This window comes from Solanum verrucosum, unplaced genomic scaffold (genome assembly GCF_900185275.1).
Source record: "Solanum verrucosum unplaced genomic scaffold, falcon-dt-bn FXZP01000210.1, whole genome shotgun sequence".
NCBI lineage: Eukaryota > Viridiplantae > Streptophyta > Magnoliopsida > Solanales > Solanaceae > Solanum > Solanum verrucosum.
In genome coordinates this window covers 2,900,769-2,972,857 of record NW_026020045.1, presented here as the reverse complement: position 1 = coordinate 2,972,857, position 72,089 = coordinate 2,900,769, and the positions used below count along the sequence as shown (strand labels likewise).

Here is a 72,089-nt window from a genome sequence, read left to right as displayed (position 1 = left end):
GAAATTCTATGCATAAGGGTCAGTTTGTCTCATGTTTGAAGGCTAGAAAGATGATCTTGAAAGGTTGCTTTTACCATGTTGGTAGGGTGAGGGATGTAGATTCTGAAACCCATTCTCTTGAGTCGGTTCCCGTGGTTAATGAGATCCCAGAAGTTTTCCTTGATGACCTACTCGGTATTCCTCCCGAGTGGGACATAGACTTCGGTATTGAACTTCTCTCAGATACGCAACCTATCTCAATTCCTTGTTATAGAATGGCCCCGGTTGAGTTAAAGGAGTTGAAAGAACAGTTGAAGGATCTATTAGACAAGGGTTTTATTGATAGAGTATCTCTCTGTGGGGTGCTCCGGCGTTATTTGTTAGAAAGAAAGATGGGTCTCTTCGTATGTGTATCGATTATCGACAATTGAATAAGGTGACGATTAAGAACAAGTATCTTTTTCCAAGGATAGATGACTTGTTTGACCAACTTCATGGGGCTAGTTATTTCTCTAACATTGATCTTCGTTTGGGTTATCATCAATTGAGGGTGAGAGGGGTTAGCATTCCGAAGATGGCTTTCTGGACTCAGTATGGTCACTATGAATTAGTGATGTCATTTGGTTTAACTAATGCTCTGGTGGCATTTATGGACTTGATGAATAGAGTGTTTAGGCAATACCTAGATATGCTTGTGATTGTGTTTATCATGATATTTTTATCTATTCAAGGAGTGAGAATGAGCATGTGGACCATTTAAGAGTTGAATTGCAAGTTCGTAAGGACCATCAACTTTTTGCGAAGTTTAGTAAGTGTGAATTTTCGCTAAGGTATGTAGCATTCCTTGGGCATATTGTGTCAAGTAGGGCTATTGAGGTGGATCCTAAGAAGACGGATGCGGTCAAGAGTTGTCCAAGACCTCTAACTTCTTCGAACAATAAGAAGTTTTTGGGGTTTGGCCGGTTATTATAGAAGGTTTGTTGAACGATTTTCTTTCATTGCTTCTCCTTTGACAGCTTTGACTCAAAAGAAGGCTAATTTTTTGTGGTTGGAAGCTTGTGAGAAAAGTTTCCAAGAGTGGAAAGATAGACTTACTTCCACTCCGGTGTTGACATTACCGGAAGGTACAGATAGCTTTGTAGTGTATTGTGATGCCTCTAGAGTTGGATTGGGATGTGTGCTTATTCAAATGGTAAGGTTATTGCCTATGCTTCAAGGCAACTTAAGGTCCATGAGAAGAATTATCCTACCCATGACCTTAAGTTAGCGGTGGTTGTGTTTGCCTTAAAAATATGGAGGCATTATTTGTATGGGTTCCATGTGGATGTTTTCACCGATCACAAGAGTTTACAATATGTGTTTAGTCAAAAGGATTTAAATCTTCGTGAAAGTCGGTGGCTTGAATTATTGAAGGATTATGATATGAGTGTTCTTTATCACCGCGACAAAGAAAATATGGTAGCGGATGCTCTTAGTTGATTGTCTATGGGAAGTGTTGCTCATGTGGATGATGATAATAAAGATTTTGTTTGGGATGTTCATAGGTTGGCACGATTAGGTGTTCAATTAGTGGATTCCACCAAGTGTGGTGTCATGGTTCACAATGGGTCTGAATCGTATTTTGTGGCGGATGTGAAATCTAAGCAAGGCCTTGATCCTATTTTGGTTGAACTGAAAGAGGCTATACTCAAGAAATCCATTGAGGCTTTCTCCCAAGAGGGAGATGGTGTACTTAGATACCAAGGTTGTTTAATTGTGCCTAATGTTGATGACTTAAGAGAGCTAATCTTGTCGGAAGCTCATAGTTTTTGATATTCTATTCACCCGGGAGCCACCAAGATGTACCATGACTTGCGGGAGGTCTATTGGTGGAATGGAATGAACAAAGATATCACGGAGTTTGTGGCTAAGTGCCCTAATTGTCAACAAGTTAAGGTTGAGCATCAAAGACTGGGATGTTTATCCCAAGATATAGGTATCCCCACTTGGAAGTGGAAAGAGATAAATATGGATTTTATTGTGGGTTTGCCTCGCACCCGAAGACAACAAGATTCTATATGGGTTATTGTAGATCGGATGACCAAATCGGCTCACTTTATTCCCGTCAAGGATTCCTTTTCGGCGAAGGACTATGCTAGGTTGTATATAAAAGAAATGGTGAAGTTTCATGGAGTGCCTTTATCCATTATTTTCTATCGTGACCCTTAATTCACTTCTCACTTTTGGAGGTATTTTCAAAAAGGTTTAGGCACCAAGGTTAAGCTTAGCTCGGCCTTTCATCCCCAAACCGATGGGCAAGCAGAGTGTACCATCCAAACTTGGGAAGATATGTTAAGGGCTTGTGTGATTGAATTTAAGGGTAAATGGGATGACTATTTGCCATTAGTAGAGTTTGTCTACAATAATAGCTACCACTCAAGTATTGGTATGGATCCATTTGAGGCCTTGTATGGTAAGAGGTATAGATCTCCTATACGTTGGTTTGAGGTTGGGGAAATGGCTTTGATAGGTCCCGAATTAGTTCTAGAGGCCATTGAGAAAGTTTGACTCATTAGAGATAGTTTGAGAACGGCTCAAAGCCTGCAAAAGTATTATGCTGATGTGAGGAGGAGGGATCTAGAATTTGAGGTTAACGATTGGGTCTATTTGAAAATCTCACCCATGAAGGATGTGATGAGATTTGACAAGAAGGGGAAGCTTAGTCCCCATATGTAGGCCCATACCAAATTTTGAGGCGTATTGATAAAGTTGCCTATGAGTTAGATTTTCAAAGTGAGTTGGCTTTGACGTATCCGGTGTTTCATGTTTCTATGCTTAAGAAGTGTATTGGAGATCCGAAATCCATAATCCCCTTAGAAGGGTTGGGGGTTGATGAAAGTCTATCGTATGAGGAAGTTCCGGTAGAGATCCTAGACCTCAAGTTAAAAGGTTGAGAAACAAGGAAAGAGCTTCCGTGAAGGTTCTATGGAGGAATCAACTAGTTGAGGGTTCTACTTGGGAGGCCGAGGCCGATATGAAGTCCCGCTATCCTTATCTTTTTCCTTCTACTTCTACTCTAGCTTGAGGTAAGTAGTTCCTTTTGAGTTTTCCTTGTTTTGGGAGTCATGTGTGTTATTTGAGTTTATCCATGATTTCCCTATGTTATTCATGTTCTTGAGAAATTTATGTTTAGTAAGAAAATGAGATTTTATCATTGATTGTCCTTGTGTTGTTGTGCATTGAGTAAGAGTTGTCTATGTGCACCATGAGGTTGTGTTGAGCATGCTTTTAGTTTGGAGAAGGTAATTCCTCCTATGAACATGAGAAATGTTAAGATTTCATGCATAATGGGTTATTAGATGTAGTTTGTACTTCCTTCTGATGCATTGAATAAGTTTGAGTTGGAATTGAAGTTTCCTCCTTATAATTGTGCTTTATTTTGGTGTTGCATGCATGATGGGCTGCTAGTCTTGGTCTTTATTTCCATAAGGTGTCTAGATCATCCTTCAAGGATGAATGTTCCTAAGGGGGAGATATTGTAACAACCCAGAAATTAGTAGGCTAAACTAGAGCTAAACGTGAGGGTTAACGTCAAAGAAGAAGGGTAGGGGCTAAGGAGGGGGTAGGGCAGCCTACCTTGGAGTAGGCACTGCCCCACCTACCACACCCACCACCACAGCCCTTGGTGAGTCTCGTGGTGGTCTAGGCAGTAGCCTCCCCAAATCCGCCAAAAATAACCCCCTCTTCATGAGCCACTGCACTGATCGTGGTGAAGACCACAACTCATGGGAAGGATCATGGAGGGGAGTTGGTTGTGTGAGGGTGGAAAGGAAGTGGCAAGCGACTGCCTCAAGGCCCACGAGAGGGACCACGGCTCATGGAAAGCACCACAGCTCGTGGAGCCCCTCGTAAAGATGCATTGGGCTTAAGGGATAAAGGCACTTGTTGCCTAGCCACTGCCTCAAGTCCACGAAGGGGACCATGGCTCGTTGTCATGACCACTGTTTGTGGGGCCCCACGTGAGACCTGGCAACTCACTTAAAGTGAAGGGTGTTTTGGGTAATTTTGATTTTAATCCCACTTAAGTAAGGTCATTTTGCCTTAAATTAGTGTCACTATAAAAGTCATTTTAACCCAAAATTCCACCCATTCAACTCATTATTTCCAAAACCCAAATCAAATCCCCAAAGTTCATCCCCTCCAAATATTCTCTCTCTAGAACTTGTAGAAGAAGAAGAAGGAAATTGGAGCTAGGGTTCAAGAAGCAAGGGTCTTCACATCAAATTCATTGGATTTTGTTGTTAAGGTATGGTACCATTCATACATGGATATATTTCATCCATGGAGCCCCTTCAAAATCCCAATTTCAAAGATAGAAATCCCCAAATGTTAGGGTTTAATTCCAAAGTCATGGGTTCCTTTTGAAATCGCTTCTAATGATTGAATTATGTTATATTAAGCATGAATTGATTTTTTCCTATGGTTTTTATGATGAATCCCCAAGAACCCATGAAATCCCCATATTTCTCAATTGTGATCTTAAGATGTGGGTCTTTGTTGATGAAAGAAGAATGTTATGAAATTATACACGTAGTGATTGGGTTACTAGAATTATGATGATATCCATGTCTAATGTTAGAATTCTTGATGTGTTGATTGAAAGTGAGTTATGACTCTTGAAAGGGCAAAGCATGATATTATGCATGTTTTATGAAGTTTATATAAATGCTTTAAGAACACTTTGAGAGTGGAGTGTTTATGATTATGTTGTAATTGTTGTGTTATTAAAAGGATATTCACATATACACACCTATGTATGGATGTGATATGATTTGAAAGCTTTTCTCACATAATGAAGATTCTAAGGTTGAAAGGCTTTCTCACCTAATTGAATCTAACACGTGTATGTAGACATGGATAGTGAAAGGTTATTCTCACGCATGATCTAAGAGCTATCTTATGAATTGAACATGGATCGAGTGTTAAAACATTCTTTCATGGATATGAATTTATGTCAAGACTTATTAAGTACTCCGTGGGAATTAATGCTTAGCACCGAGTAGATATTGTATATGAGATAGAAGCTTTTACACTAGTTGAGTCCGGCTTTCCAAATGGGATCCTTTTACACTAGTTGAGTCTGGGTTCCCAAAGTATGTCTCATGAGATGGAGACCTTTTATGCTAGTTGAGTCCAGGTTTCTAGTAGCAATCTTCTTATCCCATAAACTATGTGCCCACATAGGATATTTAGCTAGTGGATCCACCTAAGCTAAAAGTATGGTTCTACCTTAGGAAAGTAGGACAACTCTTTTCAGTGTGGTATCACTGGATTCCATGTTAAGCTCACATGGTCTCATGTTGGTTTAGTCTTATTCCAATAATAAGAACAAGAATACGAAATATGAACTATGGTTACTCAATAAGCTTTTATATGAGTTCTCAAAGGTGTTAAAGGTGATGATGATTATGTTGGCTATGTTTATGACATTATGTTGTTCCACTATCTTTATGATGACGTTTAAACTTGATAAATTGCACACTCTCAAACGAAATGTCCCCTTTAGCATGTTTTCAATATTTTTATGCATGGCTATCATACTTAGTGCTCCTTTGTACTAACGCCTAGTTTTCCTACATTTCTACCAAGTGTAGGGTCCGGTTCTCGAGTTGATCATTGTATTGGCTAAAGCTTGGACTTGTGTATCCTCTGAGCTTGTTTATGAGTCCTCAAGGCTCGAGGACAGCTTTTTCTCATGTTGTAGTTTCGTTTCACGTATTTCCCTTTTTGGATATGTTGTATGGGCTATGCCATATTTCATTCAAACATTGTAAGAGATTGCTATGTTGAGACTTAGTGTCTAGACTTTTGCTTGTCATTATGAAATTTTGAGACATAAAAATGTATTTTTACTCTTATTGTTCTATTACTTATATTATGAAGACTAAGTGGCTTGTATGGAGTCCTTCGAGGTTCTATACGCCATGTTACATCTATGGGGTAGCCCTGGGTCGTCATAGCGACCCCTCTCAAGGAGAGGTCACAAATGTTGAGTTCCATGATGTTATCGAGATGTTGAGTCAAATTGTGGCCAATCAAGCTGGTCAACAAAGAGTGGTTCATCAAGATGTGGCTGATACATCCAGGATCCGTGAGTTCTTAAGAATGAATCCTCCAGAATTCTCATGGGCAAATATCACTGAGGATCCAGAGAATTTTGTGGAGGACCTACAAAAGGTGTTTGAGGTTATGCTTGTTGTTGATGCTGAGCGGGTGGAGTTAGCTGCATACCAGCTCAAGGGTGTTGCTAGGATTTGGAATGACCAATGGAAGAAGAGCAGGGTTGAAGGGGCACCAATTGTGAGTTGGATTGTGTTTGAAAGTGCCTTCATGGGGCGTTTCTTTCCCCGCGAGCTGAGAGAGGCAAAGGTAAGAGAATTTCTCACTCTTAAATAGCAATCCATGAGTGTGCATGAGTAAAACCTCAAGTTCACTTAATTGTCCCTTTATGCTCCAGAGGTGGTTGCTGATATGAGGAGCATGATGAGTCTATTTGTGTCTGGACTGTCCCACTTGTTAAGCAAGAAGGGTAAGGCTGCTATGTTGATAGGGGATATGGACATATAATGGCTTATGATCCATGTACAACAATTGAGGAAGACAAGTTGAAAGATAGGGAAGAGTTCCGCAGCAAGAGGGCTAAGACAACGGGTAATGATCCTAGACAGCAGAAGACCAGAAATGTGAACCTGACATCTTTTCAACAAAGGCCAACTTGGCCTGTACCATCATCATCTAGTGCACTTACACCAAAGAATAAAGGTGATTTCAGAAATCAGAATTCGGAGAACTTAAGAGCTCGACCTACTCAGTCTTATGGTAGTGTAGCTCAAGTGGCAAATTGGACTCCTACATGTGCTAAGTGTGACAGGAACCACCCAGGAGTGTGTCATGATTGCTCTAATGGTTGCTTCAAGTGTGGGCAGATAGGTCACTTCATGAGAGAGTGCCCTAAGAACAGGCAGGGTAATGGAAATGGGGGCAATAAAGCCCAATTTTCTTCAGTTGCTCCAGTAGATAGAGCTGCTCCAAGAGGAGCTACTTTAGGGACATGCGGATGAGCAAACTGTCTATATGCTATCACCAGTCGCCAAGAGAGGGAGAATTCGCTGGATGTTGTCATTGGTATAATCAATGTTTTACTTTTGATGTATATGCATTACTTGATCTAGGTGTGAGTCTATCTTTTGTGACTTCGTATATAGCTATGAGATTCAATATTTTTCCCGAATGACTTTTTGAGCCCTTCAGTGTTTCCATACCTGTTTGTGAGTCTATTCTAGCCGAGTGAGTTTATCGTGATTGTGTCATCTTTGTCAATCACAAGGACACCATGGTTGACTTAGTCGAGTTAGACATGGTGGACTTTGATGTTATTCTAGGTATGGATTGGCTTCATGTTTCTTATGCCTCAGTTGATTGTAGAACTCGAGTAGTCAAGTTCTAGTTTCCTAATGAGTTAGTTATAGAGTGGAGGAGTAGTTCAACAATGCCTAAGGGTCGTTTCATCTCATATCTTAAGGCCAGAAAGTTAGTCTCTAAAGGGTGCATATATCACTTAGTCCAAGTTAACAACTCTAGTGTTGAGACACCGCCTATTCAGCCAGTTCCAGTAGTAAGTGAGTTTCCAGAGGTATTTCTAGATGACCTTCCCGGAGTCCCTCCTGAGAGAGAAATCGACTTCGGCATAGATATTCTTCATGATACCCGACCTATCTCCATTCCGCCATATAGGATGGCTCCAGCTGAGTTAAAAGAGTAGTTGAAAGATCTTTTTGATAAGGGTTTTATTCGACCTAGTGTCTAACCTTGGGGCACTCCAGTCTTATATGAGAGGAAGAAAGATCGTTATCTTAGTATGTGTATTGATTACCGTCAGTTGAACAAGATTACTATAAAGAATAACTATCCCCTTCCGAGAATTAATGATCTATTTGATCAACTTTAGGTTGCCACCTTCTTTTCTAAGATATACCTCAGATCTGGCTATCACCAGTTGAGAGTAAGAGAAAGTGACATTCCAAAGAATATATTGAGGACCCTTTATGGTCACTATGAATTTCTTGTTATGTCTTTTGGCATGACTAATGCTCCTGCAGTGTTCATGAATCTTATGAACAAAGTATTTAAGCCATATCTTGACATGTTTGTTATCGTCTTCATTGATGACATACTAATTTATTCGAGGAATGAGGAGGATCATGCTAGTCATCACATAGTAGTTCTCCAAACTCTCATAGATAGAGAGTTGTATGCTAAATTTTCTAAGTGTGAGTTTTGGTTTGAGCCTGTGGCGTTCTTAGGCCACATTGTATCCGGAGAAGGGATCCGAGTTGACACTCAGAAGATTGAAGCAGTGCAGAACTGGCCCAGACCCGCATCTCTAACTGATATAAGGAGTTTCTTGGGATTGGCCGGTTATTATAGAAGGTTTGTCGACGGATTTTCATCTATTTCATCCCTGTTGACAAAGTTGACTCAGAAGACAGTAAAGTTTCAATAGTTTGAAGCTTGTGAGAAAAGCTTTCAGGAATTGAAAACCCAATTAACTATTGCCCCAGTGATGACCCTACTAGAGGTACACAAGGCTTTGCTGTGTATTGTGATCCGTCCAGAGTTGCACTTTGTTGTGTATTGATGCAGATTGGCAAGGTCATAGCCTATGCCTCTAGACAACTCAAGGTTCACGAGAAGAATTACCCAACTCGTGATCTAGAGTTGGTTGTTGTAGTATTTACTTTGAAAATATGGGTCACTATCTCTATGGTATTCATGTAGATGTGTTCACCAATCACAAGAGACTTCAGTATGTTTTCAGTTAAAAAGAGCTTAATCTAAGGAGGTTGTTAGAGTTGCTTAAAGATTACAAAATGAATATCCTCTATCACTCTGGTAAGGCTAATGTTGTTGTTGATGCTTATGAGACATACTGCCCATATTGAGGAAGGCAAGAAAGAATTACCCAAAGATGTGCACAGACTTGCACGATTGGGAGTCTGATTGTTGAATTCCAATGATGGTGGAGTGGTGGTGATGAATGGGCTGAATCATCACTAGTGTTGGAAATTAAGGAGAAACAAGACCAAGACCACGTTTTGCTTGAGCTAAAGACAAATATTCATAAGCAGATAGTGATGGCTTTTGAATAAGGGGGAGATGGTCTATTGAGGTATCAAGGTAGATTGTATGTACCAAGGGTAGACGAACTCCAAGAGAGGATCATGGAAAAAGATCATAGCTCCAGATATTCGATCCATCCTAATTCCACAATTATGTATTGTGACTTGAGAGAAGTCGATTGGTGGAGTAGTATGAAAATGTGTATTGCAAAGTTCGTTGCTAATTACCCAAATTTCCAACAAGTCAAGGTAGATCACCAAAGGCACAGTGGTATGGCTCAGAATATAGATATTCCGGAATGTAAGTGGGAGATGATCAATATGGATTTCATTACTAGTTTGTCGCGATCTCGCAGGCAGCATGATTCAATTTTTATGATTGTAGATTAGATGTCTAAAACAGCTCATTTCTTGCCGCTACAGACTACCTTTTCGACATAAGATTATGTTAGGTTATATGTTCAAGAGATAGTCAGACTCCATGGAGTTCATGTGTCCATCATTTCAGATAGAGGGGCACAATTCACCGCTCAGTTTTAGAAGTCTTTCCAGAAAGGTTTGGGTTCAAAGGTGAACCTTACTACCTCTTTCCATCCTCAGACTGATGGTCAAGCAGAGCGTAGAATTCAGACCTTAGAAGACATGTTGAGCGCATGTCTCATAGACTTCAAGGGTAATTGGGATGATCACTTACCCCTCACAGAGTTTGCTTACAATAATAACTATCACTCTAGCATCCAGATGGCTACTTATGAGGCTTTTTATGGGAGGATATGTAGATCTCCTATTGGTTGTTTGAGGTTGGTGAAGCTAAGTTGATAGGACCAGATGTGGTTTATCATGCCAGAGAGAAGGTGAAGATTATTCATGAAAGGATAAAGACAGTGCAAAGTCATCAGTAAACCTATATAGATGTTAGGAGAAGAGACTTGGAGTTTGAGGTGGATGATTGGGTTTACTTGAAGGTTTCAACCATGAATGGTGTTATGAGATTTGGCAAGAATGGGGAACTCAGTCCCGGTATATTAGTCCTTACAAGATATCTAAGAGAAGAGTTAGCAGCAGTCCATCCGGTATTCCACATTTCTATGTTGAAGAAGTGTATGGACGATCGTTCACTTATTATACCTACTAAGAATATTGGTATCAAGGACCGTCTATCTTATGAGGAGATACCCGTTCAGATTCTTGGTCGTCAGGTTTGCAAGTTGAGAACCAAGAAGGTTGCATCAGTCAAGGTCTTATGGAGGAATCAATTTGTTGAGAAAGCTACTTAGGAGGCAGAGGAGGATATGAAGAAGAGATACCCACATCTCTTTGTTTCCGGAGAAATTCCAAACCAACGTACTAATTCTTTGTAAAAGTACTCTTTACCTTAATATGTTGAGTTGTGTGAATTGCTTGTTGTGTACTTGATTTGGGGTTGTTAGATGCTTCCCCTTTTCCCTTTTTGGCTTACTGTGATCTCATTCGAGGATGAATGTTCCTAAGGGGGAGATAATTTAACATCTCGTACTTCAAAAAGTCATTAAGAGATTTGTATAAGAAAAACTTCAGTTTTTAGCTTTGGGTCAACTTCAAATGACATAACTTTCAGCAAATAAGAAGTTAGGTGGCCCATAAGGTATAAAATTGAAGGTCTTTGAGTTCTCTTTCCAATGCCACTGAGTTTGCTATATTTCGAGCTTAGATGAAGGAGTTATGCATGTTTGAGTGCAGCCTCTCTAGTTAGGGCATTTCTTCCATTCAAAGAAGGGTATTTTGGTCTTTTCCTTACCCCATTAGGCCTAAACGTTTTTTCACCCAAATAGGGGTCTAAACTGATTGAGATTAGTTTTCATTCATTCATAAACGCTTAGGGTTGAGAGAAGGGTTTCAATGGGAGAAAAGGAAGAAAGCTTCAAGAGTTATTTCAAGCTTAACAGCCTGAGAGGGACTACTGCCTCTCCCTTCACGGGTATCACTACGCGCCATGGTGCTCACCACGAGCCGTCTAGGTTCTCTTCAGAAGGGAGCCCTATTTGGATCAACATTGTGAGCCTTCACAGGCTACACCACGCCTCTTGGTGCCCTTCACGGCTCGTCTGGGCCTTCGTGAAGGGTGCCCATGCTATGTCCTGGCTTGTGACTTCTCACTTGGTCCCTTGCTTAGCCTACTAGATTCTAAGGTGTTACAACTACTGCCCAGTATTTTGGGGCCTGGCGCGGTGTGCCACTCTGTGTGCCCCAAACAATGTTCAGTAGTTTTGGGGCTAACGCCCCAGGCCACTCAGTGCGCCAGGGTTGTCATAACCCTTACCCTTCCATCCTTCTTTCCGTGTGTTTTTCCTCGCATCGTACTGGAGTTCTCTTCTTGATATTCACTTTTAAAGTCTTCATTAATCCTTGAGATATCATGCATATCCTAATCACATCTCTTTATTTACATTTTCAAATCAATGAAAATTTAAGAAGAAAGTTCAAGAACGTCATTTTGAGAAGTATTTTGCAATTATCTATAACTTGTTTTAAGACTTGAGTAAATGAATATGAGAATGAGGAGAGTTGAATTTCATGTCTCAAAATGAATATAAGGGAACTAAGTATTCCTAAGTATGTAACACTTTTACAATTTAAAAGAAAGAAACACCAATTTCTAAAGGAGTTTATAAAGTTTCAGAGTATTACCTCTTTTAAGAGGATCTTTTGAGTAATTATCTCAAATTGAGGAAGAGTTCTATTTTTAAACATTTGAGCATGAGTTATATATTATTCAAAGTAGTATTGAGCACCGATATAGGGATGAGTTCAGACAACTCAAAATCCTCATAAACCATGTATGCCAACATGGGTAAAGGATCATACTTTTTAGATGATTCCTTATTGTTTTTAAGCATAGATTAATGGATCCACTTAGTTGAGGATGTTTTATACCCTGGCAAGGTATAGGACAGTTCTAGCAGCGTTGGCGAGACGTTGTATCATCATGTAGCTCATAGTGATGGTTGTCGGTTAGAGAATCTCCCAAATAAGAGTAAAAAGTTATTATTGTATTTTTATATACATTTGAGTTATTAGCTATTGTTTTAAAAGCTTTATATATATTGCATCTTTTATTGTTGCTTTCATATTGAGTTGAGTTGAGGTAAGCATGTTTTCCCTTTCTATCATTTCAACAATATATCCCTATGTTCAGTATTCCCTTTACATGCTCGTACATTCAATGTATTGACGCTATTTGGCATGCATCATTTCATGATGCAAATACAGGTATTCAAGATCACCAATCTGCGCTTTTATGATCCCATCGCATTTCAACTAGCTTTGATAAGCCTCATTGCTTTCTGAAGGGCTTTACATTATGGTTTTGTTTTGTTAAGATGTCGTGGATATTGTCTTGATATATATCATAGTATTAGAGGCTTCATAGAAAATAGTAGTATGAGGAGTCTTTCATTGTCCCTTGTTATGTTTTAAAGACTTTGAGTTGAAAAATTATGTATATTGTGTATTTCAGACTATATTGAGTTAAACTATCATTGTAATAAGGTCTTATGAGTTAATCTTTGCATTTGAGTTTTCAATGTTGTAGAGTAAGTCTTCCGCTGAGTATTGAGCCAGACCAAGGGTTTGCTTGGGGAATGTAACGACCCGAGAGCACCCCCTAGTCGTTACCGGCATATTCGACCTTGAAGAGGTCTTATACAAGCCCTTAGCATTCATCATAACATGTATCATAGAATAAAATCACGGAAAATTTAAAACTTTTACTTTGGAAGTTCAACTTCACTTCATATATGAAAAATAGAATCTAACTTCGTCACAATGCACCATCTAGACATAGAAGTATCGAAAATGAGACTTAGCCCTTACATCAATAAGAAGTCTTGAAAATAGGAAGTACAACAATGTCTTTCAACATAAGAAAAGAACTAAACATAGAAGCTAGATCATAGGGTCTTGTCCTCGGACTTGAGGACTCACCAACTTAGGGAAGCAACTCCAAGTGTCTTGAGAAATAAGCTTGAATCCTCAACAGCCCGAACCTAAATATTTGGGAAAAGGGAGAAAATATGGGTTAGTACAACACACGTACTAAGTATGGCTACTATGCATAAAAACCATTGAAACATGCATAAAAGGACATTTTATTCAAAACATGCTTTTTGCCAAGTAAATCCAATATGCACACAAATTAAGTATCATAGTCCAAACCAACATAATATCATCCCAACATGTAGACAACCCAAGCAATACTAGTGCAATGCAAAGAATAGAACCCCATAACCCTATTCAAAGCCAAGTATCACATTAAGCAACCTACTTCATGCATACATTCATAAGATCATATTTCATCATAACTTACCACATTCATAATGATCATACATAACATAGCTTCAACATACATAAGTCATAATAATCATAATCATAAGAGAACACTACTACAACCATCTCTTAGGATCCCACAAGTGCAATGTGCAAGAGAAGTCCCATACCTCCCTTACACTATGTAGAAACCCTTAAGAAAGCCCTAGTAAGAGTTCACACCTTTCATACCTTCATTTACTTTTACATTAGGGAAATATTGCAATAACCGACATAGACCATGAGAGCTACATGGAATCCGGTGTTCTACTCCCACACCGAAAAGAGAGGGTTAACACTTGCCTAAGGTGTAACCATTCGTACATAGCTATCTAGGTGGATCCACTAAGCTAGAGTCCTATGTGGGCACATAGTTAAGGGTCAAGGAGATTGCTTCTAGAAACCCTAACTTACTAAACGTGGGGGTTTCCATCTCATGAGACAACACATACCGTAGGTAATCGGACTTGCTAAACGTGAGGAAACCCATGTGGGGAGCCGGACTTACTAAACGTGAGACCCCCATCTCATTTACATGCCCTTTCGGTGCTAAGCATCTAATTCCCTTTGTAATCATCTTTAGTCATCACATAAGTTCACATTAGCCTTTACTAGACTCTTATGTAGACATCTTACCATAATAGCTCATATGTGTTCATAAGTGAGTAACAATCCTTTCACTTTAGAGACACTTAGCAAGTGAGTAAACCTTTCACTTTACATTACACTACAATCATGAGAACTACCTTTCAATCATATAGCAATCATACCATAATATACATACATACTTCATAGCTAATTCAAGTGTAGAGGGTTAAGGATGAGGAAACTAGGTCATCAACACCACAATAACACATTAGGTATAGCATCATTACAATCTAAGTAATTCACCTTTCATACTTGAGTTCAAAGAAGAACCAACCTTCATACCTTCTTGCCCTTCGTGGGACATCCATACTTCAATTACCAAGCAATTCATAACCAATACATAATACAAGGTAATTCATGAAGTAATAACATAATCAACATCAATATAAGCAATTGACATATTCCCTTCATAGCCTTCAAGGCTTCATTCAAAGACTCAACCCTAATTTCATAGAAATTATACATAACCTAGGGTAGAATCATCATACAAACATGAATTACATAACATCACATTCAATTCATAGCCTTCAATCAATATCCAACACAAACTAGGGTTAGAATTAGGAAAAGAAGGAGAAACATGGGTCTCATGGGGAATTCTTCAAGAAACCACCAATACAACATAAATTCATCCATAATTGTTCATATAACATCAATCAAAGTCAGTTTATAACATCAATTTCACTTTAGAAAGAAGACCCACGTTTTTGGATTGAAACCTAGAAATTGGAGATTTTGAAATTCATCTTGAAGGGGCCTCTTGGGGAAAGGAATCCCAAGAGTGATAAGCAACCATACCTTATTGACGAATTAACCACGAAAATCCGAGTTGAAACCTTGGAGAGTTGGTCTTCTTCTTGAAGCTCCAATCTTCTTCAATGGAGTTCTTGAGAAGAGAGAGAGAGTAGAGAGAAGGAGGAACTTTAGGTTTAGATCTTTGGGGTTTTGTGTTTGAGTGATAAAAGTGAGGTAAATTGACTTAAAAATCATTATATACACGTCCCCTAAAGTACCCTAAATACCCCTCACTTAAGTGGACTCTTTAATGAAGTAAAAATAGATTTCTGAATTTCTGCATTTTCGTCGCGGAACAAGTCCGCGACGCGGAGCTGTTCCCTGAAGATATTTGGAATTAAATTTCGAGACAGTAGAGTCCGCGACACGACCGCGTCGGAACAAACTTTTTCTCCTTGGGGGATCAGTCCGCGAGCGCACTTTTCCCTCCAAGAGCAATTTGCAAGCTGCCTTGGCAGCTTGCTTGGCCAAGGTTGGGGTCCTCCTTGGGTCCCTTAGGGTGGCCCCGGGGTCGTATTCGAATGTTTTGACCCTATAAACATATATTTACCTATTTTAAACCTTTTTACAAGATTATACCATCATACGACACTCCCAAACCTGCCCAAAACCTAAGGACACACTAGAACACATTCTTCTCTAGTTTCCGGACGTCGTGGTCGTTTCTTGACGTTTAGACTTTTACTCTTCCAAACCAAGTCAATTACATTAGTTTAGGTTTATAAACATCATTTTGACTATTTTTAAGTCATTATTCATAAGGTGAGGCTCTAACTTAAGTCATAGAATTTCCGGGGTGTTACAATATCCCCCCTTAGGAACATTCGTCCCCGAATGTCACTTGGACTTCTTTCTAGGGAGACAATGACTCAAACTAGCAGCACAACAACCAGTCACATCAACAACATCATATCATCATATCATATAGGAATTTAATCCACAACATCACTATGCTCAAAACTCTTTACTTCACATAAGTATAGGAGGAACTACCTTCTCCATATTCAATGAGCATAAACATATATATTAAGCAATCAACAAGACATTTCTTTAACAAGACAACATCAAGCATGCTTATTACAACTCTCATGAAGACAACATCACACAACATCTATGGGTGCAATTCAACCATGAGAAACAAAATTCATGAAAACTCAAAATACAACTTTAAGCATGAATTTTCACAAAAATATGCACATACAAGGAAATCATGTCATAATCATCAACACACATGATTTTTCAATTTATACCAAATTAAGAGAGACTACTAACCTCAACTATGGCTAGGAGTAGGAGGAAAAAGATGAGGGTAGCGGGACTTCATGTCGGCCTCGGCCTCCCATGTTGCACCCTCAACTAGGTGGTTTCTCCATAGGACTTTTACGGAGGCAACCTCTTTATTCCTCAACTTCTTAACTTGACGATCTAGGATTTCGACCGGAACCTCTTCATAAGAAAGGTTCTCATTCACCCCTAAACCTTCTAGAGGGAGAATGGACACCGGGTCACCTATACACTTCTTTAACATAGAAATATGGAACACCGGGTGAACCGGGGCCAATTCGATGGGTAATTTCAACTCATAAGCGACCTTTCCGACACGCTTCAAGATCTCATAAGGCCCAACATACCGGGGGCTAAGTTTCCCCTTCTTACCAAACCTATCACCCCTTTCATGGGTGAGATTTTAAGTAGACCCAATCACCTACTTCAAATTCAAGATCTCTCTTTCTATTATCGCATAAGACTTTTGCCGACTATGAGCCGTTTTCAACCTATCCCTTATAAGTCGAACTTTTTCCGTAGCCTCATAGACTACCTCGGGACCAAGAAGAGAAAATTCACCTACTTCAAACCACCCAACCGGAGATCGACACCTTCTACCATAAAGTGCTTCAAAGGGTGCCATAGCAATACTCGAGTGGTAGCTATTGTTGTAGGAAAATTCTATTAAAGGTAGGTGGTCATCCCAATTACCTTTGAAGTCAATGACACACGCTCTCAACATGTCCTCTAGGGTTTGGATGGTGCGTTCCGCTTGACCATCCGTTTGAGGGTGAAATGCGGTACTAAGTTTCACTTGAGTACCAAGCCCACTTTGGAAAGACCTCCAAAAATGGGAAGTAAATTGGGCACCTCTATCCGAAATAATCGACAACGGGGCCCATGCAATTTCACAATCTCCTTAATGTACAACTTAGCATAATCTTCCGCCGAATAAGAAACCTTGACGGGAAGGAAATGGGCTGATTTAGTCAATCTATCCACAATGACCCAAATGGAATCATGTTGCCTACGGGTTCGAGGCAAACCTACCACGAAGTCCATATTGATCTCTTCCCACTTCCAAGTGGGGGTATCAATATCTTGAGTTAGACCTCCCGGTCCTTGGTGCTCGGCTTTGACTTGTTGGCAATTTGAGCACCTAGCCACAAAATCTGCTATGTCTCTTTTCATTCCGTTCCACCAATAAATCTCACGTAAGTCGCGATACATTTTGGTGGCTCCCGGATGGATGGAGTATCGGGACCCATGGGCCTCCTCTAAGATTGTCTCTCTTAGGCCATCCACATCCGGCACACATAATCTTCCTTGGTGCCTAAGCACCCCATCTTCTCCTTGAGAGAAAGTTTCTATTGCTTTGTTGAGAACCGACTCTTTTAGTTCCATCAAAATAGGGTCAAGATGTTGCTTAGACTTCACGTCAACAACAACCGATGACTCGGAATTATGACGGACCATGACACCTCTTTTGGGGAATCTTCAAGTCGGACACCCAACCGGGCTAGCCTATGTACATCACGGGCTAACTCCCTTTTCTCTTCTTCCACATATGACACACTACCCATAGATATACGACTCAAAGCATCCGCAACCACATTTGCTTTTCCGGGGTGGTAAAGGACACTCATATCATAATCTTTTAAGAGTTCCAACCACCTCCTTTGTCGGAGATTCAATTCTTTTTGGCTAAAAACATATTGAAGACTCTTGTGGTCGGTAAACACATCCACATGTACCCCATAGAGATAGTGTCTCCAAATCTTTAAAGCAAAGACTACGGCCGCTAGCTCAAGGTCATGAGTTGGATAATTCTTCTCATGCACCTTGAGTTGTCTCGAGGCATAAGCTATAACCTTACCATGTGCATGAGGACACAACCCAAACCCACTCGGGAAGCGTCACAATATACTACAAACCCTTCGGTGCCCTCCGGTAAGGTCAAAATCGGAGGGAGGTGAGCTTATCTTTCAACAATTGGAAGCTCTTTTCACAAGATTCGACCATTCGAACTTGGACTTCTTTTGAGTTAAGGCCGTTAATGGAGATGCAATAGATGAAAATCCCTCAACAAACCTCCGATAGTAACCGGCCAAACCCAAAAAGCTTCGGATGTCGGAAGGATTCAAAGGTCTAGGCCAACTTTTGACCGCATTGGTTTTCTTTGGATCAACTTCTATACCCTCACTAGAAACAATGTGACCAAGGAAAGCAACCGATCTTAGCCAAAACTCGCACTTGCTAAACTTAGCATAGAGTTGGTGATCTTTGAGGGCTTGCAATACTATCCTCAAATGATTCATGTGATCATCCTCACTTTAGAGTATATCAAGATGTCATCAATAAAGACAATAACAAATGAGTCTAGAAAATTTCTAAACACACGATTCATAAGATCCATGAAAGCCGCGGGGCATTTGTAAGACCAAAGGACATCACTAAGAACTCAAAATGACCATATATTGTTGGAAGGCTATTTTCGGAACATCAACACCTCTCACCCTAAGTTGGTGATAACCCGACCTTAAATCATTTTTGAAAAGTAACTCGCTCCTTGAAGTTGATCAAATAAGTCATCAATCCTAGGGAGTGGATACTTGTTCTTAATAGTCACCTTATTTAATTGTCGGTAATCAATACACATACGAAGAGATCCATCCTTCTTCTTCACAAATAACACCGGTGCACCCCAAGGGATATACTAGGTTGGATGAAACCCTTATCCAACAAATCTTTGAGTTGAGATTTTAATTCCTTCAACTCCGTCGGGGCCATCCGGTAAGGAGGGATTGAAATGGGTTATGTATCCGGCAATAAATCTATGCCGAAATCTATTTCCCGTTCGGAGGAATCCCGGGTAAGTCATCGGGAAAGACTTTCGGAAAATCCTTCACTACGGGGACCGACTCCAAAGGAGGAATCTCGGACTCAAGATCCTTGACCCTCACAATATGATAGAGACAACCCTTAGAAATCAACTTACAAGCTTTTAGACATGAAATAATCCTTCCCCTAGGAATGGAATTTCCTCCCTTCCATTCTAAAATGGGTTCATTAGGAAATTGAAACTTCACAATTCGGGTCCTAAATCTATGGACGCAAAACAAGCATGAAGCCAATCCATCCCCAATATAACATCAAAGTCTAACATATCAAGTTCCACCAAATCAACCAAAGTGACTCTATTGGGCAATGATATTGGACAACCCCTATAGACTCTTTTAGCAACTATGGAATCACCCACCGGGGTAGAAACCGAAAAGGGTTTATCTAAGACATCGGGAAGCATATTAAACTTCATAGCCACTAAAGGGATTACAAAAGACAAATTGGCACCGGGATCCAACAATGCATAAACATTTATTGAAAATACTTGCAACATACTGGTCACGACATCCAGAGAGCTCTCTTGATCACCTCGGTATTGGAGAGCATAGAAGCGATTCTTCTTAGGAGCATCGGGATTTGGGCCACTTGCTTGTGCTTGAGCATTTTCCCTTCCTTGAGCCTTTAGCATAGGGCATCCCTACTCATGTGGCCGCTCTTACCACAACCATAGCAAATGCCCGTGCCAACTAGGCACTTGCCTTCATGTTTTCGACCACACTTTGCACAAATAGGCTTCTCAACATAAGGACCACCACCTCTTGCTTCTTGAGGCTTGGGGGTAGACACTTTACCTTTGTTGACCCTTGGAGTATTAGGAGTACCTTGGTTGGAAAACCTCTTTTTGAACTTTGGCTTATCTTGGATTTCAAATCTAACCTTAGAACAACTTCCATCATCGGCCCTTGACCTCTTCAATTCTCTACCAACTCGCTTAAGCTTTTGCTCCTCAATTTGCTCGGCATGAACCATAAGGCGAGAAATGTCCATGCTTGGGATTAGCATAGCCGACCTACATTCATTCACCACAAGATCGGATACACCCATAACAAATTTGTTCATTGTAGCTCAAGAGTCCGACACCAAAGTAAGAGCATGCTTGGGCAATTGAGTGAACTTGAGGCCATACTCCTTCACACTCATACCCCCTTGACGGAGGTTGATGAATTCTTGTATTTTCTCTCCCTTAGTTCCAAGGGGAAAACCTATCAAGAAAAGCCATCTTGAAAGTAGCCCAACTTATCGGACCCTCTCTAATAGGTCTTCCCTCCTTCCTTGTTCATACCACACTTGTGCCACATCTTTGAGTTGATAGGCGGCTAACTCCGTCTTTTCTTGAGAAGACACACCCATAGCCTCTAGAACCTTAAACACTTCATCAATGAACCCTTGTGGATCTTCTTCCACTTTGGAGCCAAAGAAAGTAGGGGGATTCATCCTTGTGAAATCCCTTATCCTAGAAGCGATAGTGCTAGCATTGGGGTTCACTTGCACCCTAGCATCCCTTGCAACTTGAGTGGCTAGCACTTGAGTCAAACTATTAATAGCCGACCTTATCTCAACATTAGACATAGCCCCTTCTTCAATAGGAACTTAAGGGTTTTGAGGAGCTTGAGGGGAACCGCCTCATTCCCATTCTCCTCACCGGCCCTCCTTGCGTTGTTCCTTCTTGTATTCATTGCCTATAAGCACAAGAGAAGGATTAGAAGAAAAGGACTAAATAGAGTTAGGACTCTTAGGCACGACTATGGAATAACAAAAGAGTGAAAGTTCCTAAGCATCTCGTAGCCTCTCATTCATAAGTGTAGCGCGCTTCACACCCATGAACAAAACTCTACTCGACGTGGTATCTTGTGACATGAATCCTACATTATTCTCCACCCTACTTTGGAAGTTCAACTTCACTTCATATATGAAAAATAGAATCTAACTTCGTCACAATGCACCATCTAGACATAGAAGTATCGAAAATGAGACTTAGCCCTTACATCAATAAGAAGTCTTGAAAATAGGAAGTACAACAATGTCTTTCAACATAAGAAAAGAACTAAACATAGAAGCTAGATCATAGGGTCTTGTCCTCGGACTTGAGGACTCACCAACTTAGGGAAGCAACTCCAAGTGTCTTGAGAAATAAGCTTGAATCCTCAACAGCCCGAACCTAAATATTTGGGAAAAGGGAGAAAATATGGGTTAGTACAACACACGTACTAAGTATGGCTACTATGCATAAAAACCATTGAAACATGCATAAAAGGACATTTTATTCAAAAAATGTTTTTTGCCAAGTAAATCCAATATGCACACAAATTAAGTATCATAGTCCAAACCACCATAATATCATCCCAACATGTAGACAACCCAAGCAATACTAGTGCAATGCAAAGAATAGAACCCCATAACCCTATTCAAAGCCAAGTATCACATTAAGCAACCTACTTCATGCAAACGCTCATAATATCATATTTCATCATAACTTACCACATTCATAATGATCATACATAATGTAGCTTCAACATACATAAGTCATAATAATCATAATCATAAGAGAACACTACTACAACCATCTCTTAGGATCCCACAAGTGCAATGTGCAAGAGAAGTCCCATACCCTTCCTTACAATATGTAGAAACCCTTAAGAAAGCCCTAGTAAGAGTTCACACCTTTCATACTTTCATTTACTTTTACATTAGGTAAATATTGCAATAACCGACATAGACCATGAGAGATACATGGAATCCGGTGTTCTACTCCCACACCGAAAAGAGAGGGTTAACACTTGCCTAAGGTGTAACCATTCGCACATAGCTATATAGGTGGATCCCCTAAGCTAGAGTCCTATGTGGGAACATAGTTAAGGGTCAAGGAGATTGCTTCTAGAAACCCTAACTTACTAAACGTGGGGGTTTCCATCTCATGAGACAACACATACCGTAGGTAATCCGGACTTGCTAAACGTGAGGAAACCCATGTGGGGAGCCGGACTTACTAAACGTGAGACCCCCATCTCATTTACATGCCCTTTCGGTGCTAAGCATATAATTCCCTTTAGTAATCATATTTAGTCATCACATAAGTTCACATTAGCCTTTACTAGACTCTTATGTAGACATCTTACCATAATAACTCATATGTGTTCATAAGTGAGTAACAATCCTTTCACCTTAGAGACACTTAGCAAGTGACTAAACCTTTCACTTTACATTACACTACAATCATGAGAACTACCTTTCAATCATATAGCAATCATCCCATAATATACATACATACTTCATAGCTAATTCAAGTGTATAGGGTTAAGGATGAGGAAACTAGGTCATCAACACCACAATAACACATTAGGTATAGCATCATTACAATCTAAGAAATTCACCTTTCATACTTGAGTTCAGAGAAGAACCAACCTTCAAACCTTTTTGCCCTTAGTGGGATATCCATACTTCAATTACCAAGCAATTCATAACCAATACATAATACAAGGTAATTCATGAAGTAATAACATAATCAATCATCAATATAAGCAATTGACATATTCCCTTCATAGCCTTCAAGGCTTCATTCAAAGACTCAACCCTAATTTCATAGAAATTATACATAACCTAGGGTAGAATCATCATACAAACATGAATTACATAACATCACATTCAATTCATAGCCTTCATTCAATATCCAACACAAACTAAGGTTAGAATTAGGAAAAGAAGGAGAAACATGGGACTCATGGGGAATTCTTCAAAAAACCACCAATACAACCTAAATTCATTCATAATTGTTCATATAACATAAATCAAATTCAGTTTGTAATATCAATTTCACTTTAGAAAGAAGACCCACGTTTTTGGATTGGAACCTAGAATTTGGAGATTTTTAAATTCATCTTGAAGGGGCCTCTTGGGGAAAGGAATCCCAAGAGTGATAAGCAATCATACCTTATTGACGAACTAACCACGAAAATCCAAGTTGAAACCTTGGAGAGTTGGTCTTCTTCTTGAAGCTCCAATCTTCTTCAATGGAGTTCTTGAGAAGAGAGAAAGAGTAGAGAGAAGGAGGAACTTTAGGTTTAGATCTTTGGGGTTTTGTGTTTGAGTGATAAAAGTGAGATAAATTGACTTAAAAATCATTATATACACGTCCCCTAAAGTACCCCAAATACCCCTCACTTAAGTGGACTCTTTAATGAAGTAAAAATAGATTTCTGAATTTCTGCATTTTCGTCGCGGAACAAGTCCGCGACGCGGAGCTGTTCCCTGAAGATATTTGGAATTAAATTTCAAGACAGTAGAGTCCGAGACACGACCGCGTCATGAACAAACTTTTTGCTCCTTGGGGGAGCAAGTCGCGACGCGCCCTTGTTCCCTCCAAGAGTAATTTGCAAGCTGTCTTGGCAGCTTGCTTGTCCAAGGTTGGGGTCCCCTTAGGGTGATCCTGGGGGATCGTATCTGAATTTTTTGACCCTATAAATATATATTTACCTAGTTTAACTCGTTTTACAAGATTATACCATCATACGACACTCCCAAACCTGCCCAAAACCTAAGGACACACTAGAACACATTCTTCTCTAGTTTCCGAACGTCGTGGTCGTTTCTTGACGTTTAGACTTTTACATTTCCAAACCAAGTCAATTACATTAGTTTAGGTTTATAAATATCATTTTGACTATTTTTAAGTCATTATTCATAATGTGAGGCTCTAATTTAAGTCATAGAATTTTCGGTGTGTTACAGAGACCTGCAATGGTTCTCGATTACTAGCCACGTCCAGGTTATAGGCTTGGGGCGTGACAGGTATTTGTATTATTGATTCTGGACCGACCCATTAGTGGGGGACTCGGCCCAGCCCCGTTCGATAGCCTGATGATTTTTTGTCTGGGTCGATCTGACCCGACCCTATTAACAAGTTTAAAGTTCATCTTTAATTCTTGATTCCTCTTTATATTGTTCTTTTGTTCTTAAGTTCTACAACACGTTATTAGCACAAAACTCTAACATCATTTCGATTTTTCCAAGTTAAGATTCTGGTATGTATTCATACACTTAATTCTAATTATTAATCACTCTAATATAATACACTACATATTATGAAATGTTAAGGTGTTAAACAATGCATGTATATTTTGGTAGTTATACAATGGACTATATATAAGTCTAAAAGTTTATTTCTCACCTAATCATAAAGTAAATTATGTTATTTTAAGTTAGTTAAATTTTTATTTTAATAAAAAAAATTGTCTAGCAATTTTGCTAGAAATTATTTAAGTTATATGTTAGGCAGAATGTCCATTTAAATTGCTCGAAAGTTTGATACTAACACATTAATTTACTAGTTGATGTTACTTTGTACAATAACATGCGTCACGTTATTATCATTGATAAAAAAAAGTTGATTAATAAATTATTTACTCACTATTTATTTTAGTCTAATTTAATTATTTTCTATGATAGTTTTATCATGTCGAATTTATCAAAGGTTGAGTTCGTGGCACTTGACATTTCTGAAAATAATTACTTATCATGGGTACTCGATGCTAAAATTCACCTTGACGCTAAAGGTCATGGTGCCACTATTACTAATGGTAATACAACGTTGAGTCAAGACATAGTAAAGGCAATGATTTTCCTTCGTCATCATCTGGATGAAGGATTGAAGGTTGAATACCTTACGGTGAATGATCCACTTGAATTATGGACTGGTTTGAAGGAAAGGTATGACCACCTTAAGGCAACGGTATTGCCAAGGGCTCGTTATGAATGGATTCACTTACGGTTACAAGATTTTAAAAATATATGTGAATATAATTCTATTGTATACAAAATTACTTCCCAATTGAAATTATGTGAGGAAGATATAAAAGATGAGGACATGTTGGAAAAGACTCTCACAACTTTTCACACCTCAAATTTGGTATTACACCATTGATACCGTGAAAGGGGATTCAAAAAATATTTTGAGTTGATCTCATGCCTTCTTGTGGCTGAGCAACATAATACTCTTTTATTGAAAACCCATGAGGCCCGTCCCACGGGAACTGCTCTGTTATAGGAAGCAAATGAGGTTATAGCACATGGCCAGTCTAAAAGAAGACAAAATACAAATCAGGGCCAAAATAATGTGTGGACGTGGCAATGGCAGAGGACGATATAATAATCGTTGTCGTGGTGGTCGCCACAAAAGGGAGAACAATATGGGTTCTCAAAGCAATCCTTCAAGAGGCAATCATCGTCGTTGTGGCATGAAAGAGCATTGGAAGAATGAATGCAGAGCAGCTGAGCATTTTGTTAGACTTTATCAAGATTCTTTGAAATGAAAAGGAAATAAAAATGGTGCATCTTCTTCTAAAGCTCGGGTAGAGTCACATTTGACTTATAAAAATGATGTCGAGGCAGGGCCTTCACAAAAATATGATGACAATATTGAAGAAAATTTGGCTTTAAAAGATGATGATTTTGATGACCTTGACGATATTACTCATTTGGAAGTTGAAGACTTCTTTGGAGATCAAAACTAATATTTGATCATTTGATTGGGGAAAATAATTATGTTATTTTATTTATGTGCTTTTAATTGTTATGTTTTTCCTTATATTGTTTTTATATTCAGAAAAAAGTACTTTTATTTTCTTGCAAAGTTGTTGATTTTCATATTTCATATGATGTACTTTTATTTTATGAAGATAAATAAAATTCTTCAATCTTCAATTGGCTCAAGATGAGTAATGGAGATATGTGTTTTCTTGATAGTGCTACAACTCACACTATTTTAAGAGAAAAGAAATATTTCTATAATTTGATTATGAAAAAGGCTTATGGTAATACAATATCTGGTAGTGCAAAATTAATTGAGGGCTCTGAAAGAGCGGCCTTATTACTACCTGAAGGAACGATATTAACTATTAAAAATGCATTGTATTATAGAAAGTCTCAAAGAAACTTATTAAGTTTCAAGCTTATTCGCCAAAAATGGCTATCATGTTGACACTGCCAATGAAAGAAAGGTTGAATACCTTTATATTACTACTGTAAAATTGGCGCAAAAGTATGTGCATGAAAATTACTCGCATTTTCTTCTGGATTGTACCATACAAGTATTAGTATGGTTGAATCACATGCCATGGTAAACAAAGGTTTTACTAATCATAATGATTTTATCATTTGGCATGATCAGTTGGGTCATCTCAGTTATAATATGATGCGCAAAATTATTGAAAATTCACATGGGCATACTTTGAAGAATCAGAAATTCTTCAATCGAAGAAATTCTCTTGTGTTGCTTGTTCTCAAGAAAAGTTGGTTATTAAACCATCAGCAGCTAAGGTTGGGATTAAATCCCCTGCATTTCTAGAACATATACAAGGTGATATATGTGGGGCAATTCACCGTCCATGTGGGTCATTTAAATATTATATGGTCTTAATAGATGTATCTACAAGATGGTCACATGTGTGCTTATTATCAACTCGCAATATGGCTTTTGTGAGGTTATTGGTTCAAATAATAAGATTAAGAGCATAATTTCCAGATTGTGTAATAAAGACAATTCATCTTGATAATGCTGGTGAGTTTACATTGCAAGCCTTTAATGATTATTGTTTGTCCACTGGGATAACAATTGAACATCCAATTGCTTATGTTCACACTCAAAATGGTCTAGCGGAATCTTTGATTAAGCGCCTCCGATTGATAGCTAGACCATTGTTAATGAGGACAAAGTTGATTGTTTCAATATGGGGACATGCTATTTTGCATGCAGCAACATTGGTGCGCATAAGGCCAACTAGTTATCATGAATTCTCTCCATTATAGTTGGTTTTTGGTCATGAACCAAATATTTCCCATCTTAGAATTTTTAAGTGCACGATATATGCTCCAATTACCCCATCGCTATGCACAAAGATGGATCTCCAAAGAAGGTTGGGGGTATATGTTGGGTATGAATCTCCTTCTATTATCAAATATTTGGAACCTATGACAGGAGATTTATTTACGGCAAGATTTGTTGATTGTCATTTTGATGAATCAGTATACCCAACATTAGGGGGAGAACATAAGCAGTTAGAAAAAAAGATAGATTGGAATTCATTATCCCTATTTCATTTATATCCTCGAACAAATCAATGTAAGCAAGAGGTTAAAAAGATAATTTATTTGCAAAATGTTGCAAACAAACTGCCAGATGCATTTACTAATCTTCCAAGGGTTACTACATCTTATATTCTAGCTGCAAATGTTCCAATTCGAATTGATGTCCTGGTAGGACAAATTGCTAAAGCAAATGAGTCTAAACAACGTTTAAAACGTGGTAGGCCAATTGGTTAAAAGTATAAAAATCCTCGAAAAATAAAAAGAACAAATGATCATGAAGATCATATCATAGAGGAAATTGCTCAAGAAAAGCTCCGAGACATAACAAATGATAAGACCACAGAGAAGGTCCAAATAACTGAAAATATTGAGAATGAAGAAATCTCAATAAGTTATGTCTCGACGAGAAAAAGGTGGAATCGAAATAATATTGTGGTGGACAATATTTTTACTTATAATGTTGTTGTTGAAATAATGCAACAAGGTGAGGATTTTGAACAAAAATTTGTCAATTAATGTAGACAGAGAAATGATTGGCCAAAATGGAAGGACGCATTCAAGCAGAATTGACTTCACTTGAAAAACGTAATTTTTTTGGACCAATAATCCGAACACCCGAAGGTGTCAAGCCAGTGGGGTACAAATGGTTTTTTGTGTGAAAATGAAATGAAAAAGGTGAAGTCGTAAGATATAAAGCATGACTTGTGGCACAAGGTTTTTCGCAAATGTCTGACATTGATTATGTGGAGACATATTCTCCTATAGTGGATGCAATTACCTTCAGATATCTAATAAATCTGGCAGTTCATGAAATGCTTGAAATGTGTCTAATGGATGTTCTCACAACCTATTTATATGGCTTATTAGACCACAATATTTTCATAAAAATTCCTGAAGCATTCACAATGTGCCTGAAGCATATAAAAATTAGCAAGAAACTTGTTAGATAAGGCTTCAGAAATCCTTGTATGGATTGAAATAATCAGGGCGGATGTGGTACAAAAGTCTTGGCCAATTTTTGCTAAAGGAAGGGTACAAAAATGACCCTATTTGTCCTTGTGTTTGATTTTGTTATAATAGTTGTGTATGTTGACTATTTAAATATCATTGGCACTCCTAAAGAGCTTTCAAAAACTATTGAATGTCTAACGAAAGAATTTGAAATGAAAGATCTTGGTAAGACAAAATGTTGTCTTGGCCTACAGATTGAGCATTTGAAAAATGGAATATTTCTCCATCAATCAACATACACAGAAAAGATTTTAAAGCGATTGTACATGGATAAATCACATTCATTCAGTACCTCGATGGTTGTGAGATCGCTTGACATACATGAAGATCCATTTTGACCTCAGAAAAATGATGAAGAGCTTTTTGGCTATGAAACTCCATATCTTTGTGCCATTGGGGCGCTAATGTATCTTGCCAATAATACTCGACCAGATATCTATTTTGCAGTAAGTTTATTGGCAAGATTCAGCTCGTCCCCAACAAAGAGACATTAGAATAGAGTCAAACATATATTTAGATATCTTTAGGGAACCATTGATATGTGATTATTTCATTCTAATAAATCCAAGTAAAAAATGATTAGTTATGCAGATGCTGGATATTTGTCTAACCCATATAAAGCTTAGACAGGATATTTATTTACATATGAAGGCACAACAATATCTTGACATTCAATGAAGCAAATATTAATTGCTACTTCTTCAAATCATGCAGAAATAAAAACCATCCATGAAGCAAGTCAGGAGTGTGTTTGGTTGAGATCATTGACTCAATATATGCAATAAATGTGTGGTTTTCCTATGAAAAAAAGATATTCCAACTACATTGTACGAAGACAATGTTGCATGTATAGCTCAGCTAAAGAGAGGATACATTAAAGGAGATAGAGCAAAACACATTTCACCAAAATCTTTTTCACTCATGATCTATAGAATAAAGGTGAAATAAATGTTCAACAAATTTGCCCAGTTGATAATTTAGCGAATCTGTTCACTAAAGCATTACCAACCTCAACATTTGAAAAGTTGGTATCCAAGATTAGAATGCGTCGTCTCCAAGAAATTAAATGATTTTTGCAACATTGGGAGCAAACTACGCGCTCCACCCTTTTTCCCTTGGCCTAGGTTTTATCCCAATGGATTTTTCTAGCAAGGTTTTTAACGAGGCAACAAACAAAGCGTATTACATGATATGTGTACTCTTTTGTCCTTCACTAAGATTTTCCCCACGTGGTTTTTTCTTAGTAAGGTTTTAACGAGGCATATTATCTATCAATGGTCATCCAAGGAGGAGTGTTGTAAATCATTTTGGTGGTTAAATATATTACCATAACTCCTTGGTTAATTCCCTCCTTTATGAGTAGTAATGTTGTTGATAATGTGGTCAAATGGATGACCATAACTCCTAAGTTAATTTCATCATTTATTGGTAGTAATGTTGTTAATAATATGGTTAAATGGATGACCATAACTCCTAGGTTTATTTCCTCCTTAATGGGTAGTAATCCTCATGGTTTAATGTAATGTTTGTGACACCCTTTGGTACTCCTCAATCTAATCTTATAAATAGTGGTGTTGAGAATAATGGTAAATACACTTGAAAGAAAGAAACTTATCTTATATTGTTCCTCTTGTCTTCCTCTTTATATTGTTCGTTTGTTCTTAAGTTTTACAACACAACTCATATAATATAAATTAGTTAATAATTTCCTATTTAAAACCCCCAATTCCAATGGTAGTCATTAGTTTGAATTTCATTAACAAATTATAAGTTGTCTAACCATGCTTTTTGTGGGATTCAACACAACCTTATTGGATTATTATATTTTGATATCAACCCTTTAATCCCAATTGATGGTATAGTTTGGGCGACATCATAATACCAAAGAAGTGATGAAATATTCACGAATTATGAATATGATGAATGATGAGTCCTACATTTTGACTCATTTAGGGCTTGGTTTTCATAGTTTATTGTCCTCAAATGCCTAATTTATTCTCTAAACTGATGTTAAAGTGTTGATTTGCAGCAATTAAGACAAGCACATTATCGAGCAAAATGGAGCTAAAAAGATGAAAAAGGCTGAAGATAATAAAAGCTGAGAATTGCCAAAGCAACTCGGTGACTCGCCAAGTGGCACTTCAGCTCGACTAAAGTTCCAGACTGTCAGCACTGGGACAAGCCAACTTGACGATGGATTTGGACATTTGACAGACCACTGGCCAGATCAGTGACACATTCTGGATCGCCTAAAGTTATAGAACTTCGAGGATAAAAAGCCAAAGCAGACCGGCGATGGACAAGAGTGATTGGCGCAATGCTGACCTGGTCGGTGACGCCCGATTTACCTCACCTAATGGTCCTTGCAGCCAAAATTTGAGAAACTATAAATTGAATTTTAAGAAAAGTTTAGAGGTCCTGATTTTATTTTCTAAATCCAATTTAGTTTTCTTCCATTTTTGAGAGTTCTTTGAGTATTTTCCTCATTGTAGAACAATATTGAAGGGTTTTTTCAAGTAGACTTGGATTGGGTCTTTGATTTTTAGCACTTTGGATCATTTTAAAAGACTTGGATTGCAATACCCAAACCATGGAGAATGTAATTGGTATTGATTTCTATCTTTTTATAATGCTTGGCTAAACCCCCAATTCTTGGGGTGTGATCATGTGATTATTTATCAAATTAGCTAATGGGTATTGTTGTTTAATAATGTAAATCATGTTTTAATGTGGGTTTGATTGATAGTTGAGTAGTAATTTATGAATTGTAGTTGCAAATACAATTTTAGCTAGTGTTTTGAGCTTACTCGCGAGAGAGGTTTTGAAACTAAGGTTATCAATTGATGATTGTTGTGTGTGGGTTGTTATGGGTTCAGCTCGAGAGAGTGAATCTTAACTCACTCCTACCTATCTAGCTCGAGAGAGTAGATAATTAATTAAGGTTTTGGGTTGTTTTGTAGGGTAAAGCTTGTCAAGGTTCGAGGAAACTCTCTTGAACCGTAATAGTTGTTTGAGAGAAAACTATTGCACCTATAGTCTAGCCTACCCATAGTGATTCATCACTTTATTAATAAACTTCAATTACCCATATAGTGAAATTAGTTTATAATCGATCACATCCCGAGAATTCCTTCCTACTTGTCTAATCCCTTGTTTTAGTGCTTATCGTAGTTGTTAATTGACACATTTAAACCCATTCATTTGACATTCGTTGTCAAATCATTGACTTATTTTGTTTGATTTCAACAATGTCTACTTCTATAACCGATTAGAATCACATTTTTACTTCTTAATTGAATTCCATAATGTACCACTCCCTGTGGGTTCGACCCCAACTCTTTGTTGGGTTTTATACTAGTAACGATTGCTTACACCTAGTATTGATAGGGTGTACTTTGAGCGTTTATCAAAAATGGTGCCGCTACCGGGGAGTGGTGTTATTGAATTCTCTTTTTGAAGTTGGTTTGTGATTTTTATTGTGTTATAGTTGAACCCTTTTACTGTTTTTTTTTGTTTTCTTTGCGCACAGGCGACGAAATGAGTGTCAACGGAAGCAATGCCAGTCAATTGGGCAATAATGATGATATTAGCCATCTGAATTATGTGAATGATGTACCGGTGAATGTGGTACATTTGGGTGGTGTTGGTGTTATCCGTTTGCTTTAAGATGAGGGAAATGTGGTGTTCCACATGACAAGCATGATGCCTACAACTCTTGCAAATGAAAGGGTTATTTGGTGGCTTGGAGCATGAGGACCGGGATGATCATAATAGAAATTTCAAGGATGTTTATGGTCCTTTCTCATTCAAGAACATAACCCAAGAGTCCATTCTAATCAGATTGTTCCCTTTTTCGTAGATGGGAAAGGGTACGAAGTAGTTAGCCGACCTACCTAGGGACTCCATTACAACTTGGGATGAATTGACCGAAGCATTTTACACAAGGTTCTTTCCTTATTCAAGGATGATGACGTTGATTGATAATATCCAAGGTTTCAAACCCTTGGATGGTGAACCAATCCACGAGACTTGGCTATGTTTTCAAAAGTTGCTACTTCAATGTCCGACTCAAGGACTCCCAAACAATATCTTGCTACATATTTCTACCGGAGTCTAGATTTAGTTAACAAAGGAGTGGTTGATCAACTTGTCCAAGGTGGTATCATGCAACAGCCTTTTGAGATTACTTCTACTTTGTTTAATGGTATGACCAAGATCAATCGAGCTTGGTATACAAGAGAGGACTAAGTGTCTCTTTTGACATTTAGGATGATGAAGGAACAAATTTAAAAAGACCAAGAGCGAGACCAAAACATGGCTGAAATGATGACTCAATTGGATCTCTTGGTAAATAATGCAATAAATAGTGGTACTAGAGTCATGAATGTTGTTGGTGTGAGCGGGGTGAACCCCAATGAGGCACATTTTGAGGCTCTTTACAATGAGGAAGTGAGCTTCTTTGCAAATCAAGGTGGTGGTTTCTGTCCGAGCTATCCTAGGCCGGGTTGGAATCAAGGTTGGAATAGAGAACGTGATGACGGTTGGAGAGACCGTGAAAGGGAAATGCATGATAGTAATGCAAGTTGGAAGGAGAGAGATGGGGACAAGGAGATATATGTACCTCTCCATGAGCATCAAAAGCCCAAAGATCAAAAGGTTGACCCGGAGAATTTCCGCACCGAAGATATTCTCTCACGCATTCTCAACAAAGTGGAAGGGTCGGACAAAGTGTTGAAAGAGATGAAGGATGACGTCTCAAATCTCAATCAGACGGTGACCTCTCACTCAGTCTCCATTAAACAGTTGAAGACACAAATGGGTCAAATTTCGACTCATTTGAATCCCAGGCCAAAAGGAGGGTTGTCGAGTGACACAATGGCCAATCCCAAAAATAAAGCTTAAATTGGTATCTTCGTTATGCCACGACGTTAAATAAGGCGCTTCTTAGGAGGAAACTCATGTGTTTTGATGATTTTAGTATTGCTTTTGAATAACATGTGTTGATTATGCAGGTTGGAAAGTTGAAAGTGTGGGAAAATGAGCAGTAGGCGAGCCAAAAGTCCAGTCGGCCACACGCCGAACAAGTCGGCATGCCCAATTTGTACTGCCCTTTGAACCACCCAGCTTGATGGGGGATTCTGTAAAACTTGGTAGGCCAAAAGTTCAATCAGTGACTCGCCAAATTGGTCGACGAGCTCGACTTGGATTGCCATTTGAACCACCCAAATTGCTGAGGATTTTGTAAAACTCAGCGAGCTAAAGTGATACTTAGCACATCGTTGAGTGGTTCGATGACCACGACTTACTTCGCCGATATGCCTTTCGGCGATATGCCTGAGCTCATCGATTTCACTCGGTGACTTGCCGAATGTACTTCCTGATCGCCCTTCTACGCCCCAAATTCTTGAAATTGTTCTCTAACTTTCTGGGAGCTACTAGTTCACCGAAAGATATCAGTGATCCACCGAATGGCCCTAGACATTGTCGACCAGCTTTGATTTTTGAGCGTTTTCATTCTGGAACTTTCGGCGAGCCCAACTTGGCTCGCCAAAGTGGTTTGGCGAGTCTTCCTGCAGCTTTTTCCCTGAGATTTTTCTTAAGTTTATCTAACGTTTCCCACAGTGTTTTACAGGAATGGCTAGACCCAAAGCCGCTAGTAGAAACATACCTCCCTAAAAGTGGGCACGTGGAATTACAATCAACGTGGAAGCGGCTGCTTCCCGGGCAAAAGCTACGAAACTTCCTCTAAAAGGAAGTAAAGGCAAAGGCAAGGCGCCCATTGAGTTGACACCTGCAGAGGAAAGCTCCGATAGTGAGGGGGTCTACTTCACTCACCTCACTACCCCTGACAGTGAGAGTCAGTCTAAGGATGGTTCTCCAGCCTCTATCTATGAGCCGAAAGATGATCAGTTATTGCAGGCTAGGATACTGGAGCTACGCTCTAAATCGATGAATGATCCATCTAGGATCCCAGTGCCTCATACGCCATCTCTTCCTTCTCCTCCTCCAGCTCCAGCCCCAGCACAGGCAGTGGTCCATGCACCACTAGTTCAGGGTCCTCCTCCCCGGTCACTCAACCGACTAAAGGCCGAGGGCTTGAGGACCATATTAGAAGATAAGAGATTGTCTACTGACGGTGTGGTGGACATACATCAGGAAGTGTGGAACACTTGAAGGTTCCACAAGTTTGAAGTTTTCACCAAACCCCAAGGCCCATACATTCCTACTTGGATCTGGGAGTTCTATTCATCCTACTGAGAGTTGGTGCCGAAGGGGAAGAAGAAGGTAAGTGCCTTTAAACTAGTTGACTTCATGGTTGTTCAGGGAAAGAAGGTCAAGTCCAGATGTTCGGATATCAATGCGGTACTTGGGAGATCAACGGATTTTATGCATGACTACCATGACTTGATCAAGAAGAAGACTTTGGAGGATCTTAAGGGTTGGCTGGCACCCCTCCTCTCTGATGTCACCCTGAGGTGGATTGAGGCAGGTGAACCTATCGAGAAGAAGAACCTAAACGTTGCTGCTAGATACTGGTTCGGGTTCATTAGCAGCACCATTATGCCATCACAAAATGAGTCCATTATGCGCCACTCGAAAATGACATGTCTTGGTTCCATCATATCCGGGCAGAGGTTGAACTTGGGGTTGTTGACGAGCAAGAGATGGCCATGAAGGCCAAGCAGAGCCAGAACTCACTCTCATTTCCAGTGCTGATCACCGAGCTGTGCAGACGGGCCCGTGTTCTGAGAGATGAAAAGACGGATATGGAGGTGACACCCACCTCTTCTACTGACATTTGACGTATTAAGGTTGAGTATATGCGGGATGAGGCCGACAGGAGGTGAGCTGCACCGGTGCATACATCCCCGGAGGTAGACATTGATATGTTGCCAACTGAGGCAATCATGCCCACTCAGGCTAGTGGGCCCACATGTACATCTGACCCTTCTGTTTCTGAAACTCCTAGTAATTCTGCTGCTCCCCTTCCCACTACTTTTTTTGCTGCTTCCCGACCCCCCTATCACCCAGGCCATGCTTTACAAGATGGGCCATCTGGCCTAATTTGCTGATGTATGCACCTCCCGGGTTGAGGATGTTGTGCCTGGGCTGATAGAGCGGGTGATCCCTGCTGCCTGGCCCCGATTAGGGCTGAGTTGAAGGAGCATCGAGATTGATTGAGGGCCACAAGTTGGCATTGGATGCCTAGTTGAGGCATGTGAGCAGAGTCAGGGTGCTGCTGATGTTGTGACTGCCTTGAAGGCCGATATTATTGGGTTGAGAAAGGATGTGGACTAGCTGAAGTCCACAAACCTAATGATGTTGTTTGGGGCTGTGGAGATTCCTGAGATGCCGAGCATTGACATTCCAACTTGTTCTAAGGCTGAGATGATGAGGAACAAGTAAGTGTTAAAAATGAGCATGTCTATGATGATTTGGCGGACCTAGAAGGAGCCATGGTGGATACAACTATGTAGACCTCTTTAAGGGACGTTTCTATGGTGGGCTCTAGTGGAGCCAAGGATGCTGATATGCCAGGCACTAATGCCAGACAGATGGAGTTGTCGACATGCAGACTTCACCCCAAGCCTATCTTGGCAGGATGACTCTTTGCCTCTTTTTCTATTATTTTTAGACTAGTTTTATTATCTCTTTGCATTTGAGGACAACTGCTATTTTTGTTGGCGGGGTGAGGTATTTCCATACCCACTTCTTTTGGGCGGTTTTTGTTTTGTGAATATTGTGTTTTTGGGTTTTATGAATGTTGGATCTGATCTTTGGTTTATATATCTATATCTTGATTTCTGATCCATATTGATCCATTGTTTGAATTGTAAATGGTTTTTGAACCAATTTTTAAAAATTGCCACTTCTTGTTGTGTGAATGTGGTTGTTCTCTTGCAATTTCGAGTGTCGGTTTTGGTCAATACCGATGACTTAAATAGTGCTCTTATTTGAACGACATGCGTGTGCAAATCCGATGAGGCGAATTGAGTTGCATAAGTCATATGTGAACTCATACCATCTTATTGTGACTATGCGATTTGTTGAGTGGAACTCTTGTGATGACCATTGCTCATTTGTGAAAATGGTTAAGTCTTGTTTTGATAATTATGTTGGATACCATGTGTGGTGAGGTCGACTTGTAATGCATGCTTGGTTATACCTAGAATTTGCCCCGTTGGTCTGATTGGCTAATGCGTGTGAATGATAAAGATGATCTTAGGCAATTTGTGGAAAGTGAGTCAATTTTGTCATTATACCTCTTTGTGACCACCTTGTGAGAGTGTGAATCTAGTTTGGCACCATTTGAGCCTATCCTTTTCTTTGGAAGAACTTTGAGCACAAGTGACCTCTTTTCTTTCCCACCTATAATCTTAATGATGCTTTGGTTGTTATAAATAGCTAACTTAGGCTGGTGTGGTGAAAAAGGAGGTAAATCAAGAAGTTTGAGAAATCCCCCTTTTTGAAAGATCTGGTTAAAAAAAATGAACCCCTCCATGTAAAAAAAAGGGAAGATAAAAAGATGAAAAAGATTGAAAAAGAGAAATATTGTTGAAATAAAGTGTGTGAAATGAGCAAAGGAAATGGGGTATCCAATAAGTTGTGCTTAAAAGAATGGGGTGTAACGTTTGAGAATAAAAAAGTGTTGTAAGAGAAGGTGAAAGAATGGAATGCAAGTCATGCTTCATGAAGGTAGTAGTCACTAAACCTAAATGATTATACCATTACCCTCAGCCCTGTTACAAGCCTTAAAAGACCTTTGTGATCTTGAATGAGCTTATTATCATGTTGATTGGAAAACACGGGCAAGCCTATGGGAAACGATCATGCATGTGTTAACTTTTGAGAGAGTGAGAGTTGTTTCTGATTCTGAGTTCTTAAGTTGATGAGTTTTGTGTGAGCATGGAATCATTTTTTTTGTGTGAGGGCATCCAAATGCTTTTGTTGAACTTGAACTTGCATTTGAAGCAAGCATTGTGGGTTTGAGTTCATTTGATGATGGTTAGTCACAATTTGAAACTTAGAGTGCACAATTGAACATGTTTGAACCTCTTGTGTGCATGTATGTTGAGTCTTGAGTAGCACTGTTTGTAGAGATCCTTATTGAGCTGATTGATCTTGAGTTTTACTTAAGGACAAACAAAAGTTTAAGTTGGGGGTGTTGATGAGCCCTAGATTTTGACTCATTTAGAGCTTGGTTTTCATAGTTTATTGTCCTTAAATGCATAATTTATGCTCTAAATTGATGTTAAAGTGTTCATTTGCAACAATGAAGGCAAAAGAGCATGGCAAAGATATTACCAGGCAAAAAGAAGCTAAAAAGATGAAAAAGGCTGAAGATAACAAAAGTTGAGAATCGCCAAAGCCACTCGGCAACTCACTGAGTGGCACTTCAGCTCGCCTATAGTTCTAGACTACCAGCCCAGCCCTGGGGAGAAGACAACTTGGTGATGGATTTGGACATTCGCAGACCGCCGACCGGATTGAGGATAAAAAGCCAAAGCAGACCGACAATGGACATGAGTGATTGGCGCGTCGTCGACCTGGTCGACGACGCTCGACTTACCTCGCCTAATGGTCCTCGCAGCCAAATTTTGAAAAAATATAAATTGAATTTTAAAAAGAGTTTTAGAGGTCCTGATTTTATTTTCTAAATCCAATTTAGTTTTCTTCCGTTTTTGAGAGTTCTTTGAGTATTTTCCTCATTGTAGAACAATATTGAAGGGTTTTTTCAAGTAGACTTGGATTGGGTCTTTGATATTTAGCACTTTGGATCATTTTAAAAGACTTGGATTGCAATACCCAAACCATGGAGAATGTAATTGGTATTGATTTCTATCTTTTTATAATGCTTGGCTAAACCCTCAATTCTTGGGGTGTGATCATGTGATTATTTATCAAATTAGCTAATGGGTATTGTTGTTTAATAATGTAAATCATGTTTTAATGTGGGTTTGATTGATAGCTGAGTAGTAATTTATGAATTGTAGTTGCAAATACAATTTTAGCTTAGTGTTTTGAGCTTGCTCAAGAGAGGGGTTTTGAAACTAAGGTTATCGATTGATGATTGTAGTGTGTGGGTTGTTATGGGTTCGGCTCGAGAGAGTGAATCTTAACTCACTCCTACCTATCTAGCTCGAGAGATTAGATAATTAATTAAAGTTTTGGGTTGTTTTGTAGTGTTAAGCTTGTCGAGGTTCGAGAGAACTCGCTTGAACCGTAATATTGTTCGAGAGAAAACTATTGCACCTATAGGGTGTGTTTGGTATGAAGGAAAATGTTTTCCTAGAAAATGTTTTCCTGGAAAACAAGTTGATTTTTGACTTATTTTCTCATGTTTGGTTGGTGAGTAGAAAATATTTTCCGAAAAAGATTTTTGGTGTTTGATTTATGAATGATTTTTTTTTTGAGAAATATCTTTTATTTTTACTAAGGTAGAAAATAATTTTTGAAATTGAAAATATTTTTAAAAACAAACTTAAATTTTTTTGGGGGTGGGGGGGTGGTAGGGAGTGGGTTGAGGGTAGGGGTGAAAATTTGAATTTTTGAAGTTGAAAATATTTTTTAAAAACAAACTTAAATATTTTTGGGGGATGGGGGCTGGTAGGGGGTGGGGGGCTGGTAAGGGGGTGGGGGGGTCGAGGGTAGGGGTGAAAAAAATGAAATTTTGAAATTTAAAATATTTTTTAATAACAAACTTAAATTATTTTTTTTTGGGGGGGGGCTGGTAGGGCGTGGGTGGGTGGGGGGTCGAGGGAAGGGGTGAAAAAATGAAATTTTGAAGTTGAAAATATTTTTTAAAAACAAACTTAATTTTTTTTTTGGGGGGGGGGGGCTGGTAGGGGTGGGTGAGTGGGGGGCTGGGTAGGAGGTGCGTGAGGAGGGGGGGTCAAGGTAGGGTGAAAAAATGAAATTTTGAAATTGAAAATATTTTTTAAAAACAAATTTAAATTATTTTTTTGGGGTAGAGGTGGCGAGTAGGGGGTGGGTGAGTTGGGGGGGAGGGGGGGATCGAGTGTAGGGGTGAAAAAAATAAAATTTTGAAGTAGTAAATATTTTTTAAAAACAAACTCAATTTTTTTTTGGGGGAGGGGGGGAGGCTTGGGAGGGGGCGTGGGTGATCGAGGATCGGGATGAAAAAATAAAAAATTGAAGTTGAAAATATTTTTTAAAAACAATAAAAAAAATTGATAGAAGGGAGGGGGGCGCGCGAGAGGGTAGTGGGTGGGGGTAAAAAATAAAAAAATTGAAATTAGAAATATCTTTTAAAAATAATTTTTAATATTTTTTGGGAGGGGGTGGGGGTAGGGGTAGGGGCGAGGGTGGGTAAAAAAATTGAATTTAAAAATAAGCTTTAAATTATTTTTTTTGGGGGGGGGGGTTGGTTGGGGGGCTGGTTTGAGGGTAGGGACAAAATAAATTGATTTTTTCAACAATTTTTTTTTAATTGGAAGTTGGAAGAGAGTTTTGGAAAATGTTTTCCTTAAGTTTTGAAGGGAAGTCATTTTCCTTAAATTTGAGGAAAATGAGTTGATTTGAAAAACATTTTCCAAAATATTTAACCCAACCAAACATGAGAAAATTGAAAAACATTTTCCGGAAAATGTTTTCCTTCATACCAAACACACCCATAGTCTAGCCTATCCACAATGATTTATCACTTTATTAATAAACTTCAATTACACATATAGTGAAATGAGCTTATAATCAATCACTTCCCGAAAATTCCTTCCTACTTGTCTAATCCCCTCTTTTTAGTGATTATTGTAGTTTTTAATTGACACCTTTAAACCCCCATCTAACATTCGTTGTCAAATCTTTGACTTATTTTGTTTAATTTCGACAATGTCTACTTCTATAACCGATTAGAATCACATCTTTACTTCTTAATTGAATTCCGTACTGTACCGCTCCCTCTGGGTTAGACCCAACTCTTTGTTGGGTTTTTATACTAGATAAAGATCACTTACATCTAGTATTGGATGAGGTGTACTTTGAGCGTTTATCAAAGATATATGTTTTAATGATACCGACCAACAACCTCAAAGTAACAATATTATTTCATCTCTCGATCATCTCATCGAAAAATGCATGCTTTATGTAACGAGATTGTCCGTACACGTGTGACTCTTATATTAAAGATTAGTTACATAACAATTCGAGTTTATTTTTTCTATTGAATTTAAGTTCAATTAATAAATATTGTATTCTTTTTCTAAAAAACCTTCTAGTAGAATATTATACTTTGTTATAAACTGTGATTTGCTCATTTGATAAGACTATAAGAATTAAGAAATAACTTTCATGAATGGAGCATTTTTTTTCTTTTCATGAGAAAACAAATACAATTTTTGAGATTCAAATTATTTGTTCAAATAAAATTTGAACTTAAAATCAAGCTGATTTTAAATTATACGAAAGGAAATATGAAATTGTAAATATATTTTGGTCTATGAATGAGTCGTTAATTCATAGAAGGTTAAAGTACAACTATGAAGCATAAGAAATGTTGTTTCAAGTTCAAATTTTAACAGAAAGAGTAAAAAAGATGAAGCGTATACTAGTAAGTAGTAGCTTATCTAGATTCGCCGTCACGCAGGTACAACAATTGGACAAAATTGAATTCTTTTGAACTTTGTTTTTGCTATACTATTATTACTATTACACGGCACAGCTATATTTCAGCAAACCTTTCGCATTTTGAAAATTTCTCACCATATTATTATTTCTTTTCTTTCTCATCACAAATACTTCAAAAACTTTTCAAATCTCTCTCTTTCCGGCGTCTTCTCCCGTTCGTTACGCGTCAATCGGAGTAAAAACCCTAGCATTTCAACACATATTCTCACCGGTTTTACTTCCCTTTGACTCAGATCTTCACTCTTTCTTTCCTCGAATCTAGGGCTTTTCTCTTTTCAACTTCGATCTGTGAAGATCCCGTTGCGTGTTTTCTGTTGTTCAATCTGATCGGTCGATTCAGTTTGTCAACCGTCGATTTAGTTTGAGCTGTTCGATTTGAACTGTCGATTTAGTTTGTGAACAAAGAAGACAGTAAAAATGGAAGCAATCGAGGAATTGGAGCAGCTGTCAGATTCGATGAAGCAAGCTGCGTCTTTGCTTGCCGATGAAGATGTTGATGAAAATTCTTCCTCGTCTTCGAAACGGCCGTCCAGTTTTCTTAATGTGGTTGCTATCGGTGGCACTGTAAGTTGGTTATTTTATTTTCTTCTAGATACTTTTTGGTTTGATGAACATCTGTAGACATAAGTGTTCAGATTTGCTAGTTGGTGCGTGCTGATTCGATCTGTGGAACTTGTTGTATTGTGATCCGTATTACTCTCCTACGATCTAGGATTGTAGGCTCCTCCTTGCGGTTCTGATATATATACGTGCTTAATTAAATATGCAAAATTGGTTTCGTGATTGAACACATCATTTTCTTAGTTGAGATTGCAATTATGTTGAGGGATCTTTTACTATTAGTTGAATAGTGGAGGATCTATTTATGAAGTTGATGTTCTCTTCCTTTTCTGCTGGTATTTTCTTATTTGCTTTCAATCTATGTATGACATTGCTATTCTCTTTCGATTTGGTTTTGTAGCTGCTTGTTTCAGTTTATTTTCAACTAATGTTGCATCAAAATAGTTAAATAAGTCAAGGCGAATGACCCCCCTCCCTTTTTCCCCTTTGTGAAGGCTGAGTTCTGATTGGATGTACCAATTTCTGCTATTTATTTTGTGGAATAAAACCTTTGTTTAATCTTTTGCATGAATGGAACACAGAGAATAGAACACCTTCGGGGATAATTTCTTTTATGGTTATTGTATCATCAAAGATGTATGGCAGTATAGGTGTGTCCAGATGGCTTTCTAACTATTATGTTTGTGAAGCAAAAATACAAAATTTATTAGCTTGTGTAACTCACACCATTCAGTAACAATAACAAATTAAAATGATAGATTCATCTCAGATGACAATGGCATACAATTAGTGTGAGCATAGATTTAGAACTCATTTGTTTGCACTTAATGAAAGTTTTAATATTAATCATTCTGATCTTAAACATTCAGTCTGTTTTGTTTTAGGTCTGAATTTTAATAGTTCAGATCTTAATTATTAAGTGTTTTTCTTTAATGTTTCAACCACTCAATGGGTCTGAATAGATCCGAATGATTAAGATTTGGAGCAAAATCTTAATATCATTAAGACGTCTATCTAAAAATTTCTACAAAATTGTGATTCACCATTACCACCATTATCCACCATTATCAACTACCACTATTGCCCCCCACCATTGTCAACTATGTGCCACCACCCACCATCCTCGAGCACAACCATCACTATTGTCAATCACTATAATTAGTTGTCACTGCTACGGACCATCATTTATAATCATCATCACTAACTACCATTACTACCACAACCTTTTGTCACCATGTTATATATCGCTAACCATTGCCATTAGCTATCACTACCATCTGCCACCACTATCAACCGCCATCACCATCACCATCACCATCACCATTAGCTACTACCCACACCCTACCTATATTAGCCGACATCATCCCAATTGACATCCATAACTATGATTGCTAGCCATCACAACCACCAACCGTCATATAATATTTATGGAAATATAGTTTAGATTCATTTTGAATTTTGTATTTATTAATTTTAAAATAACTGCATACTTTAAGCACTGAGGTGTTAAAAGCAATCTTAATTATTTAGTAATTAGATCATAATACATCATCTTAACAGTTTAGATGTCTTTTTTGATTTAGACATCTAAATCTTAATGCACATTTTAATATATAGTTGGTAATGGAGATTAAAACATGTTAAATCTTAATGAAAACAAATGAGGCCTTAGAGTAATTCTACTTTCTAATGTCTTAATTACCATTCTTGCTAAACAATAATTTTGTTGCATAAAGTAATGTTATGATGCAAGGTAAGGGGTTATATTTCTTTATGGGTGAAACAAAGTGAGCGTGAAGTAATCCAAGATATGGTTTACTTCTTTGAATCTGTTCATTAATGATTTTAAATTATGAAAGAAAAAGGAGCACTAGGACTTTTTTACTATCTGTGCTTCACTTCCTCTTCTTTTTTGGTTTGTGATAATTCTTCTTTTACTAAATCTACTTTACAAGATCTTTTGATTTACTTCTTTCTTCTCCTAGTGTTTGAGTCCTTGCTTCACTTCAACTATCTTCTGCTGTCATCAAATCCTTTTCTATTCTGGTCTATTTTCTTATATGGATTATTATTTGGGAAGTTATTAGCATTTTCTACTGGAACTAATTATCAGTGTAGTTATAAGGGCAATTATATATGAAAGATAATATTGCAAATTAAAATACATTTTATGTTTGATTAATTGAAACTAAAACTTAGTAGTGGCTTGAAGTTCTTTGGACATGCCAAAATTATAGTCTAATTATTTTTAATTTGAGTTGTTGGGATAGTTGTCATTATTGAATTTTGGAAATCTTTATTGCGAACTTGTTGTTATAAGTCATAATTCTCATATTTTTTTAAAAATAACTTACACTATTTGTTGTGAAGAGCGGTTTGCTACTCTCTTTTGTGCAGGCACCAATTTCTTTTGTCCTCTTTGCTTTTAAAATTTTTATTGGTAATGAAGAAGTCTAAGAGAAATGAAAGTTGTCCAACCATTTCCCATATGCACCCAAAGGCTTTGGTTCAATGCCAAATGCAGCATAACATGAGCACACATTACTAGCTAGAGAGTTCGTTGATGCACTAAGGGGTCGTTTGGTGTGAGGGATAAGAAAGTTTTGGGAAAAAAAAATAGTCCTGAGATAAAATTTTATTGTCTTGTTTGATTGGCATGTTTGGGATAACTTATCCCACCATTTATACCATAGTGATGGGATAAGTTATCCCATATTCATGGTGGAATAAGATATCCTAACTAATCCCAGAATAATTAATCCTATGATAACTTATTCCCAACCAAATGACCCCTAAGTGGGCACATATTACTAGGTAGAGAGTTAGCTGATGCACTAAGTTTGGTATTTAAGTAGAGAAGAGTAAGGCTCTGTTTGGATGATTGTTATATTTTGTTTCATAATGTATTGTATTATATTGTATTGTGTTGTATTGTATCATATTGTCTTGTTCGGATGAAATAACGATTGTTTGGATAGATAATATTGTTTTCCATCATTACATAATGTCACATAGTAGCAATTTGAAAGATAATTCTACAAGAAAAGTGGGGTACACGGTAGAGCTACTATTAAAAGGTAGACTAAAAGATAAAATATGATTGTTAATTACTAATAAGTAAAGAAAAAATGTAGATGCAATCATGCAATCACACCAAGTTGGTCGTTACAAAAAATGGGACTTTTTGTGATACGATACATTAAAATTTTAAGTAACAATCAAAGTAAATATTGTATTTAAGCTAACAACACAATACAGTAGGTAACAACCATCCAAACAAAGTTGTAATGGGGCAAACACATTATTTTCCAAGTTTTGAAACTAAACCATGTTTACGAATATAAATAGAATCATTTCCCATGTGATGTGGAAATTTTTGCTAGCAAAGCTTTGGAAGATTTCGAAATCCGTTAGGTTGTCTTTTTTAACTTAGGGTGGAAGGAAACCATTTCTACAGAAGTAAGGCAGAAAATCTTTGGAATTGGATATTTTGTACAGGAAAAGGTAAGGAAGTATGGCAGAAAAGGACAACACGAGATTTTACTTGTGTGTGATTGGCAAGGGCAACCTTGAAGGAGAAAGTAGAAAAAGTCTTGGATAAGCATGCTTCTTTTTGTCATGTGGACAACATGGTTGGAATGAACTTGAACGTGCTTCTATGGAAGGGAGGAAAACGTTTCGATTGTTTAAAAAAGGTGTATTCAGAATTAAACATATGGTCTAATGCATTTTTTGATTTTGGAACAGATGTATTTCTGGATTTCATAGATTCTACAGAGGTTTCATGAATCTATACCCAGCTACTTTATGTAATGCTGCAGTACCTTCTTGATTCAGCCTGATAGTTTATTTTTATAATAATTTTTTTTATTGGCAAAAGAATGAGATTATACTTGTGCGATATGAGATAGAGACTTACTAGTGGGCAGTGGGGGAGCAATTTTACAGTTGAGAATTTGAGAAAATGACAGATTGTGTGTACCAGCTGGTGCTCATATGCAAACGTTCAGGTGAAGATGTGTGACCTTCTCCATGATGTCAGAGGCAGCTTGTTTGTGGTGTGCGATTTTGAGATGGTTCGGGTTGTAATGGACAATGTCGGGAACAATGAAGGAGTCACTCTCCATGTGGAAATTTAGAAGAAGAGAAGTTGAAGAGTTTGGGATGTTGCAACTTTAACATTCACGTGGATGATGTGGAGGGAAAGAATAAGCGAGCTTTCGATAGGAAATAAAATGACGGTATATTTGAGAAAGAACTTTCGTGCCTAGTTTCTCCGGGGTTCTCATGAGGTTCAGTTGTTAGAAGATTAGATGTTGTTCGTGAAGTGTCATATTATGTTGTAGCTTTTCTATATTTTGGTGTGATGTTGCTTGTTCGTATACTACAGATTTTTCTGTTATTAATTAAGTTACTTACCTTAGAAAACATAAAGATCTAGATTGAAAACTATTCAGGAAATTTAAATGACTCATCATATTAATCTAAATATCATCTTGGTAAAGAAACAACAAAACCCACAAAAAGATGTTGCTAGAAGGAGAAAAGATGTACATGTCAGAGGGCCTGCGTAGGATTATATGAAATAGAGGAGATGACATCATTTAGATGAGTGACAGGTCTCTTTATTTTTGCAATGGATAATCTTTTTTAGCTTAGCCCATAGCAATGTATAAATGTATACATATGGTGGATGGCTCAAGAGAATTACTTGAAGGGGTGATTTTTACTTGATATCCAAAGGTCCCAATGCTGACATACATGTGAGAGTGGTGTAATGATTAAACTTCTAAAGAAAATTGAACTTGGACCTAACCTGAAATAGCGCATGAGGTAAGGACTGCCCTTGTTTGTGATAGGGTTATTACTGTCTGTAGAGCTCTGCTTGATCTTCTTATATTATCAACAACAATTGTGCATGAGATGTCAATAAACAAATTGCTCCCCTCAATTGCTCTGAGGATATTGATATGCATTTAAGCCGTGTAAAACTTTTGCAGGGTGCAGGTAAATCAGCTGTACTGAACAGTCTAATTGGCCATCCTGCTTTGGTATGGTTTTTCTCTCCGTGGAATTAAAATGTTACTTTCCACATCTCATTTTGCCTTGTTAATTCTCAATCCCAAGTTTCAGAATCAAAGTCCTTTTGATGTCTAATATGATCGGATGATCCTTATATTCACAGCCAACAGGTGAAGGCGGTGCCACTCGTGCCCCCATTTGCATTGATCTAAAACGAGATAGTTCGTTGAGCAGTAAATCGATCATTTTGCAGATTGACAGTAAATCACAGCCAGTGTCTGCAAGTAAGCTTCTTAATTAGCTAATGGGTTTATGAGGAATGGTATTACACGAGCGAGGAGCTTACCCTTGGAGCAAGTGAATGAAAATCTACCAGTTATTATGTCCTTGATTGGATTAACATTTCTCTGTTTCATCTGTGCAGGTGCTCTTCGACATTCTTTACAGGATAGACTAAGCAAAATTTCAAGCAAGAGTCGTGATGAAATATATTTGAAGCTACGAACAAGCACGGGTGAGCATGCAAGACTGTTTTATCTGCAAATGATGTAGTTACATCATGATTTTGTATGCTGTGTACATCACCTTTTTTATTTGTTTATCTGGAGTCTTCTTTCTTGGATTAGGGTTTATTGGAAATTTCAACTATTCTTTTGCATTGGTGGAAGATTAAAACAAATAGGAAATTAATAATGTTGACGCACATAAACATGCTAATTTATCAAAATAGCATTTAGAACATGCTAATGATACCCAGGGGCTGCCCCGGAGGTGCAGTTATACAAAAATAAACTCGTTCATTTACTGCATGTGAAATGAACTGAACTATCATCCTCTCAACTTCCTGTACATTTCATTCTTACACCAAAAAGCTAAAAGTGATACATTTATATTTTAAATTACAAATGTTCTCTTTTTTGCCTTCAAAGTATCCATCCACCAAAGAGTCCCTGGTACAGTGTAATGGTAGTTATTTGGAGCACTGCCCTTTTCCGACTCGGCAGCAGATCTTTTGAAGTTTGACATGGACCATTTTTCTCCCAAATAAATTTAAAATACGCACCAAGCTGAGCTGTAAATTTGCAGTGTGTGAACAAGTTACTTGCATCCTCATAGCCTTCTTCACAGAGGATACACCTGTAGCAGATTATCATTCCTCTTCTTTGTAAATTGTGTTAGTTGTCTCTACTTGACTTTTGTTAACTTCCTGCCTGGAGATGTTTGCTAAATTGGATCAACTGTCGTTTTGCTAGTGTTTCATGTGACTTTTTCTTCTCCCTTTCTTTGCGTGGCTGTGTTCCTGGCTTTCGTTTGATCTACTTTTTCTTTTTACTGCATACAGCTCCACCATTGAAGCTGGTTGATTTGCCTGGCGTTGACAAGTCAAATCTTGATGATTCACTGGTGAGAATCCATGTAAATATCATGGCCAAATTTGTCAGACAGCTTAGACTTCGTGTTTACTGAGATTCCTTTCTGAACAGACTCAATATGTTGAGCACAATGATGCCATATTGCTGGTCGTAATTTCTGCTGCTCAGGCTCCTGAAGTTGCTTCATGTAAAGCTATCAGAATTGCGAAGGAGTATGACAGTGAATGTAGGTCTATCTATTCCAGATTGATTTGTGTCTTCCAGAAATAAGAGACTAAATGGATATTGTCTATTTGTAGCTGCTCATCCATTATCTTTGCACTGTCTGTTTCATATGTGAAACTCTTCACATGTTTGATTTATTTCTGTGCCACTAGGTACTAGAACTGTCGGTGTGATTAGCAAGATAGATCAAGCAGCTTCAGAGCCGAAAGTGCTTGCAGCTGTTCAAGCCCTTTTGTCAAATCAAGGACCACGAGGCACAGCTGATATCCCGTGGGTTGCCTTGATTGGTCAATCTGTTTCTATAGCTTCTGCCCAGTCTGGAAGTGTTGGATCTGATAACTCATTGGAGACTGCATGGCGAGCTGAGAGTGAAAGTTTAAAATCAATATTGACTGGAGCTCCTCAAAGTAAGCTTGGTAGGTTAGCTTTAGTCGAGACCCTTGCTCACCAGATACGCAGTAGAATGAAAGTCAGACTTCCGAATTTGCTTTCCGGGTAATCTCACCTGCTTGAATGCTTCTACTGATAGTTTGTATGAAAATCTAACAATCCATTTCATTGTTTTTATTGGTCAGCATAAGCAATTGGTGTTGGTCTATTTGTTTTAGATGCTAGTGGAGAAGTGCTTGAAAAGTTAAATGAGCCACTTAATTTTTGCACAATCAGGAGATGAGGAGATAGGGAGGATATGATAGTAGCATAGAATTCCAATTATACAGACAATAAGATAGGTTCTTTTAAGCAAGATCCGGATAATTTACATCGTGAAATTAAAAGGAAAATCATCAGTGATCCGGATAATCAAGTTCTTTGTTATTTCCCGTCTTCCTACTAATAATTGATATCATTGGTGATGCGATGTTCTTTCTGACCTAATCTAAGACTAGTAGTAAGTTACAAGAGGCTTTTAAATATTTTTAGTCATACTATCAAAGTTATTGGATTCCTTTCTTTTGCAATACTTAAAAGAGTCTCCATGGCTGAATTGGGGGATCAAAGATCGTAAGACTTCCCTAAGATGATGTGCTTTTTCCACATTTGACCGTAGAGGAAACCTTCATTTTTTCTTCTCGCGATTACTCCATCCATAGAATCTCTTTGTTGATCAAATTCTCTCTCGAGTCTGGAAAAATGTTAGTGTTTTTTTTATTGTTAGGCTTACTTATGTCATCTAATGACCCTTTTTCTTTCCTTGATTGATTGATTGATTGGTGTGCCATCTGTTGACTCATTCTTGGGATTTTTCTACTACAGGCTTCAGGGGAAGTCTCAAGTTGTACAAGATGAGTTGGTCAGGCTTGGGGAGCAAATGGTTCATAGTGCTGAAGGTACCAAAGCCTTAGCACTTGAGCTTTGCCGTGAATTTGAGGATAAGTTTCTGTTGCATATCACTGGCGGCGAGGTGGGTGAAATATAATAGAACTCTTTATTATTTTCATATTCACTCTTTGCAATGGTGAATTCTTAATATTTTGATACTATTTTTGGGTTGTAGATTCTCGTTGTTTTCCATTTACTCCTTTGTCTCAATATGTGTCTTACTTTCCTTTTCAGTTTGTTTCTAAAAAAATACCACTTTCTATTTTAACAACTCTTTAACTTCGATACCCCTCATAGCATGTTTAAGACTAAAAGATTCAAAGGGCATTTTGGTACGTTACACACATCTCTATCTTTTTTTTGATAATTGTGATGTCCTTGCCAGCTTATGCACACCCCAACTAATTCCACGGGCTACTTGCTACCTCCCACCAACACATGTACCAAGTAACTTTGTAATATACAAAGAGAGCAGTTGGAAAACTAACGACAAAATCAATTTAAAAATCAAAGTATAAGATTCAATTTTCTCGTCAAGATATTTTCTTCTTTAAAACCAAAACTCTTTCTGCTAAAAGTTTTCCATTTTTTACAATTCCTATCATAAAATTGTCTCTTCATTAAAAAGAACCCCAACAGTCAGTAATAGAAGGGTTAATGTTGTACCTTTCTTACTTTCCTCCAATATTGGCCCCCAAAGTTACAGTCCTTTTCATTTTTCTTTTTGTCCCTAAACTTTCTAAAACACACATAATCATTGCCTTCTGAAAACTGAAAGACAAAAGATCACTTTATTTGAATGCTTTACAAGTTTGACTCTACAGTTATAACCCAATTAGTGTCTTAGAGGGAAGGAACATGGTAGGGTGTAATGTTGAGTGGTATTCATTTATCTTTGAAAACTATAAAACAAAATCAAGATTGTGTTCTAAAAATAGAATTGGAAGGGCTTTCTGATCATGAACACACAAATTACAAAAATGAAACAGAGAAGCAATGGCTATCATTAATAAGCACACAAATTCAACTTGGTGCATATACAGAACATTGAAACAAAATCAAGATTGAGTTTCTAAAACAAAATTAATATGCCTTTATGATCCTAAGCACAGACCCAATAAAACAGATAGAACAAAATACAAAAAATTAAATGAAACAGCAGCAACGACTATCCTAGAACCGAGATAAGCACACAAATTCAACTTAGAGGTTGTTTGGATTGGCTTATTTCAAGTGCTTTGGGCTTGTAAGCTCTTTTTTAATTTTTGTGGTGTTTGTGAAAGATAAGAAAAATGTTTTTAAGCACTTATGTTGAGGTAAAAGAAGTACAAAAATAAGCTAAAAACTAAAAGTTGGTTATGACCAACTTATGACTTTTAGCTTTTAGCTTATAAGCTATTTTTAAAAAGCCAATCCAAGCACCCTCTATATATAATAGAAAATATTGAAAAAGAATCAAGACTGAGTTTTAAAAACCGAAACTAAAGGCCTTTCTGATCTCTAAACACAGGGGCAGATCCACAAAATACAACAAAAGTAAGCACACAACAAACAACACAAATTATAGAAAATAAAATGAAGCAGCAACTATCATACTACCAATAAAATCAAAATTGATTTTTTAAAACAGAATTAGAAGGCGTTTCAGTTCCTAATATAGTCCCAATAAACATATAGCAGAAATATACCAAACCTTAAATCAAAAAAGATTTCTAGAAAATTCTCAATTCTGCAACAAAGGTTGAAAAAAAATCAAACTTCGTCAAGTAGAATTCCCAAAATAGGAATGAAAATTGAAGTTCCACAACAAATGAAAGAGAAAATAAGCCAATTGATCTCAGTTTTTAACTTGAGAAGATAAAAGGATGAATCCCAAGTAAAATCAACTTTTCATTATTGTTCAGTTCTGGATCTGGTACTACCTGAAGATGAAAGGTCTTCAGTTCTTCGTGATGTATAATGTTCAAATGAATGGTCTTCAGTTCTTTGTGATGTATAATGTTCAAACTTATCTCGGCAAACACCAAAAAGTAAGTGGACTGGATAGAAACCTCCACAATGGTCACTGCAACAGAGTTGGAGAGAGTGGGCAAAAATAAGCTAAAATCTATTGAATTATTAAGACCATCTCCAACACAACACTAAATTTTACACCAAATGCTTATTTGGTGTTATGGACCCAACACCAAATTTTACACCATTTTGGTGTGTGAATAGTGTTACCAAATTTGGTGTAACACTATTCATCACACCAATTCACTTTATTGAATATTTTATTATTATTTCATTATACAAAACTTTTAATTAAACATAATATAAATTGTATGTTTTAATTAAATCTCTTGTATATTTAATTATTTTTTATGTAATATTTTTATAATATTAATTTTAGATATAAAAGTTAGCTTTTTTTATAAATTAATTTTTCTATATATGACTTTTCTTTAAAATTAAATTTATGTTTATTCTACTATTAATTATAATTGGATATGGTATAAAATAATTTTATATTAAACGACTATAAAAGAAAATAATATGAATTATATAAGGTGAATGTTTTAGAAAAAATTCGTTTAATGAAATAAGAAATAATAATATAATAATGAAGAGAGAGAAAAATATTCCTTTTTGGTGTAAAATTTGGTGCAGTGGGTTGGAGTTGATTTACACTAAAATAGTGCTGACACCAAATTTAGTGTAAAATTTGGTGTTTGGGTTGGAGATGCCCTAAGCTGGACAGCTCTATTAACAATGAACTGATTATCCCAATCTACCCACAAAACTTGAAATCTTTATTTTATTGTGAATATATATACACACACACTTGCACATACATACGTAGTGCGTGTAGTAGAGTTTCAAAAGATTTTCTTACGTGGGTTTTGGTGACAACCTTGGAGAAAGAAAAAGAAGAACCCGTTGTTGAAGAAGAGAAACTTCTATTTCTCCAATTTCTTTTGTGAACTATTTCTGTAATGGAGAGTTGCTTACTTTAGAGAAACTATTACGTGGAACCGTTTGTTGTGGGCTTCTGGCACTATAAGGATAACTTTTTAATATATGGTTAACTTTTCAGTTAATTTTAAATTCAAATTTTAGTTTGAAAAGTAGTTTTTTTTTTGTCCTAATACAATTATGTGGCATTTTTCTAAGATGTCACTTGGCCTAAGGAGAGGGCCGTTTCCTCTCCTTTTAATTATATACAGATAAGAACTTTGAGGAATGCGAGATTATCCATATAGATTTGCCTTTTAGATAGAGGAAAGCTTCTTTTGTTGTAATGGTGTCAAATGTTCATGCTCTAGTTATAATTCTTTACATGTATGGTTTGAGTTCTGTTTTCCCATTCGTCCTTTTGTTCAGTTATTTTCTTAATTCTTAAATGCCTAAATCAATCTCTGCTTCTTACACTGTAGCTCATCCTATGTTTTCTATGTCAGCATTATGTTTCATATATGGACTTTGTTTAATGAATATCTTGACTGATGTTACCCATACACAACATGAATTACACTGTAAGGTGACCTTTTTACTAGTCAAAACCAACAAAAAGGAAATTTTTGGCATATTATTAAAGCACATCTGATATGTAGTTGGGGTTCTTAAATTCTTCATCATGCATTCAGATTTTAAAGATGTTTCATTTCTTTCAGGGTGATGGATGGAAGGTGGTTGCAAGTTTTGAGGGGAACTTCCCGAATAGGATAAAGCAGCTCCCCTTAGATAGACATTTTGACATAAATAATGTCAAGCGGGTATTTGTTTTCTACCAATAGTTTCCAATAATGTGCAGTTTCACCCGTACTACTGACTGCAGTTTGTTCTTTGTTTGTTTCATAATTGTTTTTGCTTGCTGCCAGATTGTGTTAGAAGCTGATGGTTATCAACCCTACCTAATTTCTCCTGAGAAGGGGTTGAGGTCTTTGATAAAAAGTGTTCTGGAGCAGGCAAAAGAACCTTCACGTCTTTGTGTTGATGAGGTAAATGCCCTTCTGATTGTTTCAGCTCTTTGTGTTGGTTAGTCTTCTTTTTGCTCATTGTTCTTCATGTGTCTTTCTGTTACTCTGTGAATTTGCTTCAATGCATTGGCATAGTGTTCCAATAAATTAACCTCAAGTGGATTCATATCACCTTCATAATTGAACTTGTTCAGTGTTTAAAAAACAAAAAATTGGTGTCGATTTGAGATGCTGTTTCAACTCAAAATATTAGACTTAAAGCCTGTTTACAATTCTCCATACAGTGTATCTCATTCTCTTTAGTATAATCACGTGCATTTGGTCTTGGTCTTTTCCAGTTTGTTGTAGTTAATCCCTTAGTTTTAGTAATCTATGTAGATTAACACAGGTTGCGCGTACTGTTTAGGGATGGGTACAAAGACATGGAATTTTCAGAAGTTAGCAGAAGATGACACCATTAGGACGTGATTTTTTTTTTCTTCTGATAACCGAGAAATCCGTCTGTGACCCGCCCTTTGGACCAATCACAGCCTTCTGAACTCGGTGGATAATGGTCCCGCCCCTCTACCATTCTCCACTTAAATACCGGGCTACGCTTTGCATGGTGTGGGGCTTGAACCTGAGGATTAGCCTCTTGATCCTGGTGTACTACGTGGTCCCTGATTGTATAGATGTTTGAGTGCCCGAAAATCTCTGTGCGCTATCTACCTTTTGGTATACTGCATGTATGTGGGAGCATTTTTCCAAGTCTATATAATTATTTCTCAAAAAGCTATTTTGGCTTTTGTAAATGGTTGCACTCCTCTTGAGTGCCATTTCTACTAACTTTCTGTATTTAGCTATCTTGAAAGGAAAAAGAAAAAATAGAAAATTAAAGAAGCAAGAGTAACCACTAGGTTCTTATGTTGGATGTTTTTCTTGGCTATCAGTAGGTGCTTCTACAAGCTCTGAGTTATGTTCTAATCCTTACCTCTATATGTGAATCTTTAAATAGGTGCATCGTGTACTTGTTGATATTGTCTCCTCTGCTGCAAATGCCACGCCTGGACTTGGACGATATCCTCCTTTCAAGAGAGAGGTAATGATGTCTAGCAGCTCAGATTCACCTTTGTAGTTAATATGGACACACACACACAAATGTTTATAGTTTGACTTTTCATGGAATATTTGCTCGGTATACTAGGTTGTAGCAATTGCTTCCGATGCATTGGATGGATTTAAAACTGATGCCAAGAAAATGGTAGTTGCCCTTGTCGACATGGAGCGAGCTTTTGTCCCCCCTCAACACTTCATCCGCTTGGTGCAGAGGAGGTATGTTTGATGATTGTCTTCATTTCTTAGAAGTTATCCCTATCAAATACTTTTATAGCATGTCTACAATTAAACTTTTTTGATTTTTATCATCTTGATCCCTGTTTGATGATTGATCTCTGTAATCTTGGCTTCTTGGTAATCAGTGTCAGAGTTTATGATAGAATATGAGACTGCATTGTTGACATATGATGTTGTAATATCAGGAAAATTGATTGCAATAACCAGGAAATATAATATTTTAAGCTAGAAATGCACTTTTGGTTTGTCACTATATTTTTACGTAGTATAGCTAATAGTGTTGGAATGCTTAAATAATTAGAAATTTGAATATTTTTATTTCAATGATGGGATACATGTTATTTCTGTTCTTGTTTTGTTCAGTTTCATCACCTTTTTGGTGCTCAGTCATTTGATGTGATTGACACTGCACTTTACTTGCCATCTTTTTTAGAGTTATTGTTTCATGCGAATCAAAGCTTGAATCTCATGGCTGAGATAATTGTTTGTACTGATCTATGATGACAAATGTAAAGAGGGGACATTAGGACGCATATCCTTCTTTCTCTTCTGGCAAAAAAGAAATCACATATACTAATCTCAAGATGTGCAAACTGCAAAACATGTTGGTGTAAGTTCTTTGTAGCTACTATTGGCTTTTATATGGAAACTGATTAAAAAACCCGGTTCTTATATTACCAAATTGTGTAGCACAAATTATAATGCATGCTCTATATGTGTGCAGAAAAACTGACGAGGAGGTACAGTTAATCATTATTTGATTTGTTTGTTTGCATCTTTACTGATTATTTGAGGCCAATCTTTTCATGCTACTGTGTTTCTTTGTAGGACCAGTTGCTTTGCTTTTCTTTGGTTCTTTTAGTTAGCCACTATAAGAGATAACATTGGAGAAATAAAGATGGTTGCTTCCAGTATTCTTTCCTAAAAGTATCTTTTTCGTTTCATGAATTGCTGGTTTTGGTGGTATTTTCTAGTGATAACTATAGAACATACGCATGTTTAACAAAGTTAACCACTCTCACAATGTCCATGTGCGACTGGCTCTTTTCCAGAATGGACAGACAGAGACGTGAGGATGAGCTAAAAAATCGGGGTTCTAAGAAGGCACATGAAGCAGAGCAATCAATATTGAATAGGGTAATCATTTTTCTTTTTCTCGAATTATCTGCCTTGGATTATTATTTCATTGAACTCATGTCTTGCAACAAATTGCCTTGGGAACTTACCTATTTATTATTTATATTAGTTTGTGTTCTCTGTATGTTTTTTATGTTCTGTAATTATTAACTTAAGCTTATTAGTTATCTTCTCTATACTGTTTTTTAAGTGTTCTTAATTATTAACTCAGGCAACTAGCCCTCAAACTGGAAGCCAGCAAGGTGGAGGAAACTTGAAATCTATGAAAGAGAAACCAAGCCAGCAGGACAAGGATGCATCCGAAGGCTCAGCTTTGAAGACTGCAGGGCCTGAGGGAGAGATAACAGCAGGTATCCATCCATCTCTTTCTGTTTATATCTTGTGTTAGGTATGTTTGTGTTCCCTTTTAAAATATAGTTGTCATTAGTATGAATTGCCTAACTTGGGGTTAAGGATTTGTGCATTCTGTTCTTCCTGAAATTGTTGTTTGACTAGCTGCCAAGGTCAAAGGTGGATTAATTCATTGTTCTCCCAATTGAATTTTTGAACGTGTAACATTTGTTTCTTTGATAGGTTCAAAATGGTTTTGATGCCATTAGAAGCAGTAATATTTAGTCATCTTGAAAAGATAGTGGTTAATTGATCCTGACTTGTCGTCTTAGTACATCTAGTTTATTACTGTTATTTATCATAGCTTTTATAACTGCCAGGATTCTTATTGAAGAGAAGTGCCAAAACAAATGGGTGGAGCAAGCGATGGTTTGTTTTAAATGAGAAAACTGGAAAGGTCAGTAGGTGACATGCTCATCACTTTTTACATTATAGAGATAAATTGGCCTTCTACTACCAACTTGATGTAATCTATCAACCTTCAAAAATGATGTGAAAAGACCCCTGAAGACTTGATAATATTTTCATCTTTAACCCACAGATACAAATGTATGGTGAATGTTTGATTTTCTTCTTTTACCATAACTAATGTAACCTAAAAATCAGGAATATTTTTTTGATGCATAACTGTCGCTGTAGTGTTTCCTTTTTGAATGTTTCTGTCATTGAAGAAAATTTAAACCACGAGTTAATTTATGTGGGAACTATACATAACCTTTTGGTGAAGTTCCTCTAATCAGATGTCCTTTTTTCAGCTTGGATACACGAAGAAACAAGAAGAACGCCATTTTCGTGGTGTCATAACATTGGAGGTATTTTATATCTTTCGTAAATTTAATTATATATTTCAGTTTTTTCTTAAATGCAAATTATATTAATTGATTGTCAGAATGGGCAGAACCATACAAAATGATCAGAAATACATGCACAAAATTATGGAGAGTTAAGGTGATAGTGGATACTAATTGAATACGTATGCAGCCCCTTAAAACTTGTAAAGTTTTTTCATTTAGACACCTAGGCTAAGGGTAGTACCTATTGAATACCTTAGGTTTACTGAAAATGTGTCTACTGAACACTTAAATGATAGTCTCTCACAATAATAAAGTGCGTACTCTCTGGTATGATAATAAGAATCAATCAATACGTGACATGTGGAAATTTTAAAAAGGTCATCTTCTAAATTTTTTTTTTTTTATCAGAATCTCCCCAACACCCCACCCCACCCCACTGGAAACCTCGCTGGTGATGATCTCTTTCTCATCTCCCAATATCTGTTTCCTTTCCTTTGTCTCTTTAAATGTTTTCTCCAATGGCTCCATAAAACAATGTGACCTTCAAAAATATCAGTCTTGATTCTTCCCATAGAGAAGGACTTGATGCTTACTAAGATTCAGTGAAAGACCACGAGGATGAGCTAGAAGGGTGAGAATCATGAGATCAATGGAGATCATTTGAAGGTTAAAAATCTGTTTTTTTTTTTTTTTTTTTGAGATTGGTGATTGTTTCTATTTCTTTAAATCAGTACATGGGTTGTACTGAAAACCATATTTACATAATGAACTCTAAAGGCACTGTCCTATCCCTATAATGAATACCCTTACAAAACTTATTAGTACTCCTACACAGTTGTTCAATTTTAATGTCATTCTCAACTCTATCCCTGACTGGGTCTTTGATTTTAGGCCCTTTTGAGGAGGGTATCTTTTTGGTTAATATCAGCCCGGCTCGCATGGACTTCCGGTCTTTCTTAGTTGACAACTTTTTTATTGCAATTTGAAGTTCTCTAGTTACTTCTGCACAAGCAACAACAGTTATGGATTTGATTTCTAAAACATCAATGATAGAGACAGTGTCATTAGAGTAGATTTGATTACACCAAAAACACAAAGTTAGAGTACAATTCAATTTTACTTGCTGCATATTACTCTCCCTATTCTCAAAAACTTAAGATAGACGGTCCACCAAATAGTAGCAGGAATGATTCTCCAGTTGCTTCTGTTCTTTGCTTGTAATCCTGCTTCTTCCCAACTGTATAAGGCCTCTGCAATTCTACCAGGCATGACCCATGAGATGTTTTTGAGCCTTAGGAATAGACTCCACAATTGGCCAGTGACCTTGCACTGGATGAACGAGTGATTGACTGTTTCTGCAGTTTCCCCACGAAAAAAAACATCTTGAACACAGTGTAATCCCCCTCTTCATCAAATTCTCCTGTGTCAACACAACTTCCTTAGCCAGTAGCCACACAAAACAGGCCACTTTGTGCGGGATCTTTGCCTTCCAAATGTGTTTCCAGGGCCATTTGGATGCCTGCATAATTGGGTGGTTCAACTTCCTATATGCTGCACTTACTTTAAAAGTCCCAGTACTGTTCCCCAACCACTGCAATCTGTCCTTCCCTGTCTCCAAGCCACTCAATTGTTCAATGACGCTGAAGAGTTTTGTAACTCTTGGAATTTCCTAATCATTGAGGTGCCTTCTAAATATAATATTCCACCCATGAGGTGTCCATTGTTCAGCTATTGTACTTTGTTGCTGAAGAACCAGAGTATGTATGTACGGGAAAAGTGTCTCCAGATTTCCTGCTTCATGCCAATCCTCCTTCTAGAATCTAGTTTTAGCACCATCTACCACTTTAATCTTGGTGTTTGGTTTGAATTCATCCCATAGTGATCGGATGGATTTCCATAAACTAACACCATAGGGAGTGGTAACTTCCTTTGTCATCCAATTGTCACTTTCTTCATATTTTGCTTTTATGATTGTGCCCCCATAAATTCTGATCATTGTTGGAATACCTCCAAAGCCACTTCATTCTCAAAGCATTGCTTTGATTCTTAAGGTTCTTGATCTCTAAACCCCCAACTCTCTTATTGTAACAGTTGATGGAGAGGTACAAATGTCATGATCCAGAAATTTAAGTCAGGATACAAAGCAAACAAAAAGCTTATGGTATACTCTTAGATCCATCCTTTCTAGCTAATCGAAGAAAAAAGAATTGAAGGAGCTTGCAGCAGCCTTAAATATCCCTAAAAATTGTGGGCTTGCACGAGCCAGTTGACACTTAATCTATAAAGCTGCCGACTTTTAGTTGTTGGCACTTTTCTTTCATATTTCAAAATCTTTGAGACAACTATTTATGTTTGGGTGGTTTGCATGGTGGTGGAGACATGGTGGTGGGTGAGGTGGTGAAGCAGTGGCTATGGTGGTGAGGAGAGGAGGAAGGAGATTGGAGAATTTGGAATGGGAAAAATAATTAAATGAAGCTCTTCTCAAGTGCCTATAAGCAGTGTATAACACACAGTGCCATGTCAGCAATGTGTGTCTTATTGACACAATTAGTCTTCTCTTTAGGTGTTCAATAGGTACTACCCTTGGTTTAAGTGCTTGGATTGAAAATCTTGACAAGTTTTAGAGGCTGCATATGTATTCAACCATGGATACTTGAGCAAAGTAGTAAATAAACTAGAACAATTTGTAGTTCCATCAGTATTCTTTACTCCTTGCCTCTGGCTATGGTTCACATTCAACAGTGTGTTGATTTTCTTTCCAGTCCGTGAAACAGAATATCCTCAAACCTTGGACCTTAGAACCTACCTTAGCCCTTTGACTTGAGATTATTTTTTTAGAAAGTCTTTTTTGTTCCTTCTTATTGCTTTTTCTTTGTACTCTTGAAAAAAGTACCTCATACTTAAGTTACTGTTTATTAAAAAAAAAGTACCTCATACTTTACTTCTTTTTTATTTAAGCTCATTAAAGCTTCTCACAGTGCTTTGTTCAGCATCCTAAATTGGTGCACTCTTGGGTATGCTTGACATTGCTCTTTCTAGACTGCCTCCATTTTCATGACCTAATTGTCAGTGATTGAAGTTGGTATGTTTACTGGAGTCTTGGTTTACTTGCAATTTGATGGGACCACACGCTATGATGGCAAATCATACGTAACAATTTGGCAGGAACTGCTTGCAACTGTAGTATCATTTCTAGAACTATTTTGGGTCGTATAGTCATGTGTTCTAAACATTTACGTTGTCTCTGCAAAAGGGAAAATATATCGAATCCCTATTTACAATTACATGGTCATGTGATCCACAGGAATGTATTCTTGAAGAAGTTACTGATGAAGAAGAAGCTCCTGCGCCTACCAAAAGTTCCAAGGACAAAAAGGCAAATGGGCCTGATGTTGCAAAAGCACCCAATCTTGTATTTAAGATAACAAGTCGGGTTCCATATAAAACTGTTTTAAAGGGTACACTATAAACCTCTGGAACCGTTTGCTTCTTATGGTTTGTTTTTTATTTAATGCTCAGAAGAAAATATATAATTGGTTGCAGCACACAGCGCTGTTGTCTTGAAGGCTGAGAGTGTGGCAGATAAGACAGAGTGGTTAAATAAATTGCGAATTGTCATCAGCTCTAAAGGCGGTCAAGTAAAGGGTGAATCTGCCCCACCTATACGGCAAAGTCTTTCAGATGGATCTCTTGTAAGAAACTATTCGTTGATTTAACCTATTCTGCAAATTTAGATTTCCCTGATAAGTGCTCTTGTTCAGCAAATAATAAGTTAAACTTTTGGTTTGTGATCTTCATTTTTGTATTTGTTCTCTTTCTGATAGTTGTATTTTGAGTTGCCTGTTGTGGTTTTCTTAAGCCTTTGAACTAATTCCCTGACCAATTGTTCTATGTTTATTAATTCTGCTGCATGTTTTAGGAAACAATGACTAGAAGACCGGCGGATCCTGAAGAAGAACTTCGATGGATGGCTCAGGAAGTGCGTGGTTATGTTGAAGCTGTTCTTAACAGCCTTGCAGCCAATGTACCAAAAGTAGGTCTTAAGTTTGCATGTTGTGTGCACCTTTCTTTGTTCTTTTTGTGTAAAGCCATCTCACATGGTGCATTGTTTATTTGGTTTCAGGCAGTTGTTCTCTGCCAAGTAGAGAAGGCAAAAGAAGACATGCTTACTAAACTGTATAGTTCTATCAGGTAAGCAGTTCAACTTTCTCTTACGGATTCTATGTCTCAACATCTTTTATCTGCAGTGGCATGTTGTATTTGCTTGTGTTGACAGAGGTGTAGTCGCGAATGATCCTAAGGGTTATGACTATTCTATGCTTGTCAATAAAGAGTTATGGCCATTATCCAAAGGACCACTTGCAACTCTATTTTCTCTTCCACTATTTGAGCGGCCATCTTTCTAAAATAATTTTCTTTCCTAGAAATTGAAATGTATGTGCTTTCATGTACACGAGTTACGTTGAACTTGTTTCTTTACCTCACTACTAGTTTCTCATTTGTTATTTGTTGGAGATAGCTTAGAGTCCTCTTCGTAATAAATTGATAGAATGAAATATAGACATTCAATTTGGGCCGAAAGAGGAGTAATTGTGTCATGGAGACTTGCAGTTACTGCAAGAAACTGTGTTTAAATCATCATCCGTGGAGATAGTTTTTGTTTATTTTCTTTTGGGTTTAGTAAATTGGATATTTCATTTTTCTTGGTATTCTTCTGGGTTTAGTGTGTTGACATTGTTTGACTTATTGTGTTTTAGCGCCCAAAGTACTGCAAAGATTGAAGAACTGCTCCAGGAAGACCAGAATGTAAAACGCAGGAGAGAGCGCATTCAAAAACAATCTTCTCTTCTTTCTAAACTTACTAGACAACTCAGTATCCATGACAATAGAGCAGCAGCTGCTGCCAGCTACGCAAATGGTGAAGCAGGTAATCATCATCCCTTATAGGTGGTTCATTTGTTTTCCTTGTCCGAGGACAATTTAAGTCCTCTATGTTTATTTGCTCAATTACTTTGTTTGTATTTAATTGAAAATGTTGGTTATCTGTTATTAAGATACAACAGACTTCCCGTGTACCCTTGCCAGCACTATGCTTAAAGTTTTTCCACAATTGCTGTTAGTCCTTACTTAATATTTGTCCTGGCTAGCTCTGTCTCCCTAGTCTGGATTCTGTTGCACTAAAACTGCAATCCAGGACCTTTTGGAGCCATGATTTGGGGTAAATTGATGCAATGGTTAATAATACCACCTCTTTTTTAAAAAAACCTCAAAAAAATAAAATAAAATACCACCTATATAAAAAACACCTTAGAATACCATCTCTTTTTTTGCCCTCCCACCCCCTGAACTGGGATGCCATACCTGTATGCTTTCTTCTGTATCTGCAGGTTTTGATTAGTGATTGTTGTCTTTTTGATGCGTTTTTTATTTTGCTTACACATTTCAATTCATGCTCTGCACTTCACTTCTGCAGAAAGTAGTCCAACAGCATCAAGCCCGTCATCTGGTGATGATTGGAGGTCTGCATTTGATGCTGCTGCAAATGGCCCTTCTAGTCTTTCTAGGTATGGATCCAGTGGCAGTAGTCGCCATTACAATGAGCTTGCTGAAAATGGTGATACAAATTCACGCTCTAGTTCTGCTAGCCGTCGCACCCCTAACAGGTTGCCACCTGGCCCACCACAGTCTGGATCCGGTTATAGATCTTAAAATTAGGTAATTGAGACGATTGATCCATATATTCTTGTTTGGGGTGGTTTCTTCTTGCTTTTCCCAGTGAGCCCTTTCCAATATTGAGTATGTTGTACTAGTATTGTAGAATTGGTATACCGCATCTTTGTAGATAGATATTTTAATTAAATGTCATCCTCCCCGCATTTTTGTCTCAGTTGCTGGAGTTTGAATTGTTCCAACAATGATTCCATTGATAATTTCCTTTCATCAGAGACATTTCTTCTGTAATTCAAATGTATTGGTTGCTACAGTATGTATTCTTATAGTTATATAGAAAGCATTTTGCTTTCTTTTTGTGCCATTTGACGACATAAAAATCTTTTGATTCCCGTGCCAATATTTTACATTTAACTCGAATTAACTTCGTTAGTCCCAATTTTTCTTCTTATTATTTCATTGACCTTTTCTAACAAGACTTGAGACAAAATCAAATATTGTCAAAGTTGGTATTCAGAGTTTTAATGAAAAAACTATTAAGAGGTTACATGCAAACCTAGATAAACCTTTGAAATTGGGATCGTCAATCTACCAGTTACTTTGCTAATCCACTGAGAATTGGATACTCATAGGCAGGGGTGTACAGTATCTGTCCTGAATTTTTAAATTTATAAATCAAATCAAACAAATAAAACTTGGGTTTCTTTTGGGTTCCTTCGGATATCTCAAAGATAAAATCAAATTATTTGTGGTTAATTTTTAAATAACTTACATAAATATACTATATTAATAAATATTTACCATTTATAGCAATAACATTTTTCTTTTCACTTGATCACTTTTAATACATTTATTATATAGTTTAATATATATGACAAAGAATAATTTATTATTCACATATAATACAAGTTTTATTGATGGATAATACAGTTATAACACATTTTAATACAATTATAATACAATTTGTCAGTTTCTTAACAAACAAGCATAATATATTAAAAAACAGTTATAATACATATATATTGCATATATAATTCACTTTTAATACATATTGCAGATTTAACACAGTATTGCTATAAATGGTAATAAATAAAAAATATCGCTAAAATCAGTAATTATTTATTAAAAGGTAACCATCCAAGTAATTTTTTCTTTATAAATCAAATCAAACTAATAAACCTCGGGGGTTTTCAGATTTTTCTAGTGAAGTATTCATATAAAAATATAATTAACTAGTGCTTCAAATATTTCTGTAGTCCAACTAAAATACAACTATCTAAGGTGTTTCTTAAGAAAATAACAGAAAATATGAGATGAATGACGACATTAAAATAATCAACAAAAAATAATAATGAAATCAGATAAAGTAGATATTGCAAATTAATAAGTCATAATAAAAATTATCATAATTTAAAAGTACTAAATAATGCTAAACTAAGTCTAACAAGTGTAGAATAATTACATGATTAACCACTAAACAAAAATTAAAGTAAGCTATGTATATTAAATGTTTAAGCAAAAAGAAAAAGGAAGATACACTCTCTTCTCTCACATGCTTATACCCTAATATTTTCTGACTAATAGCTAGTGGAATGGCCAAGTTGGCCGTTGGCCAACCTCGTATTGCTGGTCATACATTACCTCTCTATTCTGATACTTCGTTTCCAATACTTCAACATCCTAAAGTCGTTTCTTTAAACCCTAAAAAGTTGCCTAAGGTACATAATCGTTTGTCTGCGAAGGAAGATAATAATGTTGTATCCTCACAGATGAGTCTTGGAAAGATAAACTATGCTGATCTGATTAAATACTCAACACCTCAGCAAAGAAACCATGGTGCGATGCCACCAATCCCAATTAAGCAAATACAATACGTAGAGGGAGTGCCTAGAATCACATGGACGGAAGAGGAAGTGGACAAAATGAATGTGATTGAGAATCTATAGTTTCTAGTGATTGAAAAATTCTCTTATGGTTGGCCAGAGATGATCTGAGAGTGCAAATGCCTAAACAATTGCAAATTCCTAAACAATTACAGGTCAAAGGTGATTGTAATATTGACCTGATAAGGAATAGGCATATATTAATACAGTTAAGGCGCATGGAAGATTTCGTTAATATAATGTCTAAAAATGCTTCCTACATTGTTGCTAAAGATGGATATGCGTATAAAATGTGACCTTTAATTTATGATGCCAAATTCAAATAAGATGAGGAGACCACTCAAGCTATGGGTTGGATTTCTCCCCCCCACCCCCCCCCCCCCACCCCCCAAAGCTCTATTCTCATTAACATCGGTTGTGGGAAAGCCGGTGCAGTTGGACTTGACAATAATTAATAAGACTTGTCCAAGCTGTGCGAGAGTCAAAGTTCAAGTGGACCTTATTGCTAAACTTCTTGAGTGGGTGGAGATAGAAGTGATTAGCCTAGGAATGAAGAGTACAAGGATTGAGAAGATCAAGATCCAATATGACTTTCTGCCTAAGTATTATCGCACCTGTAAGCTGCAAGGACATAATGAAGAAGAATGTAGAACAAGGGGAGATACCTCAACATCAAGTGCATGAGCGAAATCATCAGATCAACATGAGACAGAAAGGGTACGTGAAAAGATGGTGCCCAATTCAAAAAGTATTCATCATGGATAGGACTGGAGATAATCATGGTGCTATCCAAGCAGGTTCCAATGGTAAAGAAATGCTGGTGACTGGCAATGCCTTTGGTTGTCTGGAATAGGAGGCACAATATGATCACCTTGATGTGGAAAAATATGATCCGATCACAATGCAATAATCAAGTAAAGAGGAGGTACAACTAAGCCAAATTGAAATAACACTAAAGAGACAAAATGATGCAGGGTGTGAAGTAGCCTCTGCTACTTATGAGATTTAGGATAGTAATAAACTCAATAGAAGCAATATCTACAACACACAAGAGGATATTTTCACGCCCCGAAGCTACCCCGTGGACGTAAACACGGGACCTAGGATCACGAGTGACCCCAAGCTAACCCTGATCTGGCATATCATAGCATACTAAGATAACTGCAGTGAGAAATACTATGCAGAAGCTTAAATCCATAATATAAATTAAAGTGCGGAATACCCAATACTATCTGAATATATAAAATACTATAAGTTTAATAACAACCGAAAGATCAAACTCAAGCTAACACTGAATCTAACTATGTCTGAATAAAAGCCTCTAATTGACTAGAGATACTAGGACATGCCCCCAACTAACTCTAGCAAAACTGAAACTGAAAGACTGGAAGTAAAAGAAAACATGTTTATCGTCCTCGAAGAATGAAGACTCATCAGTGATAATGCTAAGTACGGATCGGGAACCGATCTACATGCGATCTGAATGCTGCGGGCCTGAACCTACATCACGAGAAGATGTAGCGTAGAGTATACGTCAGTATTTGAAAGGTACTGAGCATGCATGATAGGATAAAGCTGAACAATATATACATCACTGAATAAATCATAGTGATCAATGAAATAAGATGAACATGATGAATATACTGAACATACTCAATATGAACTAAACTGAATGCTATGACCAAGTACATAACATGCTGAGACTGAATATTGAAGTATAACTGAAGACCTGGTCAAATGAACTACAATCTGACTGTGGGAGCTACTATTAACCGACATAAAACCACGTGAGCTAAACGTGGAGTTCGATGTATACGCTCCATCGAGATTACCTTGCCAGGGGTATAAAGGCATGACTGGCGTGATCACTAAATATGATGCCCACAGAGGGGACTTAACCTATGGGGGCACGTAGTTCTGGGACTACGAGGGTGACTGACCCTAGTCCAACTCGGTATTAAGCCTACTCCCAACTAGAATGTGTACAATACAACACAACTGAAATAAGCTGGATAACTAAAGATTCTGACATGCTAACTGAAAATGCAACATTAAGTACTGATAATTAAACATTTGAAAACTGATGCATGTATGTCCGTATAAACTGACCTAGCAAGTGTAATTCATGAACTAAACGAATCTACACAACTAGGGTTCTGAATTTCATGCAAAAATTAAGCAACATGGTTACAAAAACGTAATATTCTGATTAGGATTACTCTAACAGCTAAATCACAACAATTATCTGAAGTTCTAGAAACCCTAAGTCTAAACAATATGAAGGGAATCAAGAATCTGACTGAATTCTAGGGACCTAATGGGTGAAAGGAACCCACTAGTGAAATACCACATACCTGGTGACAAAATCCATGGAGAAATCTTTCGATTTCGGGCTGAAACTTGAAAGAAACCTGTTGATTGTTCTAAGGAAAACTAGCACCTCTTTCTTCTTCCTTTTGTTCTAAGTTTGAATGATTTTGGTGAATGATCAATTAGGGTAAGTTCTGATTAAATTACTAGGCTCAAACTGACCAAAACTACGTAGTTTAGGTGTCCAACGCATAGGGGAAAAGACCAAAACGACCACATTTAAAATCAAACAGGGCCTGATCACAGATGCAATGATGGACCGTTACTTGGACCACAGTCTGTCGTATGGGTCATGGTTCTTAGGCTAGTGAAAAGTGGTTCTTGGCCCTCTCCTCTACGGTCCACTTCACGGACTGTGTGAAGGATCACAGACCGTGAAGGTCATCGTGGTCCTTCACTTGGGCTAGGGGCTTACTGGCTTGGCTTTACGGAAGCCACCACGGCCCGTAAAGGGCTCCGTGGTCTGATGCCTGAGCCTGATGGGTTCTTCCTGGCTTCCACGAGCCTCCCAACGGCTCATGTAGTGGTCCACGACCCGTGGTCCACTATTTTTGAGCTGGGTGTGAATCCATGGGCAGGTCGACGGACCGTGGTTCCATTTACGATCTGTGAACCCTGCCGTGGTTCACCCATTTTTTTCTGGTGTTCTGGTCTGATAAGTCCTGAGGTGTTACAATATCTCCCTCTTGGAACATTCGTCCTCGAATGAAGTCTAAACTAGCTGAAATATGGAGGGAAAGTGCTGCCAACCCTACCACTAAGTACTAGAAACTGAAATCTAACTGAGCTGAGTTCTAAGAACATGCATTGATGCCCCAATTGAGCCTTCCCTACCACCTCTAGTGATCGTGTTGCTGGCATTGATGCCCCTCTTGAGGCTTCACCACCAGAGACTCCAGATGAGATTGCTCCACTGACGCCTTTCAGGGGGAACCTTTCTCTTAGCCTCACCATACTTTTACTTTTTTTTTTTTGCATTGAGGGCACTGCATTATATTTTTGTTGGGGTGAGGGCTTTCGTGCCAATATTCCCCTTTTTGATTGTATTTCATTATTTCATTTTTTGAACAGTTGTAGTACTATATATATATTTTTATATTATAGTGCTCTTTTGATTTGAAGTGTGTCTCTTTATTTCTATATTCGTTCTCCCTTGATGTTGCGACCCCATGAGTTTAAATCGTGAAATGCTTGAAGTTTTCATTAATAACAATTTGAGGATCGGTTGTATTCAATATTGATGTCTTGGATAGTACTCATGATGAGCATGATGCGTTGTGTTGGTGTTGCAAGAATGAAACCGATGTGGTTGCACCTTTGAGCGAAATCTTTGAATCTTTTGTTGATTAGCTATGTTTTGATGTGAGCCATGCAATGAAAATCACATTTAAGCTTTTGATATTTTTTAGGATGTGCTAGCTGAGTGTATTTCGAAGTGCCATGTGTGGTTAGGTCTTACTTGAAACCATGCATGTGGAGTCCTAGAATTTGCCTTGTTAGTCCAAATGTGTGAATCTTTGTGAATTTGTGACATGATCTTGGGCAACAATTTAAAGAGAGAACCAAATTGTCCATAAATCCTTTGTAACTACCTTGTGAGGGTATGAATCTGTTTTGGCCCCGTTTGAGCCTAATCTATTTTTTGACAACCAAAAGAAGCCTCTTAAACCAAATTATCCCTAGCTTCTTCCTTTTGAAGCATTGTGATCTTTTAATAAACAACTTATGCCAAAAGCCTAAGTTAGGGGTGTGGAAAGGAAGGATGAGTGAACACCAAGTGAAGGGCAAATAAAAAAGATGAAATGAGACTTAACTTTGAGAGTGTTGCAAAATGAAGGAACCCTTCTTATAAAAAATAGCATCATTATGATAGAAATGGCTTGGAAAAATGAAAATAAAAAAGAGAAGTGAAAGAAACAAAATAGGAATTCCAAATAAATTGAGTGACAAGTCAAAGTTTGAGTTCTCAAAATGGGAAAAGAAGAAAAAGTACTTGAGAAGAGGTAATGATGATTTCAACATTGCTTTGAAAAGGTATAAGTCACCAATCCAAATTGACCATGCCTTAACCCTCAGTCCCATTACTAGACTAAAATACCCTTGAGATTTTGCATGAACTAGGTTGTGTGATGATTGAAAAATATGGGCAAACCTATTGGACAAAGCTTGCATGTGTTTCTCTTTTGAGAAATGAGAGTCTCATTGTTTCCTTCCACCTTTGTTGATTTTCTTCGTGAGAGCATGAAATCATTTTTGATGTAAGGGCATTTGTTGAAACATGTTCTTGCATTAGACAAGAAGCTAAAGTGAGCCTAAGCTTGTGTTGAGACTAGCTAGTCATCATTTGAAGCTTTTTGATCATGATTGAGGGTAACATGCTATAGAGAGTAGTCTTGCTATGGAGCTTGCATGTTAGCTCCCATTTAGTCTGTTGTAGACACCCTTATTGTGCAAATTGTGTTTTTGATTTACTTGAGGACAAGCAAAAGTTTAAGTTGGGGTGTTGATTAGTGGTGGATTTGTACTCATTTAAGGTTCATTTAGCTCAATAATTAGTGTCCTCATTGCCTTACTTTGTCCTATTCTAATATAATATTGATGATTTTCAGATATGAAGGCAATTGGACAAGGCAAGGACTGATGTGTGAAAGAATGGCCAAAAATTCAAAAAAGAAGTGCAAAGTATACACTATTGATCGCCCACCATGAAGGGAAGCTCTCCAACTGAACACGACCTCGCCCAATTTGACAGTGCATGACACTTGTTCCAATCACAGAAGGTCCGCGGACTCTCGTAGAGACGGCGATACGCCGGATTAGAACGAATATCCTGATGTACATCACCCAAAGAGACAATGTACAGTGAAAATATTGAATGCTCAAAAGGCAAACCAAGGTGGTATTCGGTGATTCTCCGAACATGAAAGGTTGACTTAATCGAATTCACCAACTGAGGTTCAAACAACTAAAACCTAGAGCATCATAAGGTGAGTTAAGGAGTGAAGGGCGATTTATCGAACAAGTTTGGCGAGCCCAACTAATGTCACTGAGTCAGTAGAAAAGTGGCTTTTGGGACAAATTTTGGAAAAGTATAAATAACCCAAAAGATATAATTTTTAGAGAGTTCGATTAGAGAGTTGAAGTTTAGTTCAAAGAGTTTTGAAGACCGCTTTACCTTTAAAGAACTTTTTTCTAGATTTTTGTGTTTTACAACTTGGATTTTGAATTTGATAAATTGAAGCTTAATCTAAATTGGGTTTACTCTTAAATGCTTTATTTCAAGTTATCCATGGTTTCTTTAAAGGAATGTATAATTTCTTTAGGTTTTGTGATGGGTGGCTAAAATCTCAAGATCTAGAGGCGCTTAAATGGGGTTGGGTGTTTATTTAATGTAGTGCGTATTGTGCTATGGTTTTTTTGCTATTCATGCATGCATTTTGTCTAATTACCATAAGGTTTACTAGGGGTTAAGGTTGCAAACTTAATTCCTACTTCTGATCTCCGGTTGTTGCTCGAAAGAGATTGATTGGAGTGGGTATTAGTTCAATACTAGCAATTTAGGTTTGATGTCTATAACTTGCTCGAAAGAGGACCCGTATCGACTGTCCTCTCACTCTTCCATTATTCAAACCACACTTGAGCAATACCTTTGAGTTGATAAGAAGCCAATTCCGCCTTCTCAACCGTAGACAATCCCATAATCCCTACTATCTTGTAAACCTCATCAATGAACTCTTGGGTATCCTCATCAACCTTAGACATATGGAATTTCAGTGGATTCATCCCAGTGAAGTCCCGTATCCTTTCATTTGTTGTACCCACATTTGGGTTCATGGGAGCATAAGCCTCTCTTTTAGCTTGGGCCATCATAACTTGAGCAGACACTTGGAAAGTGGCTTGGAATTCCATATGATTCACTTGCTCAGCCAAAGATCACCAGGAACTTGAGGAACCTCAGGATCCATATAGTTACTCGTATTCCTTCTCACATAAGCTCTTTGAGGGGCCATATCCTGAAAAGGATTGAACATGATTTAGCGGAAGAATCTTTATAGAGATAGACTCTATGGCATGACTTTAGAGTAATGAAAGAAGTGAGGTTTTGTAACACCCCAGATTTGAAAGAGGTAAAATAGAAGCTTTCTGAAAAGTTGCAGGTGCCAACCAACAGTGGCCACCCACGGACCGTGGTTGGGATCACATACCGTAGGTAGGGTCCGTGGTTGGGATCACATACCGTAGGTAGGGTCCGTGGTTGGGGCACCTCAACTTAAATCACACCTCAGGACCACGACCTGACCAACGGACCATCGGTCAGACCACGGTCCGTGGTTGAAGGTCTGTAGGTCTAAGACCCAGAACTCAGTCTTTGACCACCAAACGACGGATGTGCAGGACGGTCCTTCGTCCTATCGATGGTCCGTCGGTCGGGGGTTCGTAGGTCCTCGACTGACAGTTAATTTTAGGACTTAAGGGTCTTTTTTGATTATAATTAAATCAATGTGGTGTCATTTTTCCTAAACCTAGACCACCTTTATAAGTAATTTAGACCCCTAAATTCACCCATTAAGTCATTCTCTCAATTCCTAAAAGAAAACCCAAACTCTCTCTCAAATATTCTCTCTAGAAGGTAGAAGAAGAAGGAAGAGATTAAAGCTAGGTGAAGATCAAGTCTCCCAATAATCAAGATTTTGTGGGCTTTCTGACTAAGTATGATGACTTTTCATCCATCGGATCCTTTCTCCTATGGAGTCCCTTAAGATTCCCCAATTGAAGTCTAAATCCCTAATCCTAGTTAGGGTTTCTTCCAATGTTGTGGGTTATGATGAATATTGATCCAATTGAGTGGATTATGATTGTTTATGACAGAATTGGTAGGATTACATGTTTTTAGGATGAAATTACATGTACCCATGCCTATTCCATGTTTCTAACCTAGAATTGATGAAATTGGGTTTGATGCCTTCAAGGGAAACTTTATGGGTTTAGATATCTCCTTATAGGATTGATGAATTATGATTAGAATTGCTTGAGATTGAATAAAATATGATGAATATGAAGTTAATTTCTTGAGAGTAAAGCATAGATGATGATCATGAGAAGTAGTGCTTTGAAAGTAAAGCCTAGACTATGAATTGTTGATTGTTGATGTTGTAGTGTGGAAGGGATACTTCCCACAATGAATTGCTAAGCATGATTGTATGAATGTGAAAGGTTTACTCAC

At 37.6% G+C, this 72,089-nt stretch overlaps 1 protein-coding gene across 1 annotated transcript; it reads left to right on the top strand.

Moving 5' to 3' along the window:
• Positions 1–40,939: 40,939 nt before the first annotated feature.
• LOC125821736 (dynamin-2A-like) lies at positions 40,940–62,875 on the top strand. The gene is made up of 22 exons (XM_049501119.1): positions 40,940–41,393; positions 46,391–46,441; positions 46,576–46,696; positions 46,837–46,926; positions 47,755–47,816; positions 47,897–48,011; positions 48,163–48,505; positions 49,265–49,412; positions 52,984–53,085; positions 53,191–53,310; positions 54,284–54,367; positions 54,473–54,600; positions 55,674–55,758; positions 55,970–56,108; positions 56,469–56,545; positions 56,904–56,960; positions 60,247–60,400; positions 60,486–60,634; positions 60,862–60,975; positions 61,066–61,133; positions 61,700–61,869; positions 62,416–62,875. The coding sequence occupies exons 1-22, from the start codon at positions 41,247–41,249 to the stop codon at positions 62,649–62,651; spliced, it is 2,760 nt and encodes a 919-aa protein (XP_049357076.1). The 5' UTR covers positions 40,940–41,246; the 3' UTR covers positions 62,652–62,875.
• Positions 62,876–72,089: the final 9,214 nt, after the last annotated feature.

Excerpts from the sequence above, each read along its gene's own strand:
- LOC125821736 (XM_049501119.1), top strand. The coding sequence starts at position 41,247 with ATGGAAGCAATCGAGGAATTGGAGCAGCTGTCAGATTCGATGAAGCAA. Across the intron at positions 48,012-48,162 it reads GAAGGAGTATGACAGTGAAT|GTACTAGAACTGTCGGTGTG; the intron begins GTAGGTCTATCT and ends CTGTGCCACTAG. Across the intron at positions 53,311-54,283 it reads CACGTCTTTGTGTTGATGAG|GTGCATCGTGTACTTGTTGA; the intron begins GTAAATGCCCTT and ends ATCTTTAAATAG.